The sequence below is a fragment of the Leiobunum rupestre genome, chromosome 5 (genome assembly GCF_980474605.1).
Source record: "Leiobunum rupestre chromosome 5, qqLeiRupe1.1.hap1, whole genome shotgun sequence".
NCBI lineage: Eukaryota > Metazoa > Arthropoda > Arachnida > Opiliones > Sclerosomatidae > Leiobunum > Leiobunum rupestre.
Window position 1 is genome coordinate 50793500 of NC_143388.1, and position 72089 is coordinate 50865588.

Genomic DNA, 72089 nt, shown 5'->3' on the forward strand with positions numbered 1-72089 from the left:
ATGTATTTAGTGGCGTTGTTTTCCGTCCTCTGTCAGAAGGGGACAGAAGAATGAATTTTTAATATATAAACACATATTAAGCTTTCAATATCCATGTCAGCTACAGTACACAATTAAATAAAAGCAGGAGCCGCGGAATTTAGGGGCAGGTAGGGCAAAATGCACCCCCATTTTGCATGGTAATGTAGGGTTCTTTATGCTTTAGTCGTAGGAGGAGCTAGTCATGGAGTACTTCCGCGGTTACTGAATAAAACAGCTTTAAAAAAAATTCTTACAAAAAATGTCAACGTTTTGTAAGTAGAATATGTTAAGACAATATAAATTGCGGTAGATAAGTAATTTTAAATAAAAAACACCAATATCAAGACCCTAAAAACTACGACTTTTTAAAATCGCGTGGGCTGACTGCCGTGGCTCCTGACAATCGTACCTTTATAGTACAGGCAAACCGGAAGGTGGGAAACATGCATGAAATCCAAAGTTCTACATACTATAATTAAATAATTTGTTAAAATTTCACTGTTTAAATAGTATGAAGCGCTCTTCTACGAATTCTTGTCTATCACACGTTTAAAGAAGAGAAAAAAATCGCCATTTTGGTAAATGGCGACCTAAATTATGAAAAAGCCGAGCGAAAAAAGCTACATTTAAACATAACGAGTAATACTTTAGAACGTATAGTATAGTTATCTACCATATTATTATTGAGAAGTATATTAGCCTTAAAAAAACGTAACATAATTTTAGTTTATAATTAAAATTGTAATTTTATATTAATACATAATAACTAAATTAAGTATGACACGTCCTATTCTCCCAATGCTACGTTAGTTAATGATAGTCTGTCTCGGCAATTACCATTCATCCTCATAGGCGTGCGCACGATAGGGCCAGGGTGGGCCATGGCCCGACCTGAAAACTGAAAGGGCGCAAAAAATTTGGGGAAAAAGGGCGCAAGCCTTCATAGGCGTGCGCAGGCATTTAAAGCAGGTCGGGCCAGCTTATTTTTTACGCCCTTTTAGGCCCTTGCGCCCTCTATCCTTTTTTGTGAAACTTATTAAATACCAAGGCGCTCCTGTGTAGTTCCTTTCTTTCTCAATAGATGTGGCTAGAAATTGTTATAGTAGAGTATGTGACGAAACAATAGTACTTTTTAATTTAAATTATACTAAAAACCAATATAGTTTACAAAATTACATTGCCGCGTGTTGCTTTAACAAAAACGTGTTCTACTTTTTCAAATTTGATTTTCACATTTTTACTATATTAAAAAAAATCCATCAAACCTTTTATTTTATCCTTTTTAATACAGGTATCTAGTTTTCGTGTTTGATTTATTATTATTGTTTAAAATCGTTGCCCGATTTACGTTTTCGATTTTTATTTCTACGCGCTGGTTCGCGAAGCAATGCGAAGAGGGTTCGGCGGTTCGGCGAGCAGTGGATTTTAGGAAATTTTGGGCACCTACAATGTTAAGGCTTGCGCCCTTTTTTCCCAAATTTTTTGCGCCCTTTCAGTTTTCAGGTCGGGCCATGGCCCACCCTGGCCCTATCGTGCGCACGCCTATGCAAGCCTTAACCATAGACATAATAAAGAAATAGACACCTTACGCGGAGTTTGATTTGCCAAAAATATACGGGAGCGATAACTAGCAGACAACCGGTATTTGTTCCGTATTCCTGTGGTACCACGTTTAAGTGACTCCTGTCGATTAGGAGAGAAAATAAAAAATCATCACGTGACACGTCACATGTTCGTGTTTATAATCTTTTAGGTACTCTCACGTGATTCGCGAATATTTTGGCTGTGAGAATTTAAAATAAGGGTAATTTTTATTATAATTTTTAAATAAGTCAATTAATTCTTTCAAAACCCAAATAAAAAGCAGCAGATGATCTTTAAATTAAAAACAAAAAAATTCTAATTGCGAAATTATATTTTGTCAAAGGCTTAAGTAACTCGTGTACTATCCGGTGTGTTGTTATGGGAATATTCTGAGATTCTAAATTGTAAACAAAAGTAAATGGAGTTTTTTTACATTAGTCACATTTAAGTTCGCGCCTGTGTTACAACGCGTTCGATGAGGTACAGCAATTAAATTAAAAACTACCTTTGTTTTATTGGAAAAAAAACTTCCATTCTTGCCATGAAAATGTTTGCACTTTGTACAATGACATATTTCATTTACGTGAATTTGATTTCTGAGTACTCTTTAGGCGCGTCATGCTGAAATTAATCGCCAAGTGAAGCACAAATAAAATCTTTAACCGAATGCTTCAGGCTCATGCGCTTCTGTGGACTTTATTAAAAAGTGAGTGTTTTGAAGAAAACACCTTTTAGAAGTACAAAAATCCGCTCGTTACTTATCGCCTAGTCGCCGAGAGGTAGCGCTTTGTCTCGTCGAAGTTGTCTATAGTATTATCATAAGTAACATAATACCAAAAACGGCGCGCCTGTCAGATCTGTGGCGGCAACGCAAAATATACAAATGCACCAACCAGAAACAAAATTTCGCGCGCCCACGATTCGACGAAACTACGAGTGTTTAACAATTTTTGTTCAGTCGAAATGATAAATATAAAATATTAACGATATAAAATTCAGACTCCAGCCTTTTCCTCTACAGGGTGCTGCGAGGCCCTTTTGCGCCAGCCTGTGCTTTACCGCAATGCTCTTACTACTCAGTCGTCGTTGGCTTTACACTCACTATTGACTCGCAACACCCGGTATAATTTGAAAGTTTTTAACCCTTTTCTTCGAGGGATACCGGATTGGTAGAAATTTAAATTAGCAAAAAGAGACCTACAAAGAAAACCATTCCGGGTTGTGGAGTTTAAGTATGGCTGTGCATTATTTATTCGTACTTTTGAAATTGCGTATTTCAGAAATCTTATACGTTTTTTTTTAAATATTAGAGTCTTTTTCATAATTTTTAAAATAAGAGGGGTCAAATTTGAAATGAAATTCTGAATAAAACCATTCTCCGATTTTATTTGTGTTTTTTTTTCTGTATTTAAAGATTGCTTTATAAACAAGCAATCGTCTGTGTGATCTGTTTGTGATATCCAAGATGTAAGGCATGAAAATATGAAAAACATTATTTCCTTGGAAAACAAATTTTTAAAGACAAACGTAATTTTTATTCAGCTAGCTATTAAAAGACAATTACTTGACCTGAAATAAGGCCTGTGCATTATCTATGCATACTTTTGCTATTTTAAGCTTGTCAGCCTTCCTTCGAGATGAAGATTGTATATTTTCCTTAGTTGGTGGTGGTAAAATGCACAAAATACAATTAAAAGGAACGAAACATACGTCTTTTTGCGAAGGCCAATAAATTTCACCATTATTTTTGTTGCATTTCGAGAATCTTAAAAGGAAATCATTTTCTTCTTTGATCTTTTCCACTACTAAGCTGTGCCGTATTTCCGCCTAGGCCAACCTAGGCCGTGGCCTAGGGCAGCGGTTCCCAATTTGTTTTTGCTATGGAACCCTAAATTATCCAGCTAATTCTGGCGGAACCCCAACTAATTTTTTTTTACTTATTTTAAAAGACTCTTGACACAAACAAAGATGGCCACACTGCGAATTCTCGGAACCCCTGTGACCCTTCCACGGAACCCCAGGGTTCCGCGGAACACCTTTTGGGAACCGCTGGCCTAGGGGGCCTTCAGTGACCGTTATTACTGTATTCGAAGGTACAAATCTATAATATCAATCGTAATTTATATTGGAGAAATTTCTAGATAGAAGATTTTGTTTTAAAATTACCAAAATTTCTGCCTGGCAGTTTACGGACGCAGCCTTAAATCGCACTGTTGCATAATTAACGCATATTTAGTCGACAATTGTTAAGAGCTGTTATTAAGTAATATAACCGTAGTGCTCAGACTTCTGCACTGAATCAGGGAAATTCAGGCACAGCCTAGTTCCAGGGATAAGGGTAAATGCAGCGCGTTAAAAGGGGGCCAGACTCCTTATATGCCTATGGGCCCAGGATCACTAAGTCCAGCCCTGCTACTAAGGCGACAAACCAATCCTGGCAGTCACATAATCACCAACTGATATTGTTTCAAATGTAAGTCTGTCCTCATTTTCCGTGGTTCGATCAAGTATTGCGACCTCTACTTTGGTGCTGTAAAGATCTAATGATACTCTTAACATTTTTCAACTAAAAAAAAATTATGGTGGCTTTGGGTGCCAGCAACTGTGCAAGCTTTTGAAAGACGTGTTTCAAGAGAAATTAAGTGTGATTTAACACTCTCATTCGAAATGTAAATAAATTTAATTCCTTTAATGTTTTTGTCTGACCATTCTCAAAATACGAAAATCATTAAAATCGGAGAATGACCTTTTTTCAGAATTTCCTTTCAAATTTGACCCCCCAGTTTTCACAATTTTGAAAAAATCCTTATTTTTGAAAAACCGTTAAAGTTAGACAATTTTCGTGACCATTTCTGAAATCTGCACTTTGAAGTACTTTTGTTTTGAACCTTTCATTACATTAGTCATAGATGTATAAAATATATTGACCATAATGCTTGGGGGTAGGATTATTGCACAATCGACACTCTAAAGACGTGGGGTATTTTCAAATGGCTCTAGTTTCGGAACCTCTTGATATTTTCAGCTGGCCCTCAAGGGGTCGGAGTGTGCAATAACTGGTGGCTTTACCGGGGAGTCGGGGTCCGGCTCATGTAACCCATACGGGCGGTGGCGCACTGGGAGATATTAGCTCCGTCCAAATGGTCCTATCTCCAACCTCCGACTTCGGTCAGGTTTGGGCTGGATACTGGGCTTCGGCTCGGGCTAATGGAGAGGGGCCGGGCAAACTGGCCGACTCGGAGGATTGAGTAGCCCGCTGTGGGGCTGCGTGCCTCCGTATGAGGGCACGGCGGACCAATCTCCCGGCCTTTTGAAGTTCCACCGGGATCTCCGGTGCCAGCTGTGCCGGGTTATGCGGGCTGCCATGTGCCCGCCGTTCCCCTTTAGGAGCTCTTTCCTAAGGGCTTGACTCTCTGCCTTTGTAGGTGGGGTGTCGGCTGGAGTTGCTATAGCATCCACTCTTACTCCCACTGCTGTGTGCGAAGTGGGAATTGGTCGGCCCGTTGCGGCACCTTCTGCTGGGTTGAGTGGCTCGCGTCAAAGGTGCGACCATCAGTAGTAGGGTTCTGCTACCCATGCTGGATTTGTCACCTGTCCGGGCTTGTGGACGCTGGCGTAGGGCACTATGATGATAGACCTCCGGTGGTATGGTCTCTGTTACTAGGTACACCGGGCTATAAATTCTGATACACTGATATTTTCATCAAATAGCCACAATGTATAGTATGTAAAATTTCATTACAATCGGTTGACCCATGGTGGCATGAGTATTCGAACCGACGTGGAATATAGTAAAGGCTAGAAGTGCCATACTTAATATTAATTGAGTTAAATTTGGTAACAAGTTGTGAAAGGGAATTTAGTTCGTCAATTGCCTGAAATTTTGTTTCAATTCTGCACCGCAGTTATCATTACCCTCTACATATCAAAATAGAAGTAGCCAAAACAATGCTTGTCCCTTTTTTTTTAAGAAACGCGCCCAAAATACCGATGACGGCCAAAGCATTGAAGTTCTATTACTCTATACACTAAGGTTAAGCGAAGCAAGGGATACTGAACAGAATGTAATATTCTAATGTAAATAAAATTACATGATAATTTCACAATATAGTTACCTTTATGCACCTATAATATAGAAAAACTAGTTATTGCGTATGCTTCTTTTTTGGATTTTAGGTTCAAGTGTGCTAAGACTTAAAGTTAAAGTTCGTCGTCCCAAAGTTCTGACACGAATGAATGAAATATTAGGTCGGAAAATATAAAGAAATTTTGTGTGTTCTTATTATTTGTGACAATTGTTTTTTTTCATAAAAATACGTCATTAACTTAGCCTTTTTTTAAACTGAATTATATTTTAACTGTAATTGTTTTTTTTTCGTCTTCTCAAATCCTTATCATTTAATCAAGCGTTACTGAACTAATACGCCTCTATTAAGCGCTATCGTGTTGGTAACGATAATAACTTGCTTCACTTTTTGGAAAATTTTTAGTGAACGTAATTAAAAATGGTTATGAAGTGTTTTAAAGGTCGTACATGGTGATCGAGTAGATATCTGACACGGATGGAGGTCCCCCAACGTTTTTTTATTTGAATAACCCAAATTATTTTAGCGGAAGAACAAATCTTGCCTGTAACCGAGATGTGTTTTATTTAACGAAGCAGTTCTCAATTTCTGAACACGATCTGGTGATCAACCAGAGCGCTTCCAGTATTTTCCCTTAAGTGAAGAACTAAAAATGCTTCGCGTACACTTCGTTGTGAAGCATTGTGAAAAATGCCCACCACTGCTGCTCGCCAAACCGCCGAACCCTCTTCGCATTGCTTCGCGAACCAGCGAGTAGAAATAAAAATCGAAAACGTAAATCGGGCAACGATTTTAAACAATAATAATAAATCAAACACGAAAACTAGATACCTGTATTAAAAAGGATAAAATAAAAGGTTTGATGGATTTTTTTTAATATAGTAAAAATGTGAAAATCAAATTTGAAAAAGTAGAACACGTTTTTGTTAAAGCAACACGCGGCAATGTAATTTTGTAAACTATATTGGTTTTTAGTATAGTTTAAATTAAAAAGTACTATTGTTTCGTCACATACTCTACTATAACAATTTCTAGCCACATCTATTAAGAAAGAAAGGAAATACACAGGACAGGGGCGTAGGAACGTTCTAGAAGTTGGAGGGGGCAAAGATAAACGAAAAGGGGTCTGGAGAATGGTTTTTACACACAATCCTAAGGATTTGTGTGTATTAGTCTCACGTACAGTGTAGCCGTTGCCGATGCCACCGATGACGCCGTGTCACGCATACCTCTTCAAAGGTTAGGGCTAGAAGAGTCAATGATATCTCGTTCGAATGTACAAACATCGCCATTGATAGCCTTTCATAAAGTTTTCAAATCGGAGCCCAAGAAGTTGGGCATTTGCCCAATTTACTATTTTCGGTGATTTCCTTTATGTGGTAGATATTTTCTTTAAAATTAAGTCCGATAACGTTAAAAAAAATATTATTGGATAGGTTAGGATTCACTTGAAATACAACTTCGGTTATATCAGTAAATATTAAATTTAAGTATAGTTTTCGGGGTTATTTACCGGACCCCAATGTTCGTGGTTTTATATTTCCGCCTGAAAGTCGACCTAACGTTCCTTAATTTAAGTCCGATTTTCATGAAAGTTATATTTTTGAATAGCTGTGGTTTACACTTAACCTAGAATTGCAAATACGTTCCTTAAATTTAATTCTAAGTAAGGTTTTTTGGGCAGCGTATTCGCTAGCGAAACGGGTATAGGCGGCGCCACAGTCGCTACCCCTGCAGCTTGGTTTGTCTGCGTACTTTGTTGATCAAAACAAACGATTAATATGGCGGATTGTAGGCGCAGAGGTGGCATAAATTGCGAAGTACCTTTCTGTAGTAATACTGCCCTTAAAAATATTACAATTCGAGTAAATGGTGAGAAAAGAACGTTGGAGTTATCGTTTCACAATTTTCCGAAATGCAAAAATCTTTTTAATGTGTGGTTAACTAATATAAAATCAGGGAAGATGCCTAGTTAGTGGGCACAGATTTGCAGCGCCCATTTTAAAGATAAAGACTTTTTAGAAAGAGATGGTGAGACACAAATTTTACTTGTTATTACTGATTTTAAAGTTAATATTATTAAATATATATGATAATAACTGTCATTTAGATGAAGATAATTCAAGAGACGCATGAAATGCAGTGCCATTCCAAGCAATAATTTACCATGTAGACTTATTACAAATCCAATGTAACTAAATGAAAAGAAAGGACCCTACGTTTTGTGAATCGTTTTAAAGGTGATCTGTTTTATTATATACTGCAAAATAAGGAAATGCTAATGAATTAAATTAATTTTAGCTCAAGCCGTTCGATTGTCATTATCGCTGGAAAATATTACATTGAGGCCCACAAAATTATGCGTTAAAAGGGTATAACGGATGGAGATCCCCTTCCCTGTGATACCACAACGTAATATACGGAGACAGTGAACTTCCACCAGCTATATTCGAGATTAACCCTCGGTTAATCAACGTGCGTGACGGAACATAAATCTAAGCCTTTGGTAGTGTAGGTGGAAGAATCAATTTCACCAATAAATATATTAAACAATTTATTTCTTATTTAACAAATTCTTAAATAAACAAAATCAAATAAAGTATTATAATAAATTTCAATTAAGTCCTTTATCTCACCAAATACTCCATGTCCCCGCGCCTCTGTTAAAATCTTTCGCTCTCAATTTCCACGCTTCTCTTTTGCGTTTAAAACTCAAAGTCCCTTTTATATATTAGGGAAATCCAATATAAAAAATAAACTAATAAAAAAACTATGTTCTTTTGCGGCGGCGGCGGCGACATCTGGTAGGAGCGGTTTCTTAACTTCGATTGCAACGGATGGCGGGAATTTTAAGCTCCATCCGTTGTATTCCTCCCAATTGGAAGAAAGAAATCATAGGAAGGGTTCGCTTGTAAGGGAACACAAAAAGAAAAAACTTTGGTAGCACTTTTATATCACTTTCGTTAATCTGATGGATTTATATTGCTACGAGCTCTTTGACGAACCATTGGAAGGTCCGACGTAGCATAAGGGCAATGCTTTTGTATGTGTCCTCGAAAAAGGCATTTTTTTACATCGGGCTTGAGAGTAGTCCTTAGTGGGGTCTTGATTCCTCCCGTGGACGATTTTTGTGTTTTGCGGTACTTCCTTCTCGAGGACTGGTTCCAAAGAGGCCTGACTGACGGGCGTTGGAAGTGATGTACTGGGTAACCTTCGGAAAGCTGTAAATTCAGTGACTTCTTTCCTAGTGGCCGTTGCTGGCCAAACGGTGGTCATGCCATTTTGATGTAATTGCACTTTTATGGGTAAAGATTCTTCCTTGGTGTCGATGACATCGTAAGTGAGCAAAATTTCGTCGAAATCGGTAACGGAGTCGTCATTGAGGTCAAAAGGTTCCTCGTCAGAAATATAAATTAATAATACGTCCTGGTTAGATTCGTTTGAAGTAAAGTCTATTAGATCCTCGAAGATGGCCGGAGGAGTGGTTAGATCAACAAGTGGGGATCCGTCTAAAAGTGACCTGGTACTTTGGTTCATCTCAGTATGGTCATAGTAGGGAATCGTGTTAACAGAAGATGGAACTAGTACATTATGGAAAGTTGTCTGTGTAGCGACGGTCTGCGTTCCTTGAGGTGTGTATACAACTGGTTCAATAGAAGCTCGATGGTGCGTTTCGGTTGAGAAGGCTTGAAAAAATCGTAGGCCACCAGTCGTCACGAGGCATACAGGGCAAGGGCAAAATAGCAATTGAAATATTCCCAAAGCGTGGGCGCCGAACAGAAAGGCGATGTCAGCTCCTGGAATGATGGCAATCCCCTGAAATTTCGCTGTTTGTCCCTCTAGAACTATTTTTACATCTTTAGCACTTCCTAAGAACTGGTCGGCAGGGAAATCGGGAAAACGGTGGAAAAAAGAGCAAAGAAGGCCCTCCGACGGAGGGTGTACTTCTATGTCTAATTTCACAACTGCCGCTGAAGTTAATATTTCCACAGGAATACCGATATCCAGGAAAGCGGGCATTCTCGTAGTACGGTCACCGACCTTTAAGAGCACTTGGTGCGTCACACATAGTGTCTGGAAGGAAGGAAACATAATAATTAAAACTAGTCTGTCTTGATCTTAGCCTCTCTTAGACGTTCCCAAGGGGGTTTTGAAATGGGAATACGGCGAAACGAGAAATTGTCCACCGATAAGTCGATGGTGGGGTGTTCTTTCAGAAATCGTGATACTTCTGGTCTCGAACGAAGCCGTTTAGACGAGCCAGGGGGGTAATAATAGATATCTACACTCGGACCGGAAGCGCGAACGGTAGCTCGGGAGCACAATTCTCTAATCCATCCAGAACGGAATGGTTTTTCAAGAATTTCCTGGTCTTCATCCGTCATATTTTGGTCTGTTGTTAGTAGGGGATTGGTATCTAATGGTATAGCCTCAGAGACTATTTCGTTATGGGTTTCATCATAGTTATTTTGAACGTCAGCCAAAGTCGTTTCCATTAACTCGTCGTTAGCGACGGGACCTAATTCAACGTCCGGCTGAAGTGGGGGGACTGAATTATCACAGAGTTCGTCAACTTCCAATGGAAGAGAGGAAACAGCGGGATCATGATAGACCTCTTGGGCTGGAACGTATTGCGGGCGGGCTGACGTTGAGGGAGCTTCGAGATCGAGGCGATCCTCCTCCCCCTCAACAAGGCGAGATAACGAATCAGAAGGAGCAGCCGCTAGTCCGGCGTGAAAATCGTCGGCGGTAGGGGCAGGGCGAGGTGGGGTTGAAGATGGTGAAGCAGGGACCAAAGAGGCGTCGGTAATATACAATTTTAATTGGGCGATGTTGCGTTTGCCTCGGGGTTCACCAGTGACGGCGTCGACAAGGTCATAGACGAGGGGTGAGAATTTCTGGATGATTCGGAGAGGGCCTTCCCACTTCGGAGTTAGTTTGGCAGCATGATACAGCGCGCCCTGGGAAAGTTCGTGGGTTGCGGCCCACACAAGAGTCCCAACTTCATATTCAATGGCATCACGACGAATATCATAATATCGGCGCTGATGTTCTTGAGCTTTACACATTAATTGCTTAGCATGTGCGAGATCTTCACGTAGTTGTTGGAAGGAACGGTCGTGGTTGTCTAAAATAGGATCAGGGGAGCCATCGACGGTCCATGGCATTCGAGGCTCTCTACCAGTGTTTAAATAAAAAGGGGAATGGCCGGTACTGGAATGCGGCGCGGTATTCATAGCGAATTGCAGAAACGGTAGGTGAGCGTCCCATAACCGATGGTTATTGCCCACGTACATTGAGATCATTTCGCCAATGACACGATTTTGACGTTCAGTTAAGTTCGACTGGGGATGGTAAATAGTTGTATGTTTGGGGCGAATTTTTAGAAGGTGACAAGTGTCGGCCCACAATGTGGATATAAATTGACGTCCCTGGTCACTGAAGATTTTTCGCGGCGCACCCCAACGGAGCACGAAGTCACGTAACTGTTTACAGCAAACTTCGGCCGTAATCCGACGTATAGGCACAAGTTCGACGTACTTTGTAAAATAGTCAACGAATACAAGGAGAAAACGATTTTGTTTTTGACTAAGGGGTAAGGGACCCATAATATCTACACCTATCATATCAAATGGTTCCACGGAAGTGGTAGATTGCATTAATCCGGGCACTCTACTGTTTCGGGCTTTATGCTGTTGACAAATAAGACAATTCTTTACAAAGTTTTGCACATCCGAACGGAGTGTAGGCCAAAAATAACGATGGCGTAGCTTCAGGATAGTTTTATCACGACCTCTATGGGCTGATGTTGGATGGTCATGTAACAGTCGAAGAGCGTCTTGCCGAAGACATTGGGGAAGATATATTTTCTGGGGTTGATTTTCAAAGGGCTTACGGTAAAGGATTGAATCGATAGTTGCGAATTTAGAAAGAGCCTTTGGATCATTGTTATTTAACTGATTTCGAGTAGCTACGCACTCAGGGTCTTGTGTTTGAGTACGACTAACGTCATTGAGTGAGAAAGTATAAAACATAGAATGAGGGGCAGGTGGTAATACTAAACTGTCCTCATCATCTATCTGTGAAGTAGAACGAAGCTCCATCGGAGCTAAGTTTAGAGGGGCTCTAGATAACGCATCTGCCACAACATTCTCGACACCTTTCTTGTAAACTATTTGGAAATTAAAAGTTTGTAAGAACATAGCCCAACGGACTAACCGCGCGTTGGGGTCCTTCACATTAAAAAGCCACTGCAATGATTTGTGGTCGGTTATAACTGTAAAAGGTTTAGATTCCAAATACGGACGGAACCTTTTGATGGCCCAGTGAATCGCCAAGCATTCTTTCTCGGTCGTAGTATATTTCCGTTCGGCGTCATTTAAAAGATGACTTGCGTACGCTAAAGGAACTTCGACATTATCTTGCATTTGGGATAGCATACATCCTAGCCCAAGATCACTAGAATCCGTTGTAACAATACAAGATTCACTAGGTTCAAATGTAGCCAAGGGACCAGCTTTATGCAGTGATTCCTTAAGAAGTTCAAAGGAGCGTTGTTGTTCATCCTCCCAACGGAAGGGAACGTCCTTTCTTTTTAACCTATGCAAGGGTTCGGCTAATAAGGAAAATTTCGGTATAAACCTAGAATGCCAGCCCATGAGTCCCAGGAATCTTTGTAGTTGTTTAATATTAGTCGGCCTAGGAAATTTTTCTATGGCTTCGAACCGTGACCGATCAACATGAATGCCTGTCTCATTGACAATATGCCCAAGTATCTTAGCTTCTTTTAAAGCGAACTGACATTTTTCAATTTTAATAGTGAGACCGGCGTTTCGAAGTTGACCTAACGCGTATTCTATAGCTTTAATATGATCTTCCCAAGTTTCTGACACTATTAGAATATCATCAAGATAGACACAGAGATCAAATTCCTTACCATCGCGGAATAGTTCATCGACTAATCGTTGGAAGGTACTAGGGGCGTTCATAAGACCAAAGGGTAAAACGTTAAATTCGTATTTACCAGAGCTTGTGACGAATGCGGTCTTAGGGATGCTATTAGGGTGCATTTGGATCTGCCAATATCCCGAGCGGAGATCTAAGGCCGTAATGAATCGACCCTTTTTCATTCGGGTTAACATATCCTCGATATGAGGTAGAGGATAAGGATCTTTTACTGTAATTTTATTGAGACGACGATAATCGACACAAAATCTAACTTTATTTCCTCTATTAGGCTGGTATACTAACACGACCGGGCTAGACCAAGGACTTAGAGACGGTCGGATAATGTTACAACGTAACATTTCCTTAACATGATCTTCGATTAGTTTGTTTTTTTCGTCGCTTACTCTATAGGGACGGCTTTTTATTGGTAATTTATTTTCCGTTTTAATCTCATGAAAAACGAGGTTAGTCCGTCCCTCTTTTTCACTAAAAACTTCAGGGTAATTAAAGAATAAGGAGCGAAGCTCCTGAGCTCGACGGACGGAGAGATTTGACTTTTGAATAACCTGGTCTATTATTTCAACATTTATAGGGGTAGGTTTGTTTCTAGAGTTTTCGGTACTAAAAGGAACTCTGGCTTTATTTATTAGACAAGTGTTATTTTTAAAATCTAACATAGCTGAGTGTTGAGATAAAAAATCATGTCCTAAAATGAAATCGCACAATAGTGAGGGCACTATATGAAATTCATGACTAAAATAAACATTGCCGATTTTGAAAGGTATAATTTCAGAACCTCGCGTAAACGTATATTTCCCATCTCCCAACATAATACACTCGACTTGGTCGCCGTCCTGTTGTAAATTAGAGGGTAATTGGTCGGGGCTGTGGAGTTTATGCCACTGAGCGAGACTTATGAAGGAGACGTCCGCTCCAGAGTCAAGCCTAGTCACATATTCCCCGTGACTGTATTGTATTTTAATCCCAACGGGATTTTGACGATGTCTGTTTATTAGACCTAATTGGTACGGGAACTTATTCTGGGTTGCGCCCCCTGATCGGACCGACGCGTTCCCTCTTCGCGGCCCGTCTCGGCGTTTCCCGAACGTGGCGTGGGGCAATCCCTTGAATAATGGCCAATACCCGTACAATTAAAACATTTAACCTGGTTTGCTTGATAATTTCTGGCTTTATTCTCCAACGGAGAACCAGAAGGAGTGTTTCTCGGCGGGAAATGGTTTCGAGAATTGTTGGACCTTGATGATTGAAAAGTGCGAGGAGTTCCGAAAGATCTTGGAGAAGGTGAAAAACGATTTTGTCCCGAATCAGGATGATAATTATTAAATTTTATGCCATTATGAGAACGTGGTTGGAATGGGCGAGAAGTATTATTAGATCGGAAGGAATTAAAAGCGCTAGAACTATTAGGATTCGAACGAAATGTTTGAGGGTGAGGGGTTGATGGCTTTTTTTGATCTTTGAGAGTACGTTCGAGAGCTTCGCACCGAGTTCGCAAAGCGGCTAGGTTATTTGAGGTAAACCCTAGAAGATGCGCACGAAGCTCGGGTTTAACATTATTCTTAATAATGACGGCTAACTCGGCGTCTGTTTCGGGAGTCATTAATCCGTTATTTAATTTAAACACTCTAGTTATAAAATCCGTGACGGGTTCATCATCTTTCTGGCTAACTTGTCGTAACTCGTTTAAAAGATGACGTTCGGTTTCATATGGTAAATAGTGGGCTCTAATAGCCTGTATAAAATCGAGTAGGGTAGTATTATCGACATCAGGATATATTACTTGTCTATACCATGCTAACGCACCTCCTTTTAGCATTAAGGGCATGTAATTCAAGATGGTAGCGTCAGCTAATTGATAGACTCTACGAAAATCGTCGACCGCAGTTAAAAATTCTCGTAAATTTTCCCCATTTTTACCGGAAAAGGATAATTCTTTCGGGGGTCGCGGTGGGGATTGAGCGGCTGTAAAAGCCTGAGCCATTGCGGCCGCAAAATCGTGCATATTAAATTGTGCCATTCCGTGTAGGTCAGGGCGAACAATTAGTTCAGGCTAACTAACAAAATTAACTTAAGTGATTCTTCCACAGACAATAGCAATAAAATAAAGCAATATATTTTTAGAAAGACAGGGGATTTCGAGCCCCAGTTCGGGCGCCAGTATAACGGATGGAGATCCCCTTCCCTGTGATACCACAACGTAATATACGGAGACAGTGAACTTCCACCAGCTATATTCGAGATTAACCCTCGGTTAATCAACGTGCGTGACGGAACATAAATCTAAGCCTTTGGTAGTGTAGGTGGAAGAATCAATTTCACCAATAAATATATTAAACAATTTATTTCTTATTTAACAAATTCTTAAATAAACAAAATCAAATAAAGTATTATAATAAATTTCAATTAAGTCCTTTATCTCACCAAATACTCCATGTCCCCGCGCCTCTGTTAAAATCTTTCGCTCTCAATTTCCACGCTTCTCTTTTGCGTTTAAAACTCAAAGTCCCTTTTATATATTAGGGAAATCCAATATAAAAAATAAACTAATAAAAAAACTATGTTCTTTTGCGGCGGCGGCGGCGACATCTGGTAGGAGCGGTTTCTTAACTTCGATTGCAACGGATGGCGGGAATTTTAAGCTCCATCCGTTGTAAGGGCATATTTTTCTATTTTGTATTGGACCCCAATTTTCCTATCTTTGCCACCCTGATGGTTCGGTATGAGTTTTCGAGTTGATTAATAACATTTCGAGCTATTGCCGCAGATCCCAATATGATTAAAAATAATACTGTAAATTCAAATGTTTTTTATTTTTAATACTTTTTTGCGTATCTTAACATTTTATTAACTTCTATTGTAATTTCTAATTAAGTGGTTTCTTCAATGAATTTAATTGCTTTTAACTTTGAATTAATTCTATAATACATTTGTTTTTGCCATTTTAGTTAACATGGCTTTGAGTAGAAAATTCATAACATAAATAGTTCAGTTCATTTGTTATCTACAAATACTAATTGGCCAAAATTTAAAATAGGAACTAATTTAACATATTAAAAATATAACTTTCCTTGACTAGAAGTGTAAATTTAATTATAACTTTTCTTTAACTAAAATCTAAAATAAAAATTATATATTTGGACAACGTTTTCTTCAAATATTGTCAGTCTCTCTTAATATCAATTAAAAATAGCCCTTGAGAGAATAGACAAAAAAATTAAAAGGCCTAGCTGAATTTTTCCATAGTAGCCTCTACAGTCGTTATCCAGTAGATTCCTTCCTTTCCAACTTAGTTATTTTGTGCCACTGCCTCTTCAATTGATATTATCTTTGCTACAAATGGACTCTCCACAAATATTTCATCCCGACTAAAAGCTAGAAATAAATTTTTGAGACTAACTAAGTGACCAAATAAGAGTACATAAACCTTTTTGAGCCAGGCAAATTTAACCCTCGCAACTCTAACCATTTTATTACCGTACAATACCGAAGGCACAGTTAGTTCTTTTCCTTCATTTTACCCCACTTCTAAAGTCAGAAAGTTGGGATAGCTCTCAGTATCTTTATATATAAAATAGACCAGCAATTTACTGCATGTTTGCAAAAGCCTGAATTTCTAGAATAATAAATAAAACAGGTTACATTAAAGAATTGGGTTTTAATAAAAAATATATTTACCCACTATTGCATGAACAATGGACCTTTCAATGCTGTGTTTTCCATCACCAACTTCAAATTTTAACTTTTGTTTTAAGCATCCGCACACCTTATTCTATGGATCAAGAGTAGACTACTCTCCAATATACTTAAAAATTTCAAGCATGGAGCGATTCACTAATATACCAAATAAAATTATTTAAAATACATTATACATTATACAAAATGCTGAAGCTACTAGTCTATGAAATTATAACAATCTGGGCTTGTTCTAATGTGAAGATAATAATAAATTTCCTACATACCTTTAAAACTAGCTTTCAAACTGATCCCTTGTATGAATTCTCCAAGGCCTACTCATAGTGTTATTAAACTCGAATATTTATACTTATATTTACGAATTCAATACCTATTGACAGTTCAAAATTAATAAATAAATGTCGTATATACACCTTTGTTAATACAAAACATTAGAACACGCTTTAAAAAAAAAGCTAAAATCGTTAGTAAATTTCTGGTAAAATGTTTTAATTGATGTTATAAAACGCGCATTTTCGCATAACGCCATTACCCGTATCACCCAAATATAGTTCTAGGCAGTGTGACTAGGTGGCGCAGCTGTAGTTTTCGGTGGCAAATACGGACCCCGCAATTTCCAACATTGTAAATCCGCGTGTTTATAGAGGTCTACGCGCCCGTTTCCCTCTGGCGTTTTTCAAGGCCGTTCAGAGTGGGCCGCACTTTCAACGTAACAATTAAGTATGACACTGATCGGCCTAGTCTTCGGCGTATGACCAGAAGTAACAAATAAGTGTGATCAAAAGTAACTAATAAATGTGATCAAAAGTAACTAATAAGTTACTAGAAAAAATAAGTGTGATCAGAAGTAACTAATAAGTTACTAGAAGAAACAAGTGCGACACTCAACGGCTGACTAAGTAGTAACAAATAAGTGTGATCAGAAGTAAAAAATAAAAGTGACACTGATCGAAGAAATTTTCGATGCTTTCAAAGTATGACTAGAAGTAACAAATAAGTGTAAATATGTTTATATGTGTGACCGTGGATATATTTTGGTTGCGATACCGGCGTTGCAGGTTGCTGTGAATAGCTCAAACAAACTTAACACATTAGAAGGATTGTGTGTATTCCGACCGTCGTACGTCTTGTTAATTTTTAATGTAGTGTAGCTTCTCCGAATGCATGTGTACTGTTTACTACTATGTAAATTGGCGGGAAAAGATTGAAATTTAAACACAGTTGAGGTTCTATAAACTACATAAATATTATGCTTTTAAAATGATAATTTGAGCCTTTTGAAAATTTCAACTGACCATAATGTTGGAGGGGGCAATAACATTAGTTTCCCCTCCCAGCAAAATTCTAGGGAGGGGCATTGCCTCTACTGCCCCTCCCGGTTCCTACGCCCCTGACACAGGAGCGCCTTGGTATTTAATAAGTTTCACAAAAAAAGGATAGAGGGCGCAAGAGCTTAAAAGGGCGTAAAAAAAAAGCTGGCCCGACCTGCTTTAAATGCCTGCGCACACCTATGAAGGCTTGCGCCCTTTTTCCCCAAATTTTTTGCGCCCTTTCAGTTTTCAGGTCGGGCCATGGCCCACCCTGGCCCTATCGTGCGCACGCCTATGAGGATGAATGGTAATTGCCGAGACAGACTATCATTAACTAACGTAGCATTGTGAGAGTAGGACGTGTCATACTTAATTTAGTTATTATGTATTAATATAAAATTGCAATTATAATTATAAACTAAAATTATGTTACGTTTTTTTAAGGCTAATATACTTCTCAATAATAATATGGTAGATAACTATACTATACGTTCTAAAGTATTACTCGTTATGTTTAAATGTAGCTTTTTGGTATTTAATAAGTTTCACAAAAAAAGGATAGAGGGCGCAAGAGCTTAAAAGGGCGTAAAAAATAAGCTGGCCCGACCTGCTTTAAATGCCTGCGCACGCCTATGTTCATCCTATGGACGAACAGATTTTTGCAAATTAAATCGGGACAAATTTTAAACATTACCCTGGTGTTTGAAGGAAGTGCTTTGGCTGGTATATAATACGTAGGTGTCATTTTTTCGACGAATTTGCAGTTTCTAATCCTCCGATTACGCAATCACCCCGCGACAGATCATCATTAATATCATTAACCGACGTCGTTCAGTGAAACTTATGATTATTATGTTAATTATGATATTATATTAAATCATATATTTTATTCAGTTGAGTGGTAATCAGCTTATTTTAATAACAAGTTTTAACAATAAAAATATTTTGGTACAAGCTAGAGCAGTACAATTAGAATAATTACGTGGCGAATTGATCTAGCGACGAAATAGAACTTAATCGGCGATGATTAGGTTCCATGTCGCCACTAGTTCATTCCCCACCTAAGTAATTATCCCAATATAAGAGTCTCTAATAAGGGTACAAACTGGGCACTTACAAGGAGAGTCCCCGATGTGTTAATTGCCGATTTTGTTCAAAGTCGGGCGTATATAATCAAAGATAATTTAAACTCGTACCCTAGATTCGAAATCTCTCTCTCGCCCGTTGACGATAGCGTTTACCCACTTCCCGCTGTAACTCAGAAAAAATTCGCTCCATGGTTTGCGCCTTACCGCAACCGATGGAGCCCGATTTTTCTGAGGTCACGTGCCGGAAAAGGTAAACTCTTCGTAACAAAACCGTAAATGGGAAAGCTCTTAGTATTCGAATCTTCTATCTTTGATATAATGTAGACCTATCTGAGGTATGAAATTTCCCAAAAGGAGACGTTGCACTTCCCTTTCGATTTGCCATGGAAGCTGAAAATGTTTTGACCACTTTAAACAAAAAATCTCCATTTTAAAAAGTATGGAATGTTTTCGGTTTTACCTATGAAAATTTAAAAAAAAATTAAAATCACGAAATAGGTAATTTCGACCACGTTTAGGTAAATTGGAACATTTTTTGGTAAATTTTAACATTTTTGGGTTAAAGTTGTAAATATTTTTGGGTAAAATAAGGATAAAATCTCATTTCTGTTTTAAGTGGTCAAAAACATTTTCGGTTGCCATGGCAAAACCAATGGATAGTGCCAAGGGGGGCCAGTTCGCGGTTCTAAAATCTCAGGAAATTTTCACTCTCTCGTCGTCCGCGTTTGTGACGTCATCATGAGACTCCCAACCCGTCCCGTGTCTCTCTCTAAGCGCTTAACCGCTGCAAATGTGTTGGTTATTTTCGAGTTTTTTAAAAAAACTGAAGGTGTGCAAATTGTTTTATTGATATGAAAAATCTTTTTTAAACCAGAATTTATTGGACAAATTAATTTTCTATTAAACCGAACATTACAATTAGAATTTTACATATAACAAATACAAGTGTTATCCAAAAAAATTAAAAACGAAATATCAGAAATAGCTCAATACATTTAATAATATCTTAACTAGTTAACTTTTACCCTTATATAAAACCCATACCCATTGTTTCAAACATACAAAAATGACTCTATAAAATATCACAAATATCTTTTTCAATTTTGCAATGTCAATTTTAAAATTAATATCTTCACTAGTTAACTTTTACCCTTTTATAAAACAATATCATTGTTCCAAATATACAAAAATGACTTTCTAAGTTTCTATATAACATCACAAATATCTTTTACAACTTAATGCCAAAAATGTCAATTTTAAAATTAATATTACATCGAAACGTTGTATTTTTGAGATTCAACTATTTCTCTATTAAAAACGCCAATATTATTCAATAATGTCAAAGTTGAAATCTAGTCAACAATTTGATACAAAATATCACCATTATTTTTTCAACTTTAAAATAAAAAGCTGACCTGGATATGTTTTTTAAAACTTAAATTTTTTTATTAATTTGGCTGGTAAAGCATTTTTTTAAATTATTGTCAATGAATTTAAAAATAACTGAGATCAGTTTCCTCTACAAATTATATAGAACCAAATAACTGAGGAAAGACTAGCTAGTGATGTTCGGATATGTTATGGCCTCTTATCAAGGAGCAAAAAAATAATAATAATAATAATAATAATAATAATAATAATATCCGGTATACACTTCCTTACTCTTTATGTCATTGTGTGTAAAGCTGCTAAGTACATTTTAGGATAATTATAATGAAATTGCCGAATATTCCTGTGAAATGTTAAGTCACAATTTTTGTCATTTTTTGTGCTTTTTCCTACTATTATCTTCCGATTCTCTTTCGAGAAATCCCCGTCAGTTCTGATCGTAGATCCCTCTCGAAGTCTTCCAAATTAAAATGTTCTGAGCAAATACGCGATTTTTCTGGATTAAATTTGTCTAACCTTCTACAACGCACAACCCGCACCTCCTGTAGCTCAGGATCTTTGGGGAATTAATGATATGTTATATTTTTGGTTTCTTCAGATTGTTTGGTGGATTTTAAACAATTTTTGCACACTGCAACCTCAGATCTTGTACCAGTCATCTTATTAGCTTTTGGAAACCATATAAAAGAATAAATATTGATATAAAAAATGAAAAACCCTATGGAAAAACCTAAATAAAAACGGCCTAGTCTTAAGTCATAATGGCATGCATTTTAAAAATGTAAATATATCTACATCTAACTTTGGTTAAAAACAATCAAAAATAAATAAAATAGTAAAATTTAATATTTAAATAACAATAAAGTTGAAAAAAAATGTACTTACTTAATACAATTCATAAATTATGACATAATTTAGGCAAAAGCGCTGTCCGTCTGACACCAAATCTAGCTTCCTGAAGGCTCTGGGAAAAACCTAAAGAAATTCTCCAAGTCTCATGATGACGTCAATCGAACAGCCAATGAACGCGCTCAAAACTGCCCATAGGAAATGCTGCCAAACCAGCCAACCTATATTAGCGTAAATTAATTTCTAGTAACCTTGGGATAGTGCACCGTTTCATTTTGGGAAATTTCAATTTTCATGTTGGTCTACATTACGCCCGACTTTGAACAAAATCAGAAAAAACACCTCGGGTACTCTCCTTTTTAGTATCCGTACCATGGTTTATGAAAATTAAATCTGGGGATCTAAATGGCGGAACTAACTTTCGTAAGTTATAATATTGTTTTCAAGAAATTGTAGTCCATTTTCACTTGAAATGGGGGCGTTAGTAGTTTAGATTATTATTACTGTCTTAAAGTATTTCAAGCAGAAATACAGAAAATGTGAAATAGAGTAGTATCAGTGTGACGTCTCCCATACTTTTCACACGTTCCTAAAATTCTATAACATTCTGAGATTATGTACGTTAGCATAAGTTGATTAATTACTAGCACCCAATAAGTTAGACAGACACATAGACCTAATACATTTGGCGATTTCTTCCACGGCTGTCTCTTAACCCTTTATGGCGCCATCTGGTGCCGAAAATTTTTACGGTTTCCTTTTTTTACTTCTATTTTACGCCGAAGCTGAGTGGCCTATGTAGGGAGTCAATTTCGTACGCCACGGCTCAAAGTTCAACGGGTATCTGAAAGTTTGGCGGGATAACTATTTTGTCTTATATTCAAACATATTGTAGTTAATATGGCAGGTTTTGTGTCAGTTTTATGCAGATAGCACGCGCAAACTCAATGTAATATGTTTTTACTACAACCTACTATTAAAAGTAAACATAAAAGCACTTGTGATATTAGTGGGCTTGGAAAACTAAGCCTTGATGACCCACCAGTTAAAGTTGTCCGTTTAAAAAAAAAACAAACAGTTCCAGCTTCGGATGGTCGATTAATAATCATCAAAAACAATTATAACTCAACATCTTCACAAACAAGTTTTCATCCCAGTGTTAAATCAGTATCCTCTCAGTGTTGCCTTTTTCCACTTACCAAAGATCAACCAAAAGTAATCGAAGTTCCAGAACCAATTACAAGAATATCAAATGTATCTGTAGCGACTCAGTGCTCTCTTGGAGTTACCAATACTATTTTTGTTGCTCCAATTAATGAATTACTCAAGACCAAAAATGTAAGCGTAGAAGCAGATTTGCCCCATGACCTTCAAATACCAGTGTCAAGCCACATTTTATCAACAATTGAAAAACTAATTTTAGAAGATACAAAATACAACTTAGAATATGAGGTTAGTTAATTTTTTAAATACGATCACTAGCGTGTAAGGTTTATTGTGTAGCGAGGTTTTTAATATACTCTTTTTTTTAAACTAAGGTTCATAATGATTACAAGAGGGAAATTTTTATTATGATTAAAAGGCCGAATTCAAAAGGACTTCTCGGATTGAGGTTGGATCCGATTTCTTTATCGATTAACGATAGTGGAGATTGTTATTTGTCAGTGCTTTTTAAGAAAGTTGAAGAAATCAAAGTCACAAATATTGAAGGCGTGTTGGATATTGAAAAACTGTATAGCTTATTTGACTTAATTTAACCCTTAGGTAGTTACAAATTTTGCTCAGGAATAAGTTTAACAATTTTAAATGATTGTAAAATGCATGAATCTATGGTGCAGTTTGACTTTCCAATTCATAGATATCAATCAAAAAAATGCGAGATTTATTTTAAAAGTGATAAACAGTCACAACTAAAAGTTAAACAGAGTAAAAATTGCAAGTACGCTACAAATTGTTTAACCAAAGCCAAAAAGAGAAAACAAGAAGAAACACCAACACGCAAATACAAACGGCAAAGAATCACTAGCAATTTCAGTTTGGCAAAATTGTCCCCTTCAAGTAAAAATTTGCGACTCAGGCGACTAAAACAAGCAAAAAAATCTTCTGAATAAAAAAGTGGAGAAACTTGAAGCTAAACTTAAATTAAAAGAGGTCAACCTTAATTGTGGACAATCCGATAAGCTTGATTAATGGAAATTGTAGCGGTGAACTGAATGAAGTTCTTACCGACTCCAAATTAAGCAGAAAGAAAAAGGAGTTGCTGAGAAGGGCGTGGGAGAAAGATTCTTTGCAAAAACAACTCAAAGCCAAAGCAGATTTTTTGAAAGACCAAGAGAAAACCAAGATCAGTTCAAGAACAAATAGATGGAGTGCTGTAAGTTTGAGAATATCTCTAGCTGTTTATTGTCGCAGTCCAGCTGCTTATAATGCATTAAGGGGATTCGAAAATTTACAACCTCCGTGTGAGAAAACCCTTAAAAGGAGATCCCAAAAATTTAATATGAAACCAGGAATCCATCAAGTTCATATGGCCAGAGAAGAAACTAAATATAAAGCTTTACAAAGCGAAAAAGAAAAAAAGGGGGAAAAAAACCCATGGGTCAAGGAGTTCTCATTTTTGACGAAACAAGAGTTATTGCGAAAGTAATATGGAACTCTAAATCTAATGAATTTAAAGGTTTTGCTATGTCACGGGAATCATATAATGATTTAAATGATATATTTGAGCCAAGAAAGAAAAATTCACCATCTCCAACCCAATACGTATTGCAATTGGTATGGAGAGACTTAACTTCCGATTATCATTTCATTGGACCGTACTTCACAGCCTCATCCACTTTCCAACAACACTTTGTTGCAGATGCCTTGTTTAAAACTATAGAAGCTCTCAACAGTGGCGTAGCTAAGACCCGCGAGGCCCCCCCGCAAAACAATATTCGGAATTTTATCCGGTATCTAGTATATACTTTGATATGAAATTAGGGGGTCCCTAAAGCTCCGCGGCCCCCCCGCACTACGGGGTCTGCGGGGACCTTATCTACGCCACTGGCTCTCAACGCTTATTCCTTTGGAACCATGTGCCTCGTATGTGATGGTGCTAGTGAAAATCTGGCTCTTATAAACTGTACTCTAGGCCATCAAGGAGCGTTTCTAACAAATACCGAAGATTTCAATATTCACCCTAGCTATGAAAATCCATTTGTAGAAGGAAGAAAAATACACTGGGTTATTTGCCCAACACACCAGCTAAAAAACATGGTTCAAGCTTTGTTTTCTTCCAGACCAAATGGAACCAAGAACTTTTGCAGAAATAGTGTTGAACATGGTTGGTTTGACCTGCAAGGTGTTAAGCGTAGGGAGGATTTCAGGGCAAAACATAAACAAACTAGGTTTGTACCTGGGCTCTTGGTAAGTTACTTGATAAGAGACTCTTGGACAAGGCTTAACGTCACTCCCAGTAAAATCATGCAACAAGAACCAATTTTGTCAGAGTTAACAAATTTCATTGATAGTAAAGGAGGAAATGCCGAAGCAAAGAAGAGTGCGCAGTGTACCTACAATTATTTAAGAGCATGTAATCAAATATTTGAAATGGGAATGTTATCAAAAAGCGCAATGATTAGTATAAGTGATTCAAGTTGCATTGATTCTATCAAATTAGGTGTAGGTTTTTTCTGAACATGGATCAAGAAGTATTAAATGAAAATCAAAATATAAATTTAAATTCACCCCTTCAAAATAAGTTTTTAAGCTGGCAAACTTGGGATCTACTTCGAGTCTGTGTGTGAAGATTTCCTCGTTTTATACCCTGACTATTTTATATCGCCAATACGGATAAATGGAAGCTCAGTTGAAAGTTTATTTTCTCAAGTAAAATATGCTACTGGCAGCAAAGTTGATGGAATTAACTATGAAACACGACTTAAAGCAGTTACTATTAAAGGCAATGTGCACGGTCATAATTCAAGTAATAAAAACATTAGGGACACCCATTTATATATACGAGAATCAGAATTCTAAAATTCCAGTACTATCCTGGAAATTAAAAATGCCATTGAGAATTTGTGGTTTAAGATTAACGCTAACATCTACATTCAACTTTTTTTAAATGTTTTCTAGACCTTAAATTCAAATATATTAGTCAATGTTCCGAGTTGAAAAATTCCTTCTGGCCAATAGTATAGAAAATGGTAAAAATATGGCAAGTTTTAGGCTAGTTTGACTCTAAAAATATTTTAATTTGGTAATTTTCCCCTTTTTCTATAGTCTTTTGTAGGTTTTTAAAATGAATGAATAAAATTTCATTTAGTGGTTTTAGCTTTTAATAAAATTCTCTGTATTTAGTCACCATTTGCCAATTCTCGACTATTTGTACTATGATAAACTGCTTTAAAATTACCCGATAAAAAGAAAACTTGCTTGACTTTTTTAACGTCTCCATTTAAAAATTTTATTAAAATGAAATTTCAAATTATATAAATCTACTTTTAAATAATTTAGTAACTAACTTTTTACTTTAAAAATGGTTTAAACTTTAATTCAAAATTGTTTAAATTTTAATTAAAATTTCCAAATTGATAGCTTTTTATTTTAAAAATTGTTTAAACTTTAATTTCCATATTGCTAACTTTTTATTTTTAAAATTGTTTGAACTAAATTGACTAGTATACATTCTAGATATCAAATAGTTTTTCTAGGTTTATTTTTCTAATTTTATCATTAAATTGACTAGTTTTCAAATAGTTTTAATTTTCTAACTCTACCACTAAATTGACTAAAATTTTGAGCTAAAGTGGCTAGAAGAAGAATGAATTTGACTAGTTGAATTATCTAGACAGGAAATTGAGCTATTTCTACTAGATTTTCTCATAGGAGTTAAATTTATCTTAAGACTACAGTTTCTGGAAGGACTTGAAGTTCTCATACCATGGTTAGGACCACTTCCAATAGACTGAGTAGAATAACTTCTGGTAGCATAGTTAGTAGAATTACTTCTGGTAGCATAGTTAGTAGAATTACTTCTGGTAGCATAGTTAGTAGAATTACTTCTGGTAGCATAGTTAGTAGAATCACTTTTGGTAGAATGACTAGAATCACTTGTGGTAGCCTGATTAGCACCTCTTCTCCTGTACTGAGAAGAAAATCTTCCAGAGACTACCGTGCCCCTTCTGGTAGCATTCGAGCCCCTTCTAGTAGCATCTGAGCCCCTTCTGGTAGCATTCGAGCCCCTTCTGGTAGCATTCGAGCCCCTTCTAGTAGCATCTGAGCCCCTTCTGGTAGCATTCGAGCCCCTTCTGGTAGCATTCGAGCCCATTCTGGTAGCATTCGAGCCCCTTCTAGTAGCATCTGAGCCCCTTCTGGTAGCATCTGAGCCCCTTCTGGTAGCATCTGAGCCCCTTCTGGTAGCATCTGAGCCCCTTCTGGTAGCATTCGAGCCCCTTCTGGTAGCATTCGAGCCCCTTCTAGTAGCATCTGAGCCCCTTCTGGTAGCATTCGAGCCCCTTCTGGTAGCATTCGAGCCCATTCTGGTAGCATTTGAGCCCCTTCTGGTAGAATTTGAGCCCCTTCTGGAGACAGCAGAGCCCTTAGGTTTTTTACTTGGGGTAGTTTCCATATCTGTAGAACAACTAATTCTTCCTTTTGTTACCAACGTTTTGTTAAGAGCCACTGCAGCGTATAGTTTATCTCGTAAGGTTTGACCACCCTTTCCAAGTTGTAGTTTTTGATTTGAAAGATCATCTAAATATCCGTCCATAAACTCTTGAACTCTAGAATTTACCATTTTTCTAACCCAAATATCAAAAAAATCTTTAACTCCTTCATCCGTTGGTAAACAATCTGTAGGAAGTCCACGACAATACAAAATCCAAATAGTTCCCAAATACTGAGATATAGTTTCTTTACATATCTGTTTAATATAAAAAAATATAAGATACATATTAAAAAAATTGTTTTAAAATTAAAATTACCTTTATCATGTTGGTTTTGTACTTTTCTAAGCCTTCTAGGGATGCGAATTTTCTCGTTATGTTGATAACAAGTTGAATGATTGGCAGGAATTCTTTTTTTGGAAACATTAGGCCCCCTTTTTTCCCATAATCCCTAATTTCCAAGCATTTTGGCAGTGTAGATTTTTCATTTTTACCTCTCCGAGGGGACTTTGTACAACCACCGTGTCTGTCTGTGGGTCTGTCTGTCAGGCCTGCGAACGCGTTCGCATTTTCGGTGCAAAGTGTAATCACTGCGTACGCAGTTTCTCGAGATCTCTGCTTTCGCAGTTTCTCGAGATCTCTGCGTACGCAGTTTCTCGAGATCTCTGCTTTCGCAGTTTCTCGAGATCTCTGCTTTCGCAGTTTCTCGAAGGGTTGGCAAAACCACCGTGTGACGGTGAGTGTTAACGGAATCATTTGCGGTATGGTTTGGATGGTGTTTTTTCGCTCACCGTCGTGACGGTTCGGTGTATTACGTTTTTGTAATGTTTATGCGTAGGTTGTGAGTGTTGAGTTGTATGTGTTCTGATGGTTGTGCATGTTGAGTCTGATGTGTTTGTCTGGGCATTTTCTCTCCAACTTCTTCCTAATGACTTTGGGACGGACCGAGTGCGGAGTGTAATGCTACCTCTCAACGTCCAATGGCAGGGTTTCCACTAGTTGTACACGGTATTCGTCTTAGTATCAATTTGCGATCGCATCGGGCAGGATTTGAACCCGGGACCTCCTGCTTGACAGGCGGACGTTCTACCACAGAACCACCGACACTTGTTACGCTTTATTGAAAATTAGACCTTCAGCTTTATCGGAAGCGTATTTAATAGAGTACGAAATTTTGGTTTAATTGAAATAGAATTGAAATTGAAATTATTGCATCGAAGAAATTCTAATTTAGCGTTTCTCTATTGATTAAAAACAAATGCGCCACCCAGGTTTCGAACCCAGACCATTCGGCTTGGCAGTCGAGCGCTCTACCACAGAACCACCGATAGCTGCTTAGGTTCACTGAAATTAAGACACGCATCGTAAGCATAATAGGTAATAAAGTCTTTTTTTATTAATGAATTTATGAAGGCCTAATCTGGTTTTTTTTACGAATGAAATTTTAAAGGTTAAATCTTGTTTTAGCGCAGTCAGCCGAGATTAGAGGGTTAAAGGGTAGACCCTGTGGGTGGTCCACTTTGTTAGTTTTTTTGTTATTTATTTACGGGTATTCTTAACGACCTATATATAGTTGTGTTAATTCAAAGGAGGTAATTTTACGTTAATTGCTTTAAGAGCTGGCGGTTAGTCAAGTGGCTCTCTGTGCTTTGTTGATGGTAAGGTTTTTGCTTCTTGTAAATATATTTGATGTGGATATTTGGATATCTACGATTTCTAACGCAGTCAATGATTTCCTGGGTGTGCGAGTCATTATATGATATTGGAAATTGGACGGCATTGGTCTTTTTCATGCGGTATGTGTCACAACGTCAACTGGAAGTCTACGAGCGTTGAAATAAAATAAGCGTTAAAGATGCGGCAAGTATTTCGTAAGCGAGAAAAATACAAATACCATCTGTAGATATTTCTTTCATTAAAATTTGCTTAGTATTATATTCAACTGATAAACATGTACTGTAAAAAGGGTTAAATTCAATTGTGCATTGTTTTAGTAAGTCTAACTCGCTGTTGTAACTACTTAATTTATAATATTCTGAATAAATTAAACTCGATTGTTTCGTCTCAATTATTTAAATTAAAATTAAAATTTTATACCGGGCAGGGTTTGAACCGAGAATACGTTTTTCGTAAATAACTCTGAATTGCGGAGATATCTTTGGGGGTCGTGTCGAGAAATTAATACCACTAGGGACCATTCTTCCGAGGAGAGGTATATTTTGGCTTGCCAACTTGTTATTTTGGCATATTTTTTTCACCATATTGTAAATGTTTCGTTGTTTGATTTTTTGCTTTAAAGTGTAACTATATTTTTCTTTTAGGCGCTTTGACACATTTTTAATTTGGCCTATCGAGCCTCCTGCTAACCTGTATAATGCTTGGTCTTCTTCAAGGCACATAATTTCTCTGGATAATGATAAATTTTGGTCAATTTGAACTAATTGTTTATCTAATTTATCCTTAGAATGCAATTCCATAGCTTGAAATTCTAGTTGGTCTAATACGTTATGATCAAAATCAAAATCGTCATCCATCATCAAGTCATCTTCGTTACTTGCTTCAGCTTCAGCTTCCATACCAAAATCAATGTTGGGCAAATCATGACATCTAAGTTTCTCAAACCCGTAATCATAGGTGGAGCGTGATAAGAAATTAAAACTCTTTTCCAAATCATCCATATTTAAATTTTCATCTAATGTCAGTTTTTTCATATCTTTATAAAAGCTCTGCTTTAATAGATTTGCTTGCCTTAAATAATTTATACGAAACATAACAATAGTTCCAAATGGAATTAGTGGTTTGGGTTTTTTCTTCCTCTTTGGTGGCTCAGATTCAATGGTCTCATTTGGTTTAGTCAAAGACTTTGATGTACACCTTTCAGGAGGGTCATTGTCATTCATAAAAGGATTTTTCCTGGTTTTCATTTTTCTTTTCAAAAGATCTGTCTCCAATTTAAAAATGTTATTTAACTTAAATACTATCTCATCATACATATTATTTTGCAATATTCTTTCAAACAGCAAACTTCTGTCAGAATGTATATTTCCTTCAGTATTATTTAAATGGCACTCAGTTTTTAAAGATTCCTTTAAAAAGTCACGAAAATTCATAGTGAACCACTGTCTTGAAATAAAATAATAAATAATTTACTAACTAAATATCACAAAACTGACTATTTAACACCAAGCCAAAAATCACGCTTCTGTGTTGTTAGAATCCCGGATACAGCTGTTTTAAGCACTGACCACCTCCATTATGTTGTAAAAATATCGATAAAACATAAGTTGGCCGTAAAAAATTCCTTATAGGGTTGGAACTGCTTCCGGAATATCATGCATTGCGGTTTGCGAGCGAAAGTAAATCTTTTTAAAATTTCAAACCGTAGTTTTGGCCCCATCCACTAGGTTGCGCATATACGTTATTTTTTTTTTAGTGGAAGAAATCGCCAAATTTATTAGGTCTATGTGTCTGTCTAACTTATAGGGAGCTAGTAATTAATTAACTTATGACGTTAGGTTAGGTAGAATCCGACTCCTTGAAAATAAGAGCTGGCCTGTAGTCGTTTATTCACTTCATTGCATCGAGTCTTAATTTTTTTTAACATTTCTGCTCATTTTGTTCTTTGAAATCGAATTTGGAATTTTTTCGATACAATTTAGCTTTACCGAAGCACGTCAACAAAAAATAAAAGCAGGCGAGGAATCGGAACTTTTTGCAGGTAAGCTAGACGGCGAAATGAAATGCGCCCAACGGGGACAAACCCGAGGCCAAACCGGAGGCCAAACCGAGGGGCAGTTCACTCCTTCGTAGAGTGCAGAAGTAATCAAGGTTAAAAATTTAATTGGATTAAATTTAATACAGCCAAAGCTACAGACATTAAATTTAATCGGATTAAATTCAATACAGCCAAAGCTACAGACATCAAATTTAATAAGATTTAATCAACCAAGAATGCAGATTTAATCATGGGAGTGAACTGCCCCTCGGGCCAAACCTAAAACCTACGAGTTTTCAACGGAGCCTTTTTTCTAAATTATGACAAATTCTGGGGCTTTCCTAATCGAAGAGCGATGCTATTCATTTTACAGAAAGAGAACAATTGTAAAATACGCTAAAATCCCCTGATACTACATAAACACGATTGTAGACCATTGGACCGAATGTACCATTCAACCGAATTCCAATCGACCGAAAACCGCGTTTTGTGCGGTTTTCATTCAATATACCGTTAGTGATACATATTTATATATCGTAGGTAACGTGACGATAGTATATCTAATTTGGACTAAACTATGTCTTAAATATTTATTATTTCGTACTGACGTGTATTTTTAGACCTTTTTCCCTTGAAATTTGATATTTTCCGGGTTTAATTTTGAAAAATAACCTTGATAAGACCCGACGTGAAATAGTTGCCTACCATATCCAACCTAACCTAACCTAACCCAACCCAACCCAACCTGAACTAACCTAACCTAACCTAACCGAACCCAACCTAACCTAACCTAACCCAACCTGAACTAACCTACCCGAAGTGAAAACGAACCAGATTTAAATTTCCCATTCAACTGAATCCCGCCATGTTGGGCTATAAACGAAAATACTTTTCAGTTCAATGGGATTCGGTCAAACGGGATTCAGTCCAATAGTATACAACCCATAAACACTTTGCTTTAAGGGCGTACCAAAATATTTTTATTATTAAAATTAAATATACCATTTAATATATAATATCATAACTAACATAATAACCAGTAGCGGCGCTAAGGTTTTTTCACAGGTGATCTAATTATTTTGTGGCCCTTAGCGGGAACCTTGGATTGACCATATTTCGGAAAAGTGGTGAAATCGAAAAAACCTAAAATTTTCCAGGAAGCGAGAAGAGCAAGGTCGTTTTATTGTTGCGGCTCTCGTCGCGTTTTGTAGACCCCCTACTGACCTTGTATCTGACCTGGAGGGGACACGTGCATGCCTGGGATATTTCCCTAAATTCCCATAAGCCCCTTTCTTTTCAACTTTATCTCAATTTCCGCTACCTTCCTCCCGAATCCATATGTTTATGGTCTACTACCTTTTTGAGTAAACAAATTGATTTGGAAAGATTTTTTCCAGAAAAAAGGTTTCTTGGCAATAAAACAAATTTCTAGAGATAATGAAAATTCATAAATTAAAATATGTGGCCTCTTAATTATGAATATGTGGCCCTTTTATTATAAATATGTGGCCCCTCTCAGAAATGCAGGGGGGGCTAAAGCCCACTTCAGCCTACCCTTAGCGCCGCTACTGATAATAACCATTATTATGACACTGAAAGACGTCGGTTAATGATATTAATGATGGTGGTCGGACTTGTCTCAGAAAACGCGCGTTTCTTTATTTCGTTTTCTGCTCATGAACAAACAGGTAGTTCTCAATTTCGATTCTCTCCAAGTCAAATTTTTTCTAAGTCTCTTCCGAGACTAACTTTGCCAATACAGCTTTTTTAAAGGCTATTTAGCTGTTTTAAGCTAATTTTTAAACAGCCTTTTTCAAGGCTAATTAGCTATTCTAGCTAAATTATTTAAAAAGCCCTTTTAAAGGCTAATTAGCTATTCTAGCTAAATTATTCAAAAAGCCTTTTTCAAGGCTAATTAGCTATTCTAGAAAAAATATTCAAACCGCTTTTTTCAGGGCTTTTAATAATAATAATAATAATAATAATAATAATAATAATAATAATAATATTATTAAAAAGTCTGTTTGAAGACTACATAGCTTTAACTAAGCTTTATTTTCTTAAACCTTTTTAAGGTTATTTCGCTATTAGTATACAGGGTCTTTTTTTTTGCTCGGAAAAGTGTTTTTTTTTCAAAAACTATTTATAGTACCGATTTCAAATTTGGAAGGTCAATTCTCTATACCGGGGGACATCAGTTTGAGAAATTTGAGCGTTTTCGGTAATGTTTTTCACCAATTTTGAAAAATTATTTTTCGACCACTAGGTGCGAGATAAAAAATTTCTATTATAAAGTTGTAGGCCGTCATCGAAAACCCTTAAAAATTGTTCACTCGACGAAAAACAATTTATTTATCAGTGAAAATTCGAGCTTGAAAAATTTACAAGTTGGTGAAGCCAAATTACGATTGTTTGAAACGATAATTGAAACCGAATTACCTAATCCAGTTGAAACTTTGGTTAAAAAAACGACCGGATTTAAAAAACACGAGGCTATAGGTCAATCCTAAACATGCATTGGGTATTTAAAGGAAAACTTTGGGAGATTATTATCAGTGTTTGATAATATTTCGAACAATGCCTCGTTATTCAGTAGCTGAGCGTACCGAGATAGTTGCCATTTACTATGGAGAAGCAGCGCAAAACCTTAGAAGAGTGACTGAAATCTTCGCAGAAAGACATCCAAATGGAGCACCATCTGTAAATACAGTAAGACGAGCAATTCACGATTTCAATCAATTTGGTAACTTGCAACCTAGGTTTCGCGGATTGGGTCAACCGGATTTAGACTTCGAGAACAATGTACTCGCGTACTTTGTGGCATATCCTCGTCACAGTTGCGCTAACGCCGCTGCTGATTTGGGTTGTTCTGCAAATCGTGTGTGGAAAATTCTTCGTAAGAATCGCTATCACCCATACAGAGCTACGCTCCACCAAGGACTAATTGACGGAGACCATCAAAGACGTTATGAATTTAGCAACTGGTTACTAAATGCTGTCCAAGAAGATAGACAATTTTTGCGCCATGTTTTGTTCTCCGACGAAGCGTCATTTTCTAGAGATGGGCTCTTTAATCATCAAAACAGCCATCTTTGGTCTGACATCAACCCACATTGGGGTTTTGAATATCATCACCAGGTTCAATTTGAACGGGTCAATGTTTGGGTTGGACTTGTTGGAAACCGTTTGATTGTTCCCTTTTTCCTGCCGACGAACCTCAACGGCCAAAGGTATTTACATTTTCTACAGAACGAACTGAGTGACGCAATCGACGACCTTCCATTGGCTGAAAGACGTCAGTTGTGGTTTCAGCAAGATGGCGCCCCTCCGCATTTTTCCCGGCAAGTAACTGAGCACCTCAACAACGAGTTTCCTGAAAGGTGGATAGGGAGAAATGGTCCAGTGCATTGGCCAGCAAGGTCACCTGACCTAACACCGCTGGATTATTTTCTCTGGGGATTCGTTAAAGCAAAGGTATACGCCACGCCCATTGAAACTAGGGAGGAACTCATTAGACGAATAATCAGTGCTTGCCGAGACGTCACACCAGAAATGGTAGAGAAAGCGTTTGAGAACTTAATTGTCCGCGCACAAACCTGTGTTGCAGCCAATGGTGATATTATTGAAAATGTTTTGTAAAAATTTATGTGAATAAAATATCTGCATTTAAAAACCAAACGTGTACATTTTTTCAAGTGTGAAAACTTTACTACGTTTGTATTAGACTTGTTCCCTTTTCAATTATCGTTTCAAACAATCGTAATTTGGCTTCACCAACTTGTAAATTTTTCAAGCTCGAATTTTCACTGATAAATAAGTTGTTTTTCGTCGAGTGAACAATTTTTAAGGGTTTTCGATGACGGCCTACAACTTTATAATAGAAATTTTTTATCTCGCACCTAGTGGTCGAAAAATAATTTTTCAAAATTGGTGAAAAACATTACCGAAAACGCTCAAATTTCTCAAACTGATGTCCCCCGGTATAGAGAATTGACCTTCCAAATTTGAAATCGGTACTATAAATAGTTTTTGAAAAAAAAACACTTTTCCGAGCAAAAAAAAAGACCCTGTATAATAGTAGCATTTTCAAATATGAGTACCAGAAATTTTTTATCTGGGTCCCAAAAATGAGAAAAATGGAAAAGGGAATATAGTTTCGTTAGTAATCAGAAAGGTGCAATGGCACGTTTTTTGAAATCGTCGACGCAAAGCCATAACTATAGTTCTGAGAAAAACCTAGTCAAAGAATTGGGAAAGGGTTTAGAATCCTTGGAGACTGATAACAGTCACTGTTTTAGTAATACTGAAGTTCTTCCAAACGTCAGTACTGATATGGAAATGGAACCGACTCATTAAGGAGAAATTGCAGAAGTAATTGCAAACCCCAACTCTAACCATGCACAAAATACATCAAACAACGTGTCCAATTCAAAAGAAATGGGCTTACTCGCGTTGAATAACTTGGATAGTAGTCTAGATAAAGATTGCCTTCCAGTTCAGCCTAAACTAAATCCTTTTCCTAAAAGATTAATTGGCGGTAAAAATCGAGGTTTCAATTCTTCTTGGTATGACAAATATCAAATGATTGAATATTCAGTTGCAAAGGATGCAGTGTATTGTTTTTGTTGCCGTCATTTTTTAAGCAGTAGAAACACTGCATTTCTAAAGGGATTTTCGGATTGGAAAATATGGGGACACAATTCGAAGAACACTTCACTTCCATCAAATCTTCTCACCAACTAGCCTACAAAATGTACTTAGACTACATGGAATCCAAATCCCGTGGATCAATAGTTTGCCAGGTTAACGACCACCATAGACTAGACGTTATTAGAAACAGAGAGGAGAGGTCCTATCTACACACGTGGAAGTGATTATTTTATGTGCCCAACAAGATTTAGCACTTCAGGGGAACACTTACACATCCGCCGACAATATTGGGAATAGGGGAAACTTTATTGCAATATTAGATATTTAAAAAAAAATGTCATGATTTAAAAGCAAGTTTAGTGAGAAAAATTATTGTTCAAGAGGTCAACTACTATAGGGTAGTTTGGGCGCTTGCCCAACGTGTTTAGCTCCGGGGGTCCAAATTAAAACGTAATAATTAGATTACTTTGAAATTTAAAATTGTCAAAATTATTTTAAGCACTAAGCAAGAGGCTGTTTTACACATCAATATTAATTTAATAAGTTAAAACACAACAATAAAACAGTTCAGCTTGAAATAGCGCGAAACTAGACAATGGCCACAGTAGTCTTCCCCCTTAACAATGGGGGAGACAAGCCTAAATAAGTAGTTGATGAATTTGGGTAAAGAGGTAATCGTAGGGTGGAATTCTTCGATTAAAAGTAAAGTTGGTAATAATAATAAAATTTTTATTAATTTAATAATAATAAAAATTTTATTGATTTAATAATAATAAATTTTTTTAATAATTATATACAATTTGGCTAGTTAAAGAACAACAAAAATTACAAAGGAGTTTTTTATGGGGTCCTCTTAATCACGCAGTGCCTACTCGCGAAAAAATCCTGGCGGGGCTACTGAATTCATCGAACTATTCTCACTTACAAAGATCGGTCTAAAAATGATCTTGCAGGCACTTTGTACTACGCTCCTTGGGACATTGTTTTTTCTTCAAGTGATATTGATGTGACTTGGGAACTTTGGCTTGATCTCTTTTGGGCATGAGTTAGGGACAATGTTCCGAGTATAACCATTCATGGAAAGAAGCGTCCGCCCTGGATTACGGCTGGTCTTGTTCACGCGAGCCACGTGAAGAATTCTCTTTTTAGGAAGGCCAAATGGTTGGGAAGAGATTTTGATTGGAAGAAGTATCGGTATTTTAACAACACTTTGAGAACTAAGACTAGAGGTGCATATGTATATTTGTGTCAAATTTGCATGATACCATTGCTACTTATCCTACGCGGTTTTGGAGTTTCGTCCGCTCAAAGTCCCAACTCCCTCCACCGTCTTCGTTTAAAGTAAAGAATGGGCAAATATCATGTCCTTTGGCCATAGCTAAGGCCTTTGGTGAATTCTTCTACCGAAGCTTTAGCACGTCAGACACTGCCTTAACTCTACCATCCGTTTCGACACCAGAAAAAACGCCTTGAAACGTTTGAAGAATGGATCGGCCTGTGGGCCGGATGGTATTACATCCTAGGCTTCTTAAATTGATGTCTCCTGCCATAATTGACCCGATGGTGAAAATGTTTAAGTTATCACTATCAATGTCTTCTCTGCCTTCTGGTTGGAAGCTTGCTAATGTTGTGCCGGTCTTCAAAGGGTCGGGCAAGCGCAACGATCTTTCAAATTATCGATCTATATCACTCACGTCTGTCGTTGGAAAATTACTGGAATCGATTGATTACGAGAAGCTGAATAAGTTCTTGGAAGACAGTTCCTTAATACCTACCTCGCAGTATGGATTTCGAAGGGTCGCTCTTGCACGCACCAGCTTCTGAAGTCTTTCCACGAGTGGTCTTCCTTTCTCGATGAGCGTAACCCAACTGACATTCACGTGGTGTCGTTTGACTGGTCAAAAGCGTTGGCTCCGTTTGCCACAAGCGGCTTATTTTTAAACTTCAAAGAATCGGGATCACTGGTGAGGTATTGCTTTGGCTTCGGGATTTTTTATCCAATCGCTTTCAACGAGTGACCTATCGTGGTGAATTCAGCACGCACCTTCCAGTGCGTTCTGGAGTGCCTCAAGGCTCAATTTTGGGACCATTACTTTTCAACGTCTTTGTGTCTGATCTGCCATCTGTGTTGACTTCAAAATTTTATCTATATCAGTATGCGGATGACAGCTATATATCTCTCGCAATAAGATCTTCCGTGGATCTTTTGAACTTGCAAGATAACATCACTAGTATTTTAAATTGGGGTGTGGCCAACAACATTTCCCTCAATATTAAAAATTAAACGTCATGGTAATTACAAGGAGGAAGTCCCATGATGATGTCACCTATAATATTAATGGCGTTCCACTTAACCGTGTGTACTCTATGAAGATTCTCGGTGTCGTCGTTTCAAGAGATCTAAAGTGGACCTCCCACATTAATTACGCTAGCAATCGAGCTCGCCGCTTTTGTGGTCTTATTCGTAGAACCACTGGTTTTACGTCTGCATCTACCACATTCTTTCGTTCGATGTGCTTGCCAGTGCTGGACTATGCGTCTTCAGTTTGGAATCCTTATCTCAATAAGGATATTGCAGCACTGGAACGCGTACAGCGTAATTTCCCGAGTTACTACCTTAAGTAGCCTCGGTCTTATTTGCCTGGTCATATTCCTTATAGCCAACGCTTACGAAATCTTCACCTTTGGCCACTCTCCGTTCGTAGAAGTGTTTCGGATATGGTCACACTCTTGAAAATTGTTAAGTCACCGACCTTTAATACAGATGACCAAATGACATTATGCACCCGGAAGACCTGCCCTACGTATAATCTAAAGTTTGCTAGATGCTTGGCTTTAGAAAATTCCTTCTTCTTCAGAAGTGCACGGATTTCGAATCTTTTGCCAGCTGAAATCCGGTAGAATGCCACTTCTCTTTCAATTCAACATTTTCGGTCTTTGGTCTCAGAGTTCTTCTTTTCGGATTGGCTTCTTCAAAATTCTTAATTTATTTATTTATAATTTAATTTATATCTGGTATAATTTATATTGTGTATTTGTTTTTAAATTATTTATTTTAATTGTTTGTACTGTTTTGGTAACCACCCTGTATAGGCTTTGCCTCTGTGGTTGCCTGCAAACTTTGTGTTGCGAAATAAATATTATTATTATTATTATTATTATTATTAATGATTTATATGGTCATTGCCGAGACAGACTATCATTAAGAAATTTATCATTAGGAGAATAGGAAGTGTCATACTTACAGTATTATGTTACTTATGGTATTACTCACAAGGAGACATCCCGAAGTGTAACCCACCGATATTGTTCAAACTCGGGGGATTGGTAGACCTTCGTGTAACTTGAAAAATCCTAAAGGGAATTTATTCAATGGGCAACCGTTTTGCGATGGCAACGAAAAATATTTTTGGCAACAACAAATGGAAATTTTCCCATTGAAAATAACATGGGATTCTGACCGATTCCTAGGACCCCCCTGTGAAAAATTTTAACAAATTTAAAAATTTTGAAAATGACAAAAATTAAAAAAATTTATAAAAATTAATAAAAAAAAACATCAAAATTGATCAACTTTTGATCAATTTGAGGTCAAAATCCCATGTCTTAAGCCCTTTCCACACGGACACTTTAGAGCGGTTTAGAAGTGGTCCGAGCCTGGGACAACCGTGTTCACACGACAAAACTTGGCGCGGGTTCGACCCTGGGCTGAGACTACCTCGAGAGGACTTTCGGTCCTTGATGCGTTTTCGCTAATTAAGGCAGTGGTGACGTCCCTATACTGAAAACGTCAAAGGGTACAAAATAATACGTAACGCAAGTAAAATTTTTATAATCATATTGTGAGTATAAAAAATATATAACAAAATAACAATGTTCTAAATTATTATTTGAAATAATGGTCAAATCTTTTTTCATGGAAATTTAAATGACTGATTAAAAGATATTACTGTGATTAAAAAACAATGAAACTGGAGAAGATCACACGGTATAAATTTATTATTTGGAGACGTTTCGAGCCGTGGCCCTTTATCAATCCATTTTTTTAATCCTATTAATATAAATTTAAAAAACACGAGATTTTAAAGCATGTCGCGTGAGGCGCATGCGAGGGGCTAACCACTCTCAGAAAGTCTGTACACCGGATTATGCTTAGATTAGCACTGCCAAAGGCAGGGAATTCAAAGATTACGCGTAATCCCATTAGTACAGTCAAAGGTACGGCTCTGTATACCGATTACGCGGAGTGATCAGCCCCTCGGGCGCATGTGTGACAAAAAAAAGAAAGAACGTGAAACAAAACAGATACCAAATGGAATAAATACTACAATAAAAATATAATTTTAAACATTAAGTAGACCCCAGTTAGTTATTTCTGAACAGCCTCTATCTAAATTTAAAGTACCCTTTTTTCGAATAAATATGCCTTCTAAGAATTTTCCCAAATTTGCTTCGCAATACCATTTGTCAAATCACAGTTCTTTATACAAATTTTATGTTCTTTAATTCTATCGGTAATTGAACGTTGGGTTTCTTCAATGTATACATTAGAACACGAGCAGGGAATTTCATAAATTACACCTCGTAAATTTTCTTCGGAAATGTTTGGTTTTAATTTTGAAAGTTGTTTTCCTAATGTGATAGTGATTTTCAAACTAGGTTTATACCAAATGGTTTTAAAATACGTTTTAATTTTTCCGTCGTGTTCTTCATGTATGGGAGAACCAATGTTTTTAATTTTTCAGAATCAACTTGTTTTAATTTTTGAACTATATTTTGGTTCAGAATAGAAGTCACCAAATTTTTAGGATAGTCCGAGCTTGTTCATTGATTAGTTATAATTTGTTTATCTAAAATGGGATTATCAGATATTTTCTCAATGTGGCTTTTTAGACCCTTTATCACTCATGTTTTCACCTGGTGAGGATGATTGGAATTGAAATTTAGAAACGTTTTTGAATGAGTTGGTTTTTGGTACATCGTGAAACATAAGCCATTTTGGTTTTTCTCAATATTAATATCTAAAAACGATAAACGACCAGAGTTTTCTAATTCTAAAGTAAATTTAATTTTCGAATTAATATTATTAATAGATTGGTGAAAAGCGTCTAAATTTTGTCTATTGCCTGACCACACAAAGAAAATATCGTCCATAAAACGTCTTTCAAATTCTCAACAAATAAATTGGCAATGATCGGGGATGATTATCGGGGTGATTATTAGATTGAGATATGAAATAAGTTGATATGGGACACAGGGCCGTGCAGACGGGGGGAAAGTGGGAGGGGGGGGGGGCAAAATCAGCATTGTCCCGTTGAAAAGGGCCCATGAGGGACTGTTAGGGGGCACGCAAGCTGAAGGTGCCCACGGCAAAAGTTCAAGGGGGCGGGGGTGCAAATCGAAGCCCCACGAAAGCTCGGCACGGCCCTGATGTGACAAGATTTAATCTTAAATTACAAATAATCATTAATGATAATTTTCAAGTATAGGTAATTTATCAATTGAACTCGGGTGATGTTATTTCACCAGTACATATTTACATAAGTTTATAATATTTTACATAAGTCTGTCACTTCCTTTTACATGCAAAACATTTACTGTGAGCTAGATACGAGAGACTTTATAATGGACTTCGGTGACGTTTTGCGTCTGCTCGTTATCGTGTCTAGCGGGGCGATTTTCGTACCATGATGACGTCACTCTGTGATTAGCTCTTACGAGACGTTAGTAAAATATTTTCCAAAGTGATATACTTATTGAAAATATTATAGACGTATGATATTTATAATACCTGAGTTTCAAATATATAACTAGATATAGCCATAGGTGCCATAACTACAATAAGTAGGACACTTTCTATTGCTTTAATTCTAATTTCCTTACAGAACCTTTTTGCGACAAAGATACTCTCTTGAAGTTACCGTCCTTGGTGAATAATTTTCTTTAAGAATATAATCCTAATATCGGAGAGCCCGTTCTGGAGTCGTGAGGAACTTTGCCTTTGTTTTGAAGCCCGCGTGCGAATCACGCGTGCGAAAAAAACATATTTGGGCTCGTGCCGCCGAATTTTATTTTTTATTTTATCAATTAAGTGTAATATTCCGCCGATATTTTGGCTTAGGTGGAAGTCTCGCGTGTTTTAGACACCAGGGGGCTCTGTGCTGATAAAACATCTGGATTGCGCAATAGCTATGAAAATCAGTTCCGTTGTAAATCTCGTTAATTGTCATACTTACTGTTATTATGTTACTTATGATATGGCCTATTGAATCTTTCCTTTATTTCCGTTAATTATAGTCTTTTTTCATCATTTATTTGAAATCAACACGCTTTCTCCTATTCACTTCCGCAAGAGAGCTTTACAATGAAAACAAACTTCACCATTGAGTTGAGAATAATAATTAGCATTTCCGTACCCAAAAAACTACTATTCGAAGTTATGGGATTTCGAAGTTATGGGAATTCAAAGTTATGGGAATTCAAAGTTATGGGAATTCAAAGTTATGGGAATTCAAAGTTATGGGAATTCAAAGTTATGGGAATTCGAAGTTATGGGAAATCAAAGTTATGGGAATTCGAAGTTATGGGAATTCGAAGTTATGGGAATTTTTTATTCGGGGTTTTGGTTCGAAGATATGAGAATTCTACGTAATGGGAATTCTGAGTTATGGGAATTCGGAGAAATGGGAATTCGGCGATATGGGAATTTATGGGAATTTTGTATTCGGAGTTGTGATTTTCGAAATTATGAGTCGTTCCCGTAAAAACTTCGTTCTGGCGCCTCTATCGGCCGTCATAAAAAAAAAACGGTTACTGCGCATGTGCAAACTTTTGTTTATCTCTGTTTCCGGTCTCTACGGTCATAGTAGAAATTAAAAGATTATTAGAAATAAGCATAAAAATAAAGCAACAAAATATCGTGGATTTATAATTAAAGTTTGGTTTTATATCTATCATGTGTAGATTGTAGAAAGTGCTTATTTTTATGATGATTTAATAGGCCTTTGTCACCAAACATCTTTACAATGCCTAAATTACAAAAAAATATTATATTATAAACATTTCATCAATAAATTAATTCTTGGTTAACGTTAGAATTCATTGTTATAGCGTCCCCCTAGCCCGGACAGGTGACAAATCCAGCATGGGTAGTATAGAACCTGTAACCCCCCCCCCAGAAGTCGTACTTCTGAAGTCAAAAAAATATATTCATTTACTTTTGATGTCATGTTTTTCTGTTTTTTATCTTAAATAAGTTTTTGTGTGTGTTTTTTATCTTTGTGAATCCCCTTTTTATTAAAAATCTAAAATAAAAATTGTTTCCCCCATAAAAGGGATAAAATATTTAAACATTACTTTATTTGATTCCAATAATAATAGCCAAGATAAAATATAAAGCAAACATTTATTTTCCCTTGACCAATGTGTTTCCAACTTAAATCCCTACGAAAAGTTTATTACATCACCTGAATCAATCAGAACAGTAAAATTATAATATCTTAATATGTTAAATAATCCCTTAAATATGATTTTCAGGTATCATTGTTATAGAATTAGTTGACATCTTGATAACTATTGGTTGTAGTGGTTTCAGATTGGATCCCTTCATTAAGTAAAAAGGTAACAGATATCTATGGTATCTTTTAAATAATTAAATTTAAATCGATATAGAAGAGAGAGAGAGAAACCCATAGATCGTCGATGTTTGGTATATCAAGGAAACCCTTCTCCTATATAAGCTATAAGAAAATATTACTCCCTTTGACATTGAATTAAATCATCAAATTAAAATCCCTTTAAAACCAATTCGCTAGCCTTGGCTTCGTTAAATTCCTTTCCCATTGTTACTCATTTCACACCTTCCTCCTTCTCCTCTCCTTGGCGCCAGCAAAGTCTAGAAAAACAAGTCGAAGGTCGATTGCACCACGAACCCCAACCAAACCGAAAGAGCCCCAGCAACCCCCTGCTGAAAACTATTCTTCATCAGTAGCATTCAACATGTCAATTTAGACGACCAAGAACCTGGAAAATTTCCGCTAGTCACCCCAAAGACGGGAGAAAGAAGGGACCGAAATAAGCTTAATGAAGCGTCTATATTATTTTAAAGGTAATAGCAACAGCCCGGGCGAATCGGAAGTCGTGGAAGTCTTACTACGTCATTCGAAACCACAACCAAAATCAATAAGCACACCTAAACATACACTTCCGGCACCCCACATTTTCAACCCTCCCCAAGCTGAAAAACAACAAAAAAAAGAGCACCCCAGAAAAAGACAGAGAGAATCCGCCGCTTAGGTCAAGGCAGCATGAGACCAGACTAGTTTGGCTATGACAGAAGAGTTTCCCCAGTTCGGATCTTTTCTCCGCGACAGCCCCAAATTAAAATAAAAGCGGCTGAAAGGCCCAAATAAATCCCCTAAAAGATGCAAATTTAGCACGAATATCGTTTAAGCCCAACAACTTCCCCAAATAGAGACTATTTAACGTTAGTAGGAACAATTTTCGGTTAATCATAATTCCCGAAGGAGAAATCTTTCAATCCACGCGTCGTCAAAGTTCGACCAGTTTGTAGGAGACAATCCTGGCTCCGTCCCTTCTTTGTCGAGAAACAAAGTTGTCCTCGTCATCTTCAAACACCCAGAACTGCGAGACATCAAGAAAGATTATCCCCAGAAAGAAGACGTTCATCTATCGTAACGTGGAAATTTTCCTATTTTCCCTCCTCCCACTTTGGATCACCCATCTAGCTAAAACGATAATCCTCCCGCTAATCTGTCGCCATTGAGTCTCACCCCTTAAAATTCTGTTACAAAGGTTCTCCCTCTCACCCTTTCTTTTTCTCTCTAGAAGCCCCTCGTAGATGACCAAAAGTATTTGTGCTCCGGTAAAACGGAAAATCCCAGAAAGAGTCTCCCACCCTCTTTTTTTGGACCGATAAAAATGTTATTTTAAGTTACCCTCCTGAAATAGTACTCATAAATCGTTCGATTCCATACCGAGAAGGTATACTATACTCTCCCCATAGCTCCCAATTATTCAAACTTTTAAGGTTAAGATTTTATCCCTCATCCCCCTTAAAATAAATTTAATAACTTACATTTAGATTATCTCCCTCTCTTAAGTAGCCCCTAAATAATAACGAATTAAAGTAATTCGTTATTCCAATGTCTCCCATTAAGCAGGGCTCAAAACCTGATCTATGTAAGTAGAACTTGTTTTATTTTGTTAATTCATTGTTTAAAGGGAAAGTGTCAATACAAGTATTTTTTATTAATTGAATTTCGTCACGATTCCAATTCACTGCCTACCTCATTTACTTCCTTTCCCCTTATTACCTGTCCGACCTCGCATCCCGCGTCGACCGACAGCACGGTAATAAACCCTACTACTGATGGTCGCACCTTAGACGCAAGCCACTCAACCCCGCAGAAGGTGCAGCACTGGGTGGACCATTTCAAACTTCGCACACAGCAGTGGGAGTAAGAGTGGATGCTGTAGCAACTCAAGCCGACACCCTACCTACTTGGGTAAGGAGTTGTTGTAACCCGTTTGTGCTTATTTTACTTATTTTATTTACTTTTTAGGTTCGCGCTCTAAATGGGATACTTATATTTTAGGTACTAATATCGACTGAAAAAATGTTAACCCTAACTTATTTTATTTTAAATTATTTTTAATTAATTCCACGAGCGCGGATCTTGCACTCCTTTCTTTTTCAGAGTCCAAGTCGTAACTGCACGAGAAATTGTTTTTAGTTTTTTCTCGTGATGACAAAAATATACAATTTCAAAAGTGATAAATAATTTTAACAAATCGCCATCCTCTTTTACAAATTCGCTCCTTATATAGGCATAGAGAGAGAGAAAGTTTGATATTTGAATTTTGACCGTTACTTATACACTGTTACAAAAGATATTTACGCGAACATTTTAATTTATACAATTTTATTAGATTATATATATATTTATCAAATAGTTTCGTTTTAGGTATTAATTTATATTTATTAAGGGAATTATTTAACTTTAGTAATTTTAATATTAGCTATTTTTAGAATTAGGAAAATAACAAATAAAAATAAACAAACATATATCGTGAGTTTTCACACTCCCGGCGAAAATACGTGAGTAGTTTCCTAAAACATACATTTATACATTTAAAAATCATTCGTGTATCTGTTAATTTCTAACGCGTAGAGGTGTTGGACTGGTCGCCTTATTACATTATTCTTTCCTAATTTGACTAAACAAGATCGAACCTTTCCATCTCGCCCTACTTCCTCTATAACCCCAAGCTTCCACACTTGTTTTGGAACTTTCTCTTCGTAGACGATCATGACATCACCTACTCTAATATTTGTTTTCCGCTTTTCTAATTGAATGTGGTGTGCCGTTCTTAACTCCAAGAGATATTCGACTCTCCATCTTTCCCACAGTCTTTTCATTAATGTTTCTCTGTATCGAACCCTCTTCGCTAATTCTTCTTGTGCATTTGGTAGTGTCGGGATCTTTAAATTTTGCGGTGGGAGAGTAGTCAATCTCTTTCCTGTAAAGAAGTGAGCGGGCGACAATGGCTCCGGCTCATTGGCGTCGTTATACAGGTACGTTATCGGCCTGGAATTTATAACCGCTTCGGTTTCTTGGAGTACCGTCTCCATTTCCGAGTACGTTAGGTAAGCTTTTCCTAAAGTTTTTCGAAGAATATTTTTGGTCGTTTTAACCATCCGTTCATAGTATCCACCTTGCCACGGGGCTCTTTCGACTATGAATTTCCACCTGATGTTTTTATTCGCGAAAAATTGCTCTACTTGTTTTTCGTCTATATTGTCCCACATTAAGTTTAAATCCTGTTTTGCTCGTTTAAATGTTTTTGCATTATCCGAATACACCACCGAAGGTATACCTCGCCTCGCAATCATACGCCTCATCGCCATAAGAAATTCGTGGGTTGTCAAGGTTGGAACTAGTTCCAAATGACAAGCGCGTGTAACGTTGCACGTGAAGAGACAAACGTACGCTTTTTCTTGTTTTTTTCCCGTTCCTTACGAAAAGAGGGCCCGCGTAGTCGACCCCTACAGCAGTGAAGGCGTCGGCTTCGGTTATCCTGTCGCTCGGTAGTAAACCGGTCGGGGCATCACATGGCTTAGCACTGTACCTCTTGCAGTGCTGACAATGCCGTACTACGTTTCGAGCTAACTGCCTCCCGGCGATAATCCAGTATCTTTCGCGGGACTGGCTAGCTTTTGCTTGAATACCGCAATGTTTAACTTCTTCGTGACTTCTCGTCATTAAATGTTTGGCTAATTCTTGAGTTTTATAATAATCGGGTGTTTATGTTCGTAGCTGAAACTACCTTCGTCTAGCCTACCGCCTAAACACGGAACTCCTTCGTCGTTCAATATGGGTTTCAAAGTGGCTATACTGGACTCCATCGGTAAATCTTTTATAGCGTTAATTTCTTGACCGTAGTCTTCATTTTGAATATCTTTAATCAGCTTAGTTTCGGCGTGAATAATTTCATCGGCGGTAATTTCTCCGCGTTCCGTTTCTTTCTTTCTAGTTTTGTTAGCGAAGCGATAAACATACGCTATCACTCGCAACGCCTTATTGAATTTTGAATATCTTTTCAAATCGACGATCTTTTGAATGCCGACTGAATCTTTGATTTGAACCGTCAATGCCAATTTTCTTTTTTCACTTTGAACTTCTTCCAGTTCGGCGATTTCTCTCACGTTTATTTTTTCGCTCGGCCAGTTTTCTTTCACTTTCTTCAACCAGGTGGGTCCTTCGAGCCACAGAAGATTTTCACGTAATTCTTTGGCTTTGATTCCAGTGATGGCAAATCGGCGGGATTCTCCGCGGCAGGGCATTGCATCCAGTTGGCCGGTTCGACCAACTGTCTTATCTCCGCTGCACGATTTTGAACGAAAGGCTTGTTTTCTTTCGGAGGATTATTTATCCAATAAATCACAATCTGCGAATCGGACCACATTTTGATATCCATATTTTCTTTTCGGTATGCCTCTCGCACTTTAGTCACCAGTCTCGGGAGAGATAGTCCTTTTGTGGGGCACACTCTCGTTTTTGAAGTAACAAAAGCGCCTTTGATTTGTTCATCGTCGGTCTCGTATCGTAAATAGACGACCACTGAAAAGGCCTTTAAACTAGCATCGGTGAAGCAGTGAAGCTCTCTTCCAACGATGTGTTTCGATTTTTCTTGATAAATACATCTTGGTATTTTTATTTCTTTAACTTCGCTTTATTCGTGACACCACGCCTGGAATTGTTGACTAATTTCTTCTGGGAGCGCGTCGTCCCATGATAGTCGCTTCTTTTCTTCTCTTAGATTTTCGTGATATTTCCAAAGTCGTTGAAACATCAATTTCGCCCTTATCGTGAAGGGACTTAAAATGCCAAGCGGATCGAAGATTTGCGCTAACATACTTAGTAGAAACCTTTTCGTATTTTGATTTGCTTCTATAACGATCAGCAACTTTGATAGATCTACCGATAATTCATCGGTGTTAGAATTCCAAATTAAGCCCAACACCTTTTGTTCTACAGATTCGGCTGATCCCTCAAACCTAACAACGGAGTCTTTTCCCGCTGAATTTTATTTCCATAAATTTCTGAGCTCAGACGAATTTGTTTGCCATTTTCGAAGGCGCATTTTTGCTTCTCCTATAATTTTTGAACAATTTTGTGACAACTGGTAAGCTCCTTGAACGTCATCTTTTCCCGCTAGCAAGTCATCTACGTAGAGCTGTTCGTTGAGAACGTCGTAGGTTTCTGGATCTTCATTTTTGTACTTCTCGAAATGCGTCTTTAGAGTGGCGGCTAATAGGTAAGGTGAAGCTGTCGCTCCGAATGGAACTCGCGTCATCTGCAAAACTTGGTGTTCGTTTTCTTTTATTTTTCCGTTCTCGTCCTCGACGGTCCATAGGAGGCGTACTGAATTTCAGTCTTCCGGCTCTAGGGCTACTTGTAGGAAGGCCTTTTCGATATCAGCTGTAACAGCAATACTGTGTCCACGGAATTTTAAATGGAGACTTAACACGGATGGGTTTTGATTTGGACCACTGGCCATACAGTCGTTTAGAGACGGTGAACCCTTTCCGCTGGCAGAACCGTCCAGAACCACCCTTAACTTAGTAGTGGGGCTTGATTGTTTTACTACCGCTTGATGAGGAATATAGTGCGTTCCCTCTGGAGAAACTTCTGGACTTTCGACCATCTCGACTATCCCTTCCGCCAACTGGCTCTCTATTACAGCTTTGTACTCTTTGTAGAGTTCTGGTTCTCTTTGGAATCTTTTAATCAGACCGTCCATCCTTCTCCTCGCTACATTCAGGTTGTCTGGAAGATTACTTTTCGCTGTATTCCAAGGAAATCGAACACTGCATCTTCCATTTTTATCGATTTTTATATATTTTTTAAACTTTTCGAGGATTTCATCCGCAGTGGGATCCTTTTCCGAGGCGTCGCAAATTCCCATTCCTTCCAGAGTCCAGAAGGATTCTAATGCCTTCGATATCATTTGCGCTTCGACACTGATTTTCGTGACACTTATGGAGTAGGTACCATTTACGCTCTTCCCAGTCTCCGCCGGTCCTTGAACCGCCCATCCTAAGTGTGTTTGTACGGCGACTAAAGTTTCGGATAATCGTCTTGTAATTCGCGTCGCGACGTCAAAATATCGGTCGGCACCGATGAGAAATCCTACGCTCGGATCATCTGGATTCCCTGACCTAGGTTTATCTGCTATTTGCATTGCATTTTTTATCATTAAATATTCTACATCCTTGCATTTAGACATTGTCACCGCCTCGCACAAATATGGTACTTCTATTGCTGTAATTTCTATGACCTCGCTCGGATACGAGACGTTTTCTAGAGTTAATTTTACTAGTCTTCTTACTTCGGTTTTTGGAATTTCATTTCCAAAACTAGTAATCTCAATAGGGCAGACTCCTATCAGAGGTAAGTTCAATCTTCTAGAGATATCTTCCTGTATAAAACTGGCTTGGCTACCTGGGTCAAGTAGACATCTAATTTCTTCCGCTTTTCCGCTATCTGGATGTCTCGCTAAAGCTCGGGCCGTTTGTAGTAAGACCGTTTGACCACAGGCTACCGAGTTATTTCCAACCTTTATTTTCTCGTCTTTAGGGACTTGTTGTTTTTCTTTCCAACTATTTTGAGAAGGCTTGGTCTTATTTGCTTCGTTTTCGGGACAAAGCGCCAAATTATGTTTCTTTTTACAAATTTTGCAGATTTTATACGGAGACGGGCAGTCATTTTGTTCGTGACCGAATCTGGTGCAAATGTAACAACGGTTAGCTTCATTTATAATGCGTTTCTTTTCATCTAAGGTGAAGTTTTTACAGTTGTAGGTGGGATGCGCGGTTGTTTTACAAAAAATGCAAAAAATGTTTTTGGGTGTTACGGTGGTGTTCGCGTTGAGCACGGACGCGCTAGATGCCCTCTGCTTCAGCCTAGGTCCAGAATCGCGTACGTTGGGCTAATGGGGTTGCCAGTCGTGCTTTCGCGATGTTTCGTATTGACGGCTTTGTTTTGGTTGCATATTTCCCATTAATTCGCATGTTTCCCTATATATTCCAGCTGTTTACGCAAAAACTCTATAAACGCATCTATGTCTAGATCACCAGCCATACCCCTTTCTTTTGTGTAATCGAGACGAAGCTCTCTCAGGAGACACGCTACTAGCTTCGGACACAAAAACGCCCCATTTTTTGCTGTATCATAGCCTAGCGATTTTAAGCTTCTAATATTTGTCTGACATTCATTATGAAAATTTCTTAAGGCGACCAAATCCCTCGAACTCAGTATTGGTTACAACTTATGTAGACGTTTTAAATGCTCTTGAGCAATTACTTCATCTCTGTCATCATTTAATTTTAAAATTTTTACCGCTTCATCGTAGTTTGCATCGGAAGGATGTAAACCAGAGATTATATCTAACGCTTCGCCTTCTAAATACGATTACAAGTAGAAAAATAATTGTACCTTTTTTAGGCTCTTTTTACTTTCTACCATTTATTCAAATTGACTCCAAAATTGCGTTACGTCACCGCTGAACTTTTTTATTATCAGGGTTGGTAATTTCGAGTCCGAGTTCGCTGCGTTTATTAAGTTTGTAATGTCAGCACTTGATACGGTTGAACAAACTGAGCTACTGTTGTCATCTGGGACCATTCCGGCTTCCCGTAGCTTTCTTTTTGCCTTCATCTTCAAACTCAGGATATCTTGTCTGTATTTTTCCACGGCCTCGCATTCCTTACTCAGATCGTCATCGTCGGCGTCCGTCAAGTCGTAGATCTGGGCGTCCAGCGGAATTAAGTTTTCTTCTTTTAGCGCTACAATGGCTAGTTGATCCTCCACTTCTCCTGCCCTTAAGTCGTTCGAATCAGCCATCAGCAGTGTAATCAGCGTATTCACCGCTGCGGTTATACTTCCTCTAACCGGTGCTCTCACCGCTTTTAATTTCTTTAACTGGTTGTTATTGGAGCTTGCTTCGGCCATGTTTTCAGCTTGATTAATTTTATGAATTTATTTTTACGATCGCGCTTGTAACGCGTCCTTTCTCTTATTTTCTTTTATTTGGGTACTGTTAGTTGAAGGTCCCGGGTTTCGGCACCATGTTGTATCCCGTTTGTGCTTATTTTACTTATTTTATTTACTTTTTAGGTTCGCGCTCTAAATGGGAGAGACATATATTTTAGGTACTAACATCGACTGAAAAAATGTTAACCCTAACTTATTTTATTTTAAATTATTTTTAATTAATTCCACGAGCGCGGATCTTGCACTCCTTTCTTTTTCAGAGTCCAAGTCGTAACTGCACGAGAAATCGTTTTTAGTTTTTTCTCGTGATGACAAAAATATACAATTTCAAAAGTTATAAAAAATTTTAACAAATCGCCAACCTCTTTAACAAATTCGCTCCTTATATAGGCATAGAGAGAGAGAAAGTTTGATATTTGAATTTTGACCGTTACTTATGCACTGTTACAAAAGATATTTACGCGAACATTTTAATTTATACAATTTTATTAGATTATATATATATATTTATCAAATAGTTTCGTTTTAGGTATTAATTTATATTTATTAAGGGAATTATTTAACTTTAGTAATTTTAATACTAGCTATTTTTAGAATTAGGAAAATAACAAATAAAAATAAACAAACATATATCGTGAGTTTTCACAGGAGTCAAACCCTTTGGAAAGAACTTCTAAATTAGAACGACGGGCACACAGCAGTCCAAGTAATCCGGCACAGCTGTAACCGGAGATGCCGGTGTTACCCCAAAAGACCGGGAAACAGGACCGCCGTGCCCTCATACGGAGGCCCGCCGCCCCACAGCAGGCTACCCAATCCGCCGAGGTGGCCATTTTGCACGGACCCTCTCCGTTAGCCTGAGCCGAAGCTCAGTATCCACCCCAAACCTGACCCGCCCTTATGGGTTACAAGAGCCGGACCCCGACTCCCCGGTTAAGCCACCAGTTATTGCACACTCCGACCCATTTAGGGCCGACCCAAAGTAACAAATAAGTGTGACACTTATCGGAGCAGTACGCGATGCTTGCAACACATGACCCGAAATAAAAAATAAGTGTGGCACTTATCGGAGGCCGTTCTAATATGACCAGAAGTAACAAATAAGTGTGATAAGAAGTAAAAAATAAGAGTGACACTGATCGAAGGAATCTTCGATGCTTTTAAAGTATGACTAGAAGTAACAAATAAGTGTAAATACAATTATGTGTTGCTGCGAAAGCGTATTACAAATAAAGCGCTTTCCGTTAAAATCTATTTAACTTAATATTAATTTAAACTTCTTGTAATTTTTATTTTGTACCTTAAATAATATATAGCTTAACTCTAAAAAATATAACTACCTGTTTTCGCGCCAAATAATAACCAGTGTACTTTCTATTTCATTGTATTATATTATTGTATTCCGATGATCCATTGCCAATAAAGTGTAGGGCAGGGGCAACGGTCGAATTTCTAAGAAACTCGCCAATTTGCGAGAGAGGGTAATCTGATTGCAGTTGCTCAGAATCACGTTGTTTCTCCTAACGAAAATATTTTAAGAGTTTTTGCACAGTGAGTGTGAAGTGCCTACTAAAATTTTCCAAAACAAATGCACTTTTTGATGGGAGGGGTTTTTTACTATTACGTCAGTCAATCGCCGCCCCTCAAAATTGGTTTTGATGGGCAATGTTTTGAAACTTTGCTTGTTTCATGCAAAGGCTTAGTGTTAAATATTAATTTGTCAAGTTTTAAGTTGGGTATTAAATACTGAATACTTTAATAGTTCGGGTATTTTGCTAAAATTTGGGTAAAATCAAATACATTTGAGGAATATAGAGTACTTTGGATAAACACATTTTCAGTTCAATAAATTCAAATACTTCAGAAAATGGCATTATATTTCTGTAACTTGGATAACATTACGTTTTTGTACAATGTTGGGTAAAAGCAAAAGTCATTTCATTTTTGTAAATTTTGGGGTAAATGCGTTAAATATTGGTGAAAATTGGTGAAAATAAATATATTTTTTTATTTCGATAACATTTGGGTAAATGCCGGTATTGTTCACTCAAATATTTTTAATTAAATTAAAAATTATTTTTATTGAAACTAGCTAATTGAATTTGTAGAATTGTTGAGTTAATTCGATTAATGCTAGTAATTATTGGCAGGGCCGTGCAGAGGTATCCTGGAGCCCGGGGACAAACTTACTCGCGGGCCCCTTCGATTTGCACCCCCCCTTGAGCTTCTTCGACGGGCCCTACAGCTACGAGACCCCCTCGTGGGCCCTTTTCACCCGGGCCCCGGGGATTTTGCCCCCCTGCCCCCTCTGCACGGCCCTGATTATTGGTCATTCATCAAATCAACGGACATTCATCACATCATTAGACATTCATCACATCCACGGACATTCATCAAATCAACGGACATTCTTCACACCACCGGACATTCACGACACAAACGGACATTCTTCCAACAAACGAAACCCCGCAATGGCCTCAGTCAAATGGAATAATCGAACGACAGATGCCCATGCTGGCTAAAGGCAACGACGCATCCAACAACCGGAAAACCACCCGCTTCCTTTTTTTTTAATCGGAACATAAATACGAAATTACCTGGTATAATAAAGTCGTCACCAACTCTAGACCCTGCTGCTAGAAACACCGATGGAAAGAATAAGGCTCGAAGAAAGAAAGGGCTGACGAAAGTCGAGGGATTACGTCACATACTTTTCACCTCGGTGACAAAGTTATCCCCAAACTCATTCAACGAAACAAATTTCATCCATTTTACGATATTCAACCGTGGGAAATCATCGAAATTAGGGGGTCAAGCGTCACAATTGAGAATCAGGGGAAACGACTAGTTCGAAACTGCTCATTGCTGACACCTCTACCTCCCAGTAAACACACTCCAAAGAAACCTTCACCATCTGACATATATCAAAACCAATATGATACAACTAGTAGGCCAAACCAAATTCCTCTACAAAGTCTACAAAGATCACGAATACAACCAATTCAAGGAGAAAATTCAGGAGCTGGAAGCCATCAAAGAAACCGTACACCTGAAATACAACCAAACACTAACAGAGGAATTGAGTTACGGCCCAGGAATAATATCAAGCCACAAGTTCGTTTTATACCATAGGAGATTGCACTAATTTGTTTCCACTTAATGATTTACCTTATTTTATTCTAATTTTCCTTTAGGATCTCCTGGCCAGTAAATCACGTGAGGAGTATGTCATGCAAACACACAAAATGTGCTTAGACGAAGATGTTCGTTGCAAGTTAAAAACCAGTTTTGGAGCGTTTCATACATTTCTAAACATTACTTGTACCTCCAAAAAGTTTTGTGTTAGCATGATTTGGCAAGTGTTTTTCCATAAATTAATGGTCGAGTTAAGAATTGGCGTCAAGGAATCTGTGATGAAAAGTATTAAAAAGAAGGAAAAAGAAGACCACTTAAGAGATGAGCTACATCTTTCCAAAGAATTTTTGGAAAACAAGGATTGCACACGAAAAGAAAACCTTGACGTACTATATTATGTCGCTGGATTTGTTTTAAAATGACTTAGTCAACAAAAATGCTCACCTATTATATTAAAAGCTCAACTAAAGAATGATTGTGATATGAGTTCCGAGGAAAGTTCCGCTGAAAGTTGGGAAGAGTGGTCTCGCGCTCTTGATAGAGGCAAATTAATAATGCCAACTGAAGAATGTTTTTTGTTTGAAGCTATAAAGCAAGACTCTGATCTGAATAATGAATGGGCTAGGTTAACTAATGGAGAAGACGAGTTCCAGAAATGGTTCCATAAGTTAGTAGATATTTTTCTTAACACAAGGGGAAAAGTACTTGTGAACGATATAAAGGAAGAATACCAATTCCAAACCAAAGAATCAATTAGGAGGAAATTAGCATTAAGGAAAGCGCTAAAAGAAAATAACAAGCAAGGGACCAAATTGATAAAAATTAAACCTGGAAAAGAAAATTCGCCGACAAAGAATATAAAGCCCCTTAAAATGAAATCATCTAGTTTAAGACCGTTGAGTCACGGATTACGTCAACCACCTACTAGTACAAATAATGAAGATTTTAGCTTTTTAAATGGAGATCCGGACGCCGATTTATTTTTACAGTACATGTAAATAATCTATATGTTGATTTAAAAAAATGGAAACTTAAAATTAAATCTACTGTTACAAATCTATTTTTGTATTTCCACCAATTGCTTCTAATACTAGTCCTTTTAATGATTTTAATTTATCAGTATTGCATTGATACTGCCATACTGATGGATTATTGTTCCTTCCACCCGCAGCCCGGTGACGTCCAAACTCTTGTTCCAAAATATCCTGGTTTAAGTGTTGGGTTAAAACAAAAGCTGCTCCCTTCTTGAATAAGAATCGAACAATCGCTGATGTTGAGAGAGCTACGCATTTAGAGTTAAAAACCAAATTCAGATAAAAATTATAAGTAGTTCCGAAGCATCTAAGCCTACCTGTCATTTTTAGCCCCTCAATAGTTTCACGTGTAAGCAGCATGTTTTGTCTCTCTGATTTAGAATATTCCCCGGGTCTGCTCATTACTTCTTTTTTCCCAGTTGTTCAAATAATTCAAAAAATCTACTTCCAACCACTAACGAAGAAAAATCATTAAACAAAAAGTGAGATTTATGCCAGTATATTACTATAGTTAAAAAAAAATACCTTTAATCTTTTGTCATCCGCTGCACGATAAGGAGCTTTATTTTCTTTTAAATAGCGAGCTGCTTCTGAACAGTTCTTGACGTTACACAGGTCGAAAAATTTGTTGAAAGTTCTAAGGAATTGGACTGTTTCTTTATAGCTTTCCCGTTCTTTTTTAAACACCGTTTCAATGCAGACCGCTACAGATTCGCTTAAAACCTGTGTTGCGTAAGATACCTTAGGAAAAAAATTAAAGGTAAGTTTTTTATCACTGATTCTGTAAGATTATCACAACTATTCCCTTCATTTTTGACTGTGCGCTCAAAAAAACATGAGAGTATGTTAATTTTGGTAAATGTTTAAACTCTCCTTTATCTCTAAGTAGTTTGTAATATAGCTTAAAAATAACTTTTGCATTGATTGAAACTCCATTTTTCCACATCTTTCGAGTGAAAGAAAACAAGGCATTTCTTACTGTCTTCATTAAATGAGGAGCATCAGATAAAAAGAAAATGGAGCGATCCTGATCAAGACAGTATATATTAGGGGTATAATATGGCACGTTGGCATTTTCTCCTTCAAAATTAGTGTGGCATGTCCGAAAGAATTTTCGATTTGTGGCTGCTCCGTCACTAACAATTTCAAGGATTTGGAAACCGTGCGCTTCAAGCCTTCTAATTGCTTCCCAGATTATTGAAAACAGTGCACTTGACGTTGCGGTTGTTGTTGGAAAGTGAGCAAATGGAATTTTTATACTACTCGTAATCCCTCGAAGCATGAGTTGTAGTATGTGAGTTGCAAGTGGGGGAGTGGATGATCCTTTTTCTTCCCGTTCAATGTCATCTAGTTGGTTGTGCTCCGGTGAAATATCTTTGAAACCAGTCAATAATCCCGTATTCTTATGACATACCAAATCAGGTTTTACATCAAGTTCATCGAGTAGTAATACAAAATATTTCTGATGGTCTGGAAGCTCGTGTAGCTTTGTCTCTTGAACCATTTGATTAAATTTATCATTATTAAAGCCACTGGAATTTTTTAAAGTTTGGCTGTGATTGTACAACGTCCTGGTTGTTGGAATAGGAATAATTTTGGATTTCCGTAAAATTTCATAAGCTGATTTGGATTTGTTTTTCATGTATGTGCACCAATTCAAAAAGCCACGATCCCACCTCATACCATATTTGGAAGTTGTCATAGCCTTGATTTGTTGTTTCAAAATGATAGACGTAAACGAATTCTCTTTCTCCCCTTGAAGTTTGGCTTTGCACAAGTTTTCTATCAAATGTCACTGTCTTTTAGTTTTTTGTACTTCTAATACTTTCTTAGTTGAACGCTTCAAAACTTTTGTTGTTTTCAGATTTTTGGCCGCATTCCGATGTCTCATTTTCCGTAAGGTTCCTCTGTATTTGTAACATTCAGAGCAACGCTTTTGATTTTTCTTTAGTTTGAGGAAACAGATGCACTTAACGCTGTGAATAGATTTTAGTCTTTCGTTGTAAAAGCCCTTCTTTCTGCACATTTTATTATCTGGACAATTTCTATTGAAAGAGTTTATCCAATCTTGATCAGTATTCCCACGGCACAATTGAAATTCATCAATCGTACATAAAAGCTTCGTAATGTCATAATTACATTTAATATCAACATTTTGTAAAATATTTTCATGAGGAAAAGTGTCAGAGGAAATTTTCATGTAGAATTGCACGTTTGGATCAAAATCAAATATGCACTCGATCACTCGAACATCATTTTCATGTCTGGAAAATGTTACATTTCGCTCGGATATTCCCATAGACCAGCCTGCAGGCGGACGTAAAGTACCTGTTTCAACTCCAACCCTTGTGTTGATAGATGATACCTATAAATGGTAATAGAAGAGTTAGATATTTGGACAAACTAACGAAAAGCACTGGGGCTATTTTCTGCTTAAGCTCCTTCTGTTTGCACTCTGCTTGGAAGGAGCGTGTGCTTGGAGCCATGGGTAGCCTAACTACTTACATTTAATCTCTCAGTCCTAGTATTATTGTTGTTTATTTCGATGAATAGTTCTTTTCATCTAAATGGTGCAGATTTAGTCTTGGGTGTTTCATTACTCAATTTACTTCCGTCATCTATTTGGTTTGACGATGTTGGTGTTTCAGAAGAGTGGATGTTCCCCAAGGTTGGTGTTAAAAACATTTTTGGAGTCAAAACATTAAAAAGCGGATTTGGATCTGGGTGTTCAGGGGTTGGCCCTTGGAAGCCGTGAAAATGCCTTGAACAAATGTGGCTTGATGAACTTATTTTTGAATCAGAAAGATCTTCCCTACCACAGGCCAATATCCATTTCTTACATCTCTCAATATCAGTTTTTGGTGAAGGAAATTTGATAAAAAAAAACTCCAGGTGCTCCATTTACGCTTTTAGTTTTCCTGTTCTCTTTAGATTTACATGGGCCATAAAGGCAATTTTTCCCCATTGCAGCTTCTTAACTTCTTCCTACTGAATGAAAATTATATCAAATATAAATATATCAAATATAAATATATCAAATATAAATATATCAAATATAAATATATCAAATATAAATATATCAAATATAAATATATCAAATATAAATATATCAAATATAAATATATCAAATATAAATATATCAAATATAAATATATCAAATATAAATATATCAAATATAAATATATATATATATATATATATATATATATATATATATATATATATATATATAAAATTGTAATTCTTACCTTGTGTTTATGTCAATATAATTCAATAGTCAAGAATCAAACACGCTCGCTAAGACTAAAATCAGTTAAAAAGTGGGCAAAATACCGCGAAAAAATCCACCAATCAGAGGGAAACAGAGAAACCGGAAATAGCTAACGAAGGAGAGTTTGCCTATAGAAACAGGAGGCCAAACAAAAACCACTATTAAGCCTACACTTTCCATTCCTGGGGCTTTATATTCTTTGGTTAGATTCGGGATTTAAAAGATGGCAGTCTATAATAAATTTCGTTCAACAAAACTAATAAATCGAGTATTTAATTTTAACGAAAGACATTAAAGTAAGTATTAAGTATTAATGAATAGCTCTTTACATAAAATACGAGAGGTCACGTGATTACGTTAGATTCATCGTGCAGTTAAAGTTAGAGAGCACGCGCATATTTTTGTTTTTGTTGAGATCGCGCGAAAACGCACGAGACCCTCTACATGGAAATATTAGGAAGCGCACGCTCCAAAAAGGGGGTATATTATTTTATAGAAAGAGCTATTACAAAGCGGCCGTACATCCCGGCTCAATGGACGCTTCAATAAAAGATACTCGGTTTTTACTCCCCTCTCCAAATTCATCTGGGAAGGAGCTATTTCCGGTCGGTCGGTTAAACGGTTAGAATGGCTAGCCAAAAAGTCATATTTAAGCCAATTGGAGAAGCGTTTTTGCCCTCATGAGAAACGCGTCGGCTCACGTGTATAAGGAACATACTAATGTTAATTTTCGATAATATATTTTAAGGTAAAATATACAGGGTGTCTCAATTTGCTCGATCAGGCCATTTTTCTCAAAATGTATTTATGCTAGGGTTCTGAAATTTTCAGGGTTTATTTGTTAGGTATGGAAGGCTTTGGTTACTAAATTGCAGAAAAATCGAACGATTTTGTGCCGTTTTGGAAAATTTATTTTTTAACCGGTAGGTGTCACGCCAAATGTTTCAATAGAAAAGTTGTAGGGCATAGTCGAAAGTGTAAAAATAATTTTGGTTCGGTTGAAAAAGACCTATTTTTCACTGAGTTTGGAGGTCGGGGGAAAAAACAAGGTGTATTAGCAGGCAATAGCCTTTAACGTAAACAATCGTACATAATCACAACACACATGTACATTTATTTTAGGGAAATTATGCTTTCAGCTATGTAGTTAATAATCAGATCTGCAAAAAGTTATTGTTAAGAAAATTATTACGTTCAACACATAATTAGACAAAGTAGACAAAGACCGCGTCTTCCATTTCGACGTGGTTACGAGTAAGATCATCAAACAAAGATTTGTAGACCAAAAATTACGCTTATTTTTCTTTTGTTGTTTTTTAACGTGAAATATCAATTGTCCGAGTAGTATTTAAAGCGTTTACATTTTAAAGTTAAAACATTATCTCAGCTTGGCCGATTGTTGTCCAGTATGCCTCTTTACACTCGAGATCAGCTCGCTCATATGCTAGAATTATTTTACGGAGAAGGTCGTCGTAATGCTACTCTAGTAAGTCAGTTATTTAGACGAAGATTTCCCAATTGCAGACCAAGTCATACGACGGTTCTTAGAGTGGTCCGCGACTTCGACAACTGGGGTAATATAAATCCGAGGTTTCGTGGTCGTGGTCTCCAGGACATCGACATGGAAAACACCATACTTGCCTACTTCGTCGCCTATCCTTGAGCGAGCGTCAGGACTGCCAGCTTTGACTTAGGGTTGGATCGAAACTACGTTTGGAGAACACTCAAAAGACACCATTTTCAGCCTTATCGAGCGATACTTCACCAAGGACTGCATGACGGTGATAGACAGCGCCGACTCGACTTCTGCAATTGGTTTTGCCTCATGGCTGACGCACACCAGGATTTTCACGATCAACTACTGATGTCCGACGAATGTTCATTCGGAAGAGATGGGCCTTTCAACCGTCAAAACCGACATATGTGGGACTACGAGAATCCACACTGGGGATTTCTTCACCTCCACCAAGTGCAGTTTCGCTTAAATGTGTGGGCTGGTCTGTTAGGTGACAGAATTATTGGCCCGTTCTTCCTGCCAAATCGTCTGGACGGTCAAAACTACTTGGAGTTCCTTCAAAATGAAATATCCAACGTGTTGGACGACATTCCTCTGGCCGAGTACAGACGCATCTGGTTCCAGCAAGATGGGGCGCCACCTCACCAATATCGTGACGTGGTTGCATATCTAAACGACGAGTTGCCTGGAAGATGGATCGGAAGAACTGGTCCTGTTCGTTGGCCTGCAAGATCTAACACCACTCGACTTTTTTTCTTTGGGGATTCGTAAAGGACTACGTATACCAAAAACCTGGAAATGTCAGGGAAAATGAAAATGGGTCAAAAAGTCCAGGAATTTAAAACTCAGCCCTAAAATTTAGGATTTTAATTTGGTAGATTCTATGAAGCTTCAATATACATGGCATATGAGTCCTAATTTTTGCTTGGAACTAACTAATTCCGTATGCTTGTAGCAATATTCTAGATTTTGTGTATGTAACATAAAATTCAGAGTACAAAATGCCTACACTCTTAAAACAGGTCAAAATTGACAAAAATGGATTATTTTTGTAACCCAACGCTAGGTCATTATTTAGGGTTGTTTTAATTTCAACCCAGAAATGGGTAAAACTTACAACCCAAAGTTGGGTTAAAGAAAAACTGAAATTTTGTTGTTATTCGTAACCCAAAACTGTGTTAATACCCAAAACAACACATTTTGGGTTACAATAATAACTAAATTTGGGCTTTTTTATTTAACACAAACAACCCATTTTGGGTTACAATAATTACTCAATTTGGGATCTTTTTAAATTTTAACATGTAATATCCCAAACAATAAGTCCAATCAATTTTGGTTGCCTTACAAAACAAAATTCTGAAGAAATCCATAGTTCAAATTCCTATTATTTTATATTAGAGTAATTTCTCTAACCTGAGATGTGTACACTGTACAGAGACTGATAGTTATTTTTTATTAACTATATTAATTATATTTAATGGCAATATCTCATCCATTTGCATATCAGCTGCATAATGTCACTTGTTTCGTTAACAATTAATATTCGTATATTGACAATTTAAAATTTTTAATACTGTTCCTTGATTACATTCCACTGTTTTAAAGAAGCCTTACTTTTCACAGAGTGGCTAACAACTTTTAAATAATTAAGAAAACAACTCCTGAAAATTATATTTTTTTTTAAATTTTAAGAAGTCAGGTGGAAGCTCAAATTTACAGTATTTGATATTCTAATAATTGAATTTTCTTTAACTTATTTTAAAATTTACACCAAAATGTAATATTCAAGAATGGTTTTCTTAGGACATTTTTTTATAGCTTAGCCACTTTGAGAAGAGAAAATGTTTTTTTTTATATAAATATTCGACCTTGATTACATATCTCACTATTATAAGAAACATTGCTCTTCTCAAAGTAGCTAAGATCTATTAAAAAAATGCCCTAAGAAAACCATTCTTGAATATTACATTTTGGTGTAATTTTAAAAAGTCAGTTAAGAAATTTTCAATTAGTACAATATCAAATACTGTAAATTTGAACTTCCAATTTAATTCTTTTACCTGACAAATATTAAATGTCTTCACGAAACAAGTGGCATTATGCAGCTGATATGCAATTGGATGAGATAATAATAATAATATGGTCTTTATTAAGGTATATCACCTTCAGCAAAGCTGATTTTCAAGGGGCTCCCGGTTAAAATATACAAAGACTGTAGATAACAAGACAGATAATTAAAAACAATAAATTAGTAAAGTCCTACATTATATGCAGATTAAAAATAAGATAATGTATTATTATTTATGACAAATAAGGGATTTTACTATGGAATAAAATGATTATTTGAAAATGTGCACGCTCTTTCGCAGTTTTAGGCGGTTTTAAAGTGCGAGATTATTTTAAATTAATCCATAATTCCATAGTAGTTTTTCATGTGTGACACGATAGCACTGGACATAAGCTAAATGATTAAGAGAAATCCATCAGGAAAATGCCTTCCGTTTTGAGGCTCGGTTAATAACTTTCGTATTATATATATTTAATGGCAACTTCTTATCAATTTGCAAATCAGCTGCATAATGTAACTTGTTCCATGAAGACATTTAATATTCGTATAATTGACAATTCAAAATTTGTAATAATCAATCTTGATTATATCCCACTGTCATGCAGAAGCTTTACTGTGATATCTATTAAAAAATGACCCAAGAAAAAAATTAATGAATATTATATTTTGGTGTATATTTTAAAAAGTCAGTTAAAAATTTAAAATTAGAAGCTCAAATTTTTAGTATTTGATATTTTTAAAAGTTTTTATCTGAGTTTTTAAAATTTACTCCAAAATGTAATATTTAGGATTGATTTTCTTAGGAAATTTATAAATTGTACAAAGATTAACAATAAATATCTTCACGAAACAAGTTACATTAAGCAGCTGATATGCAAATTGATGAGAAGTTGCCATTACAATGTTCAAAATAACTCAATCAGTCTGTACACCTGGAAAAATTACCATGCGAGAGAAATTAGTACAAGATCTAATAATGGGAATTTGAGCTTCCTTTTTTAAATTTTTGACCATACTTGAAATTTTCCATGGTAATTTACTAATTTAGTCAGTCTGTGAAGAAGAGTAAAGATTCTTTATAACAGAGGAATGTAATGAAGGTAGAATATTACAAAATTAAATTGTCAATGTACGAAAATTAAATATCTTCACGAAACAAGTGACACTATGCAGCTGATATGCTAATGGTTGGAAAGTGGCTATGAAATATAGTCAAAAATATCTGAATCAGTCTGTGTACACCTCTAAAACATTATCGTGTTAGATGTCATTTTTTGAAAGATCTTAGCCACTTTGCTAAGAACAGTAAGGTTTCTTTAACAGTGGAATGCCTTACTTTTCTTCATAAAATTCAGGTCAAAATAAAATTGGAAGCTAAAATTATTATTAATTGATATTGTACTAATTTGTTTCAGAGATTTACTCAAACTCATTGAGCTATTTTTAACTATTTACTTGCAACTTCTCATGCATTTACATATCAGCTGCTGTTACCCCTGTGGCGCCATATGGCGAGATAAAAAATAACTATTTATCTAACCACATAAGTAAACAAGAAAAAGTAAGCCTATAATTAAAATTAAAAAATAAAACTAGTAAATCTAATAAATAAAATAAACAATTTAAAACCCATATTAAATTAAATCTATAAGATCATTGTCATAAATATTGTTTGTTCATTTATTAATGTTTTGTGTTGTGTATCCCATTTATGAATGTTAATGGAAATAAGACTGTTTTTCGTTTTGTGTGCCCCATACTCCTATATTTGATAAATTTCCCATAGTCTACCAAAGTTAATAAAAAATCCCCGATTAATAAAAAGCCTTTAATACACTTAATTAACCCCTACGATACTTGGTATGTCATGAATGGTATGGTTGGAAAGCCCCAGAAAAATCCCAGAAAATAGATATAATTTTAAACTTCTAAATATTAAAATTAAATTAAAAAACCCCATAAACGGAAAAGTTTATTTTAAACCCGTAATTTAGCGAATCTATTCTATTCATTGTCCCACCTTAGTGTTACTTTCCCCAAGATAGACAATCCGGCGCCCAGAAAAATAGAAATCCACCCAGAAGGTCAAATTGCACCATGAGTCGACAGTTCGAACAAGAAAGAGCGTCCGAACTTTCCCCCCTTTTCCCATGCAAACTATGTAGCGGCCGACCTAACCCCTGCCTTACAGTGTGAAAGGTCATATTCGGCTCTGGAAAAATCCCTCAAATTTAGTTGCCAAGGACGAAAAATAGAAAGTCATCCAAATGGGTAGAAACAGAGACCCCTCCGATATAATAACCACAGCTTCCAAACCCCGAGAAACCATAACTGCAAGTAAAATCCAGTACCAAGCCTACACTTCCGACACCCGACTTTTCCACCCCCGACAGGTTAAAAGATTGAGTCTAGAGCCCCTAAAACCCTGTTAAATCAATACTCCCCAATGATTCCTTCAATACTAAGTTAGAGTGTTTTGCCAATATCCTGTTCCAGGAACGAGAAAAGCCCCATGTCGAGAGCCACGAACAATACCCCTTTATTCCAACCCGTATAAAAACCAAGCCCCCAACCCAAAAAAGTATTTTAACAAATTTTTACCTTGCCACACCAGTATAGTTTTGAGCTCTCCCCAATAATTTTATTAAATCTTAGTAATAGCAAGAACCTATATATGTATAAGAACGTTGAACCAAAGGCGTCGCTTGGGCCATGACTTAATCGGTTTCAGAATAACTCCGCCCTAAAATCCGCGTGCAGCGCGCGCTTGAACTAAAACGTTTTTAACCTTTAGCGCGCGCCACGTGCGGTTTTTTGGGCGGAATTATTCTGTAACCGATTAAATCAAGGCACCGGGCGCCAATTTGATCGTTCAACGTTCTTATACATATATACGTTCTTGGTAATAGTAAATTTAAGCGCTTAACGCAAGTTTCTCTCTCTATTTTATTTAATCATGGCCACCAGGTATCCCGAGGATACACCAGATTTGAGTAAGAAGAGATCCCATTTTTAACTTTTTGTTCATTTTTTGCAATTTTTGTGTTATTTTTATCTGTCAATAAAAGCATTTCAATCGAGAATTTCATTGATCGAGTATCCTAATTACTGTCCGATATCATCATCTTTCTTTTACTTATTGCCATCGACGCACTGCTACGTATCGTAAATATTAATCGATATAGGCGCGGGGCGAAGGGGTAATACTGCATAGTGTCACTTGTTTCGTGAAGGTATTTAAAATTCGTATATTAACAATTTATTTTTTTAATATTCTACCTTGAGTACATTCCACTGTTATAAAGAAGGCTTACTCTTCTTCATGGAGTGGCTAAGATCAGTTAAAAATAACATTGAAAAATTGTTTTCTAAATATTACATTTTTGTGTAAATTTGTACAGAGGCATACAGGCTGAGTTTTTTTACGCTTTATGTAATGGAAACTTCTCATCCATTTGCATATCAGCTGCATAATGTAACTTGTTTCATGAAGACATTTAATATTTGTATATTGACAATGTATAAATTTTTAATATTCTACCTTGATTAATGCACTGTTATTAAGAAGATTTACTCTTCTCAGAGTGACTTAAATCTATTAAAAATGTCCTAAGAAAACCAATCCTGAATATTACCATAAGTGGATCATTCTCTCTAAGTATACAAATTCCGGGTCTCGGTCAGGTATCTTACTTTTTAGTCTGAGAGAATGATCCACTTATGATGTTACATATTGGTGTAAATTTTAAAAAGTCACAAAAGCTTTTAAAATATCAAATAGTATAAATTTTAAGTTTCCAATTTTTAATTGTATGAGAGTGGAATATAATCAAGGTTGAATATTATAAATTTTTGGTTGTCAATGTATGAATATTTATTGTCTTGAAAAGATCTTTTATTTTTATATTGATGGTGGGTTTGACTATGTCAGCTTTGGAAAAGTCGAGAAAATATTTTGTAACCCAGTTTTGGGTTGAAAGAACAGGTAACCAAAAATTCGTTAATAACAACCCAGAATGGGTTTAAAACATTAACCAAATTTTGTGTTGGACTTTTTGACCCAGTGTTTTTACCCATAAAAAATGTAAAAAAAAACTAACCCAAAACAGTCACTTTTAACCATTTTTTGGTTAAAACAAATAACGCAAAAAAATTGACCCAAGTAGTTTTAAGAGTGTATATTATATGACTTAAGATAATGTTATAGAATTTATTTTTTTTAGTCTATCGAATTTTGTATTATAAAATTAAATAACTCAAGATAGGTCTGTTTGAAGTTAGTTTATTTTTATATTAATCATAATTATTTCTAATTTAGCTATTCAAGAGAAAATTTCAATGGAGATATTTTAACTATTGAAAAATACGAAGAAGCAATTAGTGACTTAAAAAAAGAGTACCAAAAACCCAGAGTTGATTGGGTTTCAATTCGAGCTACGACAAACATTTCAGAATCGCTCTGCATTTAAAAAAAAATGAAACGCCTTGATATGGTTGAACTTTTAAAACATTATCCTTGCTTATGAACATTTAAAAGCTGTATGTGCTCACATTAAATTATGGTTTATTCCTACATTTAAGATAAATCTCTAAATAAAATACCTTTTTTGCATATTTAGCTTACCCTTACCAAAAATTAAGTGGTCTAGGAACTTGGTTTTAAGTTTGTATTTGGGACAAATACCAACTAAATACTAACTAAAAACCATACATAAAAACAACTTATTACCAACTATACCATACTGCCAACTTAATATCCACTTATTACCCCTTTAACTAGATTATTGAAAAATGCTGACAACTTAAAACCAACTTAATACCAACTAAAATGTGTATACGAACTAAATACAAACTAAAAGCCAACTTATTTTTTGGTAAGGGTATATAGTGATTGAACTTCAGTATGGACAAGTTTGTTCATGTGATAGTTGATTTATCAAAATCAGACCCCACTTCAAAGGTATGTTTTATATGGTATAATTGTATTATAATAATTATTGCGGTTATGATAATTAAATATCATCTCATATACAGGGTCTTTTTTTTTGCTCGGAAAAGTGTTTTTTTTTCAAAAACTATTTATAGTACCGATTTCAAATTTGGAAGGTCAATTCTCTATACCGGGGGACATCAGTTTGACAAATTTGAGCGTTTTCGGTAATGTTTTTCACCAATTTTGAAAAATTATTTTTCGACCACTAGGTGCGAGATAAAAAATTTCTATTATAAAGTTGTAGGCCGTCATCGAAAACCCTTAAAAATTGTTCACTCGACGAAAAACAACTTATTTATCAGTGAAAATTCGAGCTTGAAAAATTTACAAGTTGGTGAAGCCAAATTACGATTGTTTGAAACGATAATTGAAAAGGGAACAAGTCTAATACAAACGTAGTAGAGTTTTCACACTTGAAAAAATGTACACGTTTGGTTTTTAAATGCAGATATTTTATTCACATAAATTTTTACAAAACATTTTCAATAATATCACCATTGGCTGCAACACAGGTTTGTGCGCGGACAATTAAGTTCTCAAACGCTTTCTCTACCATTTCTGGTGTGACGTCTCGGCAAGCACTGATTATTCGTCTAATGAGTTCCTCCCTAGTTTCAATGGGCGTGGCGTATACCTTTGCTTTAACGAATCCCCAGAGAAAATAATCCAGCGGTGTTAGGTCAGGTGACCTTGCTGGCCAATGCACTGGACCATTTCTCCCTATCCACCTTTCAGGAAACTCGTTGTTGAGGTGCTCAGTTACTTGCCGGGAAAAATGCGGAGGGGCGCCATCTTGCTGAAACCACAACTGACGTCTTTCAGCCAATGGAAGGTCGTCGATTGCGTCACTCAGTTCGTTCTGTAGAAAATGTAAATACCTTTGGCCGTTGAGGTTCGTCGGCAGGAAAAAGGGACCAATCAAACGGTTTCCAACAAGTCCAACCCAAACATTGATCCGTTCAAATTGAACCTGGTGATGATATTCAAAACCCCAATGTGGGTTGATGTCAGACCAAAGATGGCTGTTTTGATGATTAAAGGGCCCATCTCTAGAAAATGACGCTTCGTCGGAGAACAAAACATGGCGCAAAAATTGTCTATCTTCTTGGACAGCCTTTAGTAACCAGTTGCTAAATTCATAACGTCTTTGATGGTCTCCGTCAATTAGTCCTTGGTGGAGCGTAGCTCTGTATGGGTGATAGCGATTCTTACGAAGAATTTTCCACACACGATTTGCAGAACAACCCAAATCAGCAGCGGCGTTAGCGCAACTGTGACGAGGATATGCCACAAAGTACGCGAGTACATTGTTCTCGAAGTCTAAATCCGGTTGACCCAATCCGCGAAACCTAGGTTGCAAGTGACCAAATTGATTGAAATCGTGAATTGCTCGTCTTACTGTATTTACAGATGGTGCTCCATTTGGATGTCTTTCTGCGAAGATTTCAGTCACTCTTCTAAGGTTTTGCGCTGCTTCTCCATAGTAAATGGCAACTATCTCGGTACGCTCAGCTACTGAATAACGAGGCATTGTTCGAAATATTATCAAACACTGATAATAATCTCCCAAAGTTTTCCTTTAAATACCCAATGCATGTTTAGGATTGACCTATAGCCTCGTGTGTTTTAAATCCGGTCGTTTTTTTAACCAAAGTTTCAACTGGATTAGGTAATTCGGTTTCAATTATCGTTTCAAACAATCGTAATTTGGCGTCACCAACATGTAAATGTTTCAAGCTCGAATTTTCACTGATAAATAAATTGTTTTTCGTCGAGTGAACAATTTTTAAGGGTTTTCGATGACGGCCTACAACTTTATAATAGAAATTTTTTATCTCGCACCTAGTGGTCGAAAAATAATTTTTCAAAATTGGTGAAAAACATTACCGAAAACGCTCAAATTTCTCAAACTGATGTCCCCCGGTATAGAGAATTGACCTTCCAAATTTGAAATCGGTACTATAAATAGTTTTTGAAAAAAAACACTTTTCCGAGCAAAAAAAAAGACCCTGTATATTTAGCTGCAGCGAAAACGCTTTGAAGCTTGGCGTGTGTTTGAAAAGAAAATTCAAGTTACCAATACTAAAGGAGTAAAGTCTGAAACTATAATAAAAGAAGTATCGGTAAGTTAGTTTTGTAATCTTTATCACTGAACAACAATCAAATAATGCATTGTTGCTTTTTACCTAAATATTCTATACGATATGTTAAAACTATTTCACAATTTTTCGCAAAGCGTTAATTGATCTTCCTATTTTAAAGAATATCTTCCTATATAATGTTTTTCACACGCATGTGGAAGTATTTTAATTAAATTACAAAAATAATTAGGGTTCATTAAAAATAAATTCCATAAATTATTAAGTTGTAGTATTATTATTAATTTCACTGCTAAGTTAATTTTAATCTTACTGGAAATAAATAGAACTATTATTATTTTGACAAATAATAGTTTCATGTATGTTTGTTTAAAAAGTGTTATGCCAAATATTAATTATTGCAATATATAATACAGCCAGAATTATTCGAAGATACCTTGGAAAAATTAAAACCAGGTCATGTTATGGCTATAATATCTTTCCGTGACTGCTCACCTGAAAATGCTACCATCCTTGGGTTAGGAAGTGTTGTTCCACTTGTTGACCAAAATATATATTTGGTGAACGTATTAATCGCCTATTATTATTCGTTTGAAATTGATTACCCCAAGTAGTATGTACAGGCGATGGGTATTTTAGTGAAATTTGTTCTTGGACACGAATTTTATAAATAAGGCACTAAAGCTGTTAAAATGTCAATGGAAATCAATAAAATTTGGAAATAAACTTTTATAACTTTGCTTCATTAAAGTTTCTTTAAATGCATGATTTTCTATACACAGTTGGGGAGAATACATACGTCTAGTGTACTCTTTGCGTTCTTATGTGATCCCCACTCCCTAATGTATTGCGTACCATTTGCGTTCTTTTGTGTACTAGCGATCTAAAATTGAGACAAATATGATCTCTTAGTGCACATACAGATCACTTAACATTGATCACACATAAGGATCGTAAATGTTCACATAGGGATCGTAAACGATCATTTTTTGAACACATGGGAACGTTATTGGATCACTTTGGATGCATGTGATCTTAGAGTGTAGTAGTGATCTAAAATTGGGACAGATATTGGTGATCTACAAGTGATTTATTGTGATCTTGATGTGAATTTCGAATTTGCAGATGCATTCATACTTGAATTTGTCCAAACTTAGCAGCATGACGTATACAATTTGTCACCAAGCTTTTTCCAATTTGAAAAAAAATTATACCAGCATGGCGGCCATAGCTAAAGTTATGGCCTGCCGTCATGCTGCCAAGTCCTTATTGCTGGAAATTTTTATTATTTATTAAATCATATATACCCAATTTGACTTACACTTTCCCAAACTGATTCGGATTTTGGTCGAATATTCATATATTTGTGCAATTGTTGGATTTAGTTTTTGAATTAATTTTAATCATGAATATCGAACTATTTCTTTATCCTTTCTACCATCTTGGGATAGGTTGGATGGTGCCTTTCCGCGTTTTACGTAATCAGTTAAGCAAATCAAGAGATCTATGTCGCGATCCAGCAGTACCCCCGCCAGGAATTTTTAACACCACACAGGCCCGGTCTGATTTAAAGACCCCCCCTATCTATATATTTTAATTTTGAAATGTCCAATTTTAAAGAATTTTCTTGACTATAGTTAAAATTTTAAAATTATGACACTTATATGTTAATTTAAACGTTTTCTTAGGAAAGATAAAATTTTCTGCCCTCGCAATTTAATCAAAGAATGATACTTTTCGATTAGAGCTTTTACCAAATTCGTCAACCACTAAATTAGGGTTTTCTTTTAAACAATTCGACAAATCCCGATTAATGGACAACGTAGCCAGATTTGAAAGTCAAAATTCTCCCATAGTTGTTCGAAGACGTTTTTCTATTCTTTTCAGGGAACTGAAACTTCTTTCTGCACTCTAAAAATTACAGGTTTAAATATGGCATATAATTGGTTTAAATGGAAATTGTATACCATTAATGGCGAAAATTATGGATGTATAATGGTTTGTAAATAATTTAACCAACTTTAAACCATAAATGGATTACCTGCTGTACTGGTTCTAAACCATAAATATAGTTAAAATTCTTCCATTATTGGGTAGCCTTTAGTGTGCTGCTGAAAGCACTATATTGGTTTAAAATTAAGCCTTTAATATACTAACAGGAAGCCTTTATTATACGGTTGAAAACACCATAATGGTTTATAGGTAAACTCTTTTTATATTTGAAATAAACCATTATTGTGCTATTTAAGTCAGCAGAATGGTGGGAAGCTAAACTATTCTTCCATTTTTGGGTTACCCTTAGTGTGCTGCTGAAAGCACTATACTGGTTTTGAAGTAAGCCTTTAATATACTGGCAGGAAACCTTTACTATAAAGTTGAAAACACCAGAATGGTTTATAGTTAAACTCTTATTATATTTAAAATAAACCATTATTGTGCTATTTAAATCATCATAATGGTGGGAAGCTAAACTATTCTTCCAATATTGGTTAACCCTTACTGCGCTGTTGAAAGCACTATACTGGTTTAAAAGTAAGCCTTTAATATACTGGCAGAAAACCTTTACTATAAAGTTGAAAACACCATAATGGTTTATAGTTAAACTCTTATTATATTTAAAATAAACCATTATTGTGCTATTTAAATCAGCATAATGGTGGGAAGCTAAACTATTCTTCCAATATTGGCTAACCCTTACTGTGCTGTTGAAAGCACTATACTGATTTAAAAGTAAGCCTTTAATATAACAGCGGGGAACCTTTACTATAAAGTTGAAAACACCAGAATGGTTTATAGTTAAACTCCTACTATATTAGAAATAAACCATTATTGTGCTATTAACACTGTATAATGGTGGGAAGCTAAACTATTCTTCCACTATTGGGTAACCCTTAATGCGCTGCTGAAACCATCGAGAGAAAAATGAAATTATAAAAAAGGTCGGCATTGGACAAACTTCGCCTGTTTGTGGCGCCTCGCGTAGAAAAACAAGTTAAATAATTAGCCATTTCGCGTTAAACGTGGATTTTTTACGCATGCTGGAATATTTGAATTTCATTGAAAGTATGACCATTAAGTATGACCAGAAATAACAAGTAAGTGTGGCACTTATCGAAACATTATGCGTCACTTTCAACGTATGACCAGAGGTAACACATAACTCTTTCCCATTGATGAGGGAAAGGCTCAAACCTGGGACCCTTTGGTTGTACGGGCCCTGGGAATGTGTACCGGCTTTTATATACGAAAACTGTATGGTTATGCCACAGGCGTTACAAAAGTTATATTTCTAAGTAGGTGATGGTTGGTTTGAAGGCTGTGCATATGGTATCGTATTACCAAAAGTAACATAACAACAATAAGTATACGATAACTGTATGGTTATGAC

At 36.6% G+C, this 72089-nt stretch overlaps 3 protein-coding genes and 1 long non-coding RNA gene across 4 annotated transcripts; all 4 read right to left on the reverse strand.

Annotated features, from left to right (window-relative positions):
• Nucleotides 1–9793: 9793 nt before the first annotated feature.
• On the reverse strand, nt 9794–14676 carry Arc2 (Activity-regulated cytoskeleton associated protein 2). Its single transcript, XM_090176446.1, has 2 exons — nt 13804–14676; nt 9794–13762 (listed from the first exon to the last, which is right to left on the reverse strand). The coding sequence occupies exons 1-2, from the start codon at nt 14674–14676 to the stop codon at nt 9794–9796; spliced, it is 4842 nt and encodes a 1613-aa protein (XP_090032572.1).
• An 816-nt stretch (nt 14677–15492) lies between these two features.
• Nucleotides 15493–16938, reverse strand: LOC149945235 (uncharacterized). The gene is made up of 4 exons (XR_016480948.1): nt 16619–16938; nt 16335–16490; nt 16123–16272; nt 15493–16031 (listed from the first exon to the last, which is right to left on the reverse strand). It is a non-coding gene; the product is annotated as an uncharacterized LOC149945235 (long non-coding RNA).
• Nucleotides 16939–45157: 28219 nt separating this feature from the next.
• Nucleotides 45158–45928, reverse strand: LOC149945236 (uncharacterized). The gene has a single exon (XM_090176447.1). It carries the CDS (start codon nt 45926–45928, stop codon nt 45158–45160), a length of 771 nt encoding a protein of 256 aa, XP_090032573.1.
• A 2030-nt stretch (nt 45929–47958) lies between these two features.
• Nucleotides 47959–50540, reverse strand: LOC149945237 (uncharacterized). The gene is made up of 3 exons (XM_090176449.1): nt 50168–50540; nt 49893–49990; nt 47959–49518 (listed from the first exon to the last, which is right to left on the reverse strand). The coding sequence occupies exons 1-3, from the start codon at nt 50538–50540 to the stop codon at nt 47959–47961; spliced, it is 2031 nt and encodes a 676-aa protein (XP_090032575.1).
• Between the last annotated feature and the right edge of the window lie 21549 nt (nt 50541–72089).

Bases quoted from the DNA above. Each gene is read 5' to 3' on its own strand.
- LOC149945236 (XM_090176447.1), bottom strand. From the start codon at position 45,928: ATGAGGCGTATGATTGCGAGGCGAGGTATACCTTCGGTGGTGTATTCG.
- LOC149945237 (XM_090176449.1), bottom strand. From the start codon at position 50,540: ATGGCCGAAGCAAGCTCCAATAACAACCAGTTAAAGAAATTAAAAGCG. The intron at 49,991-50,167 runs GTGCTGACATTA...AATCGTATTTAG, and splicing joins AGTTTGTTCAACCGTATCAA to AAGGCGAAGCGTTAGATATA. The intron at 49,519-49,892 runs GTAATTGCTCAA...CAACCCCATTAG, and splicing joins TAAATGATGACAGAGATGAA to CCCAACGTACGCGATTCTGG.
- Arc2 (XM_090176446.1), bottom strand. From the start codon at position 14,676: ATGGCACAATTTAATATGCACGATTTTGCGGCCGCAATGGCTCAGGCT. The intron at 13,763-13,803 runs GTTAAATGTTTT...CCATTATTCAAG, and splicing joins GAAATTATCAAGCAAACCAG to GGATTGCCCCACGCCACGTT.